The 57,066-nt window shown below is 41.9% G+C and overlaps 1 protein-coding gene across 6 annotated transcripts; it reads left to right on the forward strand.

Moving 5' to 3' along the window:
* Window positions 1-22,923: 22,923 nt before the first annotated feature.
* DEPDC1 (DEP domain containing 1) lies at window positions 22,924-45,653 on the forward strand. 6 transcript variants are annotated; one of them, XM_049111812.1, is made up of 12 exons: window positions 22,924-23,073; window positions 26,057-26,322; window positions 29,992-30,148; window positions 30,585-30,703; window positions 31,113-31,243; window positions 32,540-32,587; window positions 35,440-35,580; window positions 36,906-37,754; window positions 38,199-38,371; window positions 40,109-40,285; window positions 41,640-41,825; window positions 45,281-45,653. In XM_049111812.1, the coding sequence occupies exons 1-12, from the start codon at window positions 23,026-23,028 to the stop codon at window positions 45,407-45,409; spliced, it is 2,424 nt and encodes an 807-aa protein (XP_048967769.1). In that variant the 5' UTR covers window positions 22,924-23,025; the 3' UTR covers window positions 45,410-45,653. The 6 variants fall into 6 exon arrangements, with proteins under 6 accessions (XP_048967769.1, XP_025273805.3, XP_035574074.2 ...); XM_025418018.3 differs by having other exon boundaries at window positions 22,925-23,073; window positions 45,286-45,653; XM_025418019.3 differs by having other exon boundaries at window positions 22,925-23,073; window positions 45,218-45,354.
* The last annotated feature ends 11,413 nt before the right edge of the window (window positions 45,654-57,066 follow it).

The raw sequence follows: 57,066 nt of genomic DNA on the forward strand, positions 1-57,066 counted from the left end.
AAAAAATTTAAAATATAACTTCTTCACAGAGTTATTATGAAAATTAATATCTTCAAAACACCTAGAGGAGCGCCTGGATCCTAGTAAGCATAGAGCAAGTGAGAGTGACGAGGAGGAGGACGGGGACCTCATGGAACCCCCCAGCAATCTTGAGGACCTACTATCACAAGTCCTTATTCTGGCGATGAAGAAACTAAAGCTTAGCGACCTTAAGTAACTTGTCAAGGTCACCCTGCGAGTCAGGAAGTACTGGCCGCAGATGCAAGGATGTAACCAGAAGGCCGGCCAGGGTGCCGACCCCAACCGAGCTCCTCCCGCCTCCAGTGATGACCCCGGTGTCCCGCAGGGCCCCCCACGCGGCTCAGCAAAGCACCCCTGCCACGCCCACGGCTGCCTCCCTACTTCACCCCCTCCGTTTGGAAGGCCGAGTGGAAGTACGGGGGCACCGCACACAGTGCCACACATAGCCTGTCCCCACGTGGTCACTGCTTGTCATCTTGCCACGCTTCGATGTCTTTTACCTCTTGTAGCTGCGTCTCATCTAGCACATGCTGAACCTCCAGAGAAACGAGGTGACTTGTCAATTTAACAATTAGCTCCAAGCTACTTTCCGGCCCGAGGGATAAACTCTTACCCCCTACAGGTAAAAGTTCATGGACTTCTTGACGACTATTTTATCCTGGGTGTGTTGGGAGATCTCTAAGAAGGCCTTCAGTGATCACCACCTCCTGGTATTTATGCCTTGGGTCATCCCCTCCCCTACCGTGGGCTGAACCTACTGATTTACTTCTGACAAACAGATTAAGGCAAATTGATAGGTGTCACTGCCCCGATGACCTAGTTTACACTCCCTCCCTTGCCCTCTCACTTGCTCACTCTGAGGAAGCCCCGCCAGGCCATGGACTGCCCTATAGAGAGGTCCACGTGGTGAGACACTCAAGGCGGCCTCCGAGCAACACCAGCCTTCAATCCAACAACCATAAGAAACCGAATCCTGCCAACAAACAAAGTAAACAAGGTACCCGGAACAGACCCACCCCAGACACACCTGGGGAGGACTACAGCCCAATAGCAACTCCAGCCTTGTGAGACCCAGAGACAGAGGACCTGCTAAGCCAACCTAGGCTTCTGACCCACAGAAACTTCCAGATAATGTTGTTTTAAGCCATGAAGTTCTGAGCTAATAGAACTTGCACTAGAAAGTACACTGGGGCTTGGACTATTTAGTCTCAAAACCCTGCTTGGGTTTCATACGGTTCACCAAGAGAGCACAATACTAAAATGAGATAACAATCTCTGACAACCTTTTTGCTACATGGTATTGCCATCTTGTGACCGATTGCTTGTTTTGCTTATCATAGTAGACTGAACTCCTCGAGAGTTAAAACTTTTGCTTTCTTTTTTTTTTTTTAACCAGGTTTGCCTTCATTTTCTAAAAGCAGGAGCCTTGTTATCTAGTCATTAAAATACCAGAGCAAAGTCAAAAGATAAAGAGCAGACTCAGGAGAAACAAAATGTTGGAGGGTATGTGAATGAGGCAGGGAGGCTGGGATCAAAGGAAAGATTTCCACGTTTGAAGCCCTACAAACAAAACAGTCAGAATGAGGGTAATATGTGCAATGCAGGCTCTCAAGCCATTTTTAACTAGCCCAAAGACGATAGTCATATGAGGAAGAATCGGTGGTGGGCTAAGCTCCCTCTATGCTTTTGAGAAAGCAATCTAGAGCTAGTGCTGACAACCCAACCCCACTCTAACACTTCTTGGCCTCAGGGACGAGAGCCTACGACCAGGACATCACACCCAGTTCCATTTCCAGACACAAGCATGCTACAAAAATCTTGACACCATGCTTGGAGCAAGCTGTTAATTAAAAGCAAACAAACAAACAAACAAAAAACAAAAAAAAAAACAGTCTATACGAACTGAACTTTGAATGGTTAATATTAAATTATGTTAAAAAAAAAAAGAATTGTTAGGGTACTTTATCTCCTCAGGTTGACCTCATCTTTGGTGGCAATTCATTTCCACTAATTTTGTGGGAATATTTCAGAAATATCATAACTCTTTTTGTTTAATAGCTGACTTCACTTATATTTGTAAAGATTTATTTATTTGAGAGAGAGAGAGAAAGTGCAAGCAAGGGTAGAGGCAGAGGGAGAGGGAGAGGAGAGAGAAAAATCTCAAGCAGACTCCCACGATGCTGAGATCTTGAGATCACCACCTGAGCCGGAATCTACAGTCGGACATTTAAATAGCTGAGCCACCCAAGTGGCCCTTAAAAGCTTAATTATTTCTTTAGTTTTATTGTCTTAGTATTTTTGCACTTTTAACTTAATTGCAAAAATATTAGAATATCTGTGTTTTTCTTTTCTGTGTTTTTTATATAATGAGGGACAAAGTAAGGAAGAGATTATATATATAGCCTATGGATAAAAAACAAATCACCAATAAAAAATAAATTTATTATTAATAATAATAATAAAAAATCAGAACACAGGGGATTTGGGTTCAAGTCCAGATATTCAGCTAACAAAATGTGTCCTTTGATAACACTTGACCTCTTGATGGTTTGGTGTCCTTATTAATCAAAAATCCAATTGCTATGATAATTGCTACAGAACTTTTATCTGGATAAAGTGAGATGATAAATGTGAAAAGTCTTTGATAAGGTTAAATGAGCTGTTCAATGCAAATCATAACATAGATGCCAATTTGCATCAAGACCTCTTCAAGAAAGGTCACCCTCTCTAAGAAACTTTCTCTTACTCCCAACTTCACCAATTTCCTTGCCGTGAAAATTCTTCCGTCATTACTGTGTGGTTTATGTTAATATGTGCTTGTTTGCTTGTTTCTTTTTTTTTTTTTTAAGATTTTATTTACTCATTCATGAGAGAGACAGAGAGAGAGGCAGAGACACAGAGGGAGAAGCAGGCTCCATGCAGGGAGCCCGACGTGGGACTCAATCCCCGGTCTCCAGGGTCACGCCCTGGGCTGAAGGCGGTGCTAAACCGCTGAGCCACCAGGGCTGCCCAAAATGTGCTTATTTCTAATGACAATTTTCACTCAAGTTAAAGGTACAAAAGTAGAAAAGTTTTTAAAATAAATATCAAAGCGAAATTTCACCTTCCCATTAGCATCAAATGAAATGCATGCCCCCGTGTAAGTCTTTAACGTCTCCAATAACCTGAGTGAACGTTACGCAGCTAGAATATTCCGCAATATCATCACCTCTCACCACCAGTAACAACTTAGCAACACTTTCAGAATCATATTTTCCAGGATGCACAGTAGCATTATTTTCAGGAAGTTAGTTTATAGGGGTATCAAAACCTCCCAGTTCCAGGAAAATCCCTGCCAGAGACAAGACCCCATGAAAAGAAGAAATGGAAAGGAATACCTCCTCTCTGGTCCTAAGAAGCCCAGATCCTTCTTTGTTTTTGTTTTTGTTTTTGTTTTTGTTTTTGTTTTAAGATTGTATTTATTTATTTGGAAGAGAGTGAGAGAGCACAAACAGGGGGAGCTACAGAGGGGGAGGGAGAAGTAGGCTCCCCACTGAGCAGGGAAGCCGATGAGGGGTTCAAACCCAGGACCCACGGACCATGACCTGAGCCAAGGGCAGACGCTTAATCAGATGTACCACCCAGGTGCCCAGCCCAGGTTCTTCTACCCAACTTTACCTAGCATGTGATGGAGGTGGGCCATGGTATGACCTTTCAACACACAAGCCCATCAGGTCTAGAACTCCAGACCAACTGGGAGTAGTCATGCTGGACACTTTGACTACCATCCCCCGACATCCCTCACAGCAGAGTGAGGTAAACTTTGTAGGTTAGAGAACTTGACGCCGGCAGGTCTTGTTCCTCTGCTGCTGATACAGGAACAACTTCATTTTGTCCAAAACTCTTCCCTCTTGTACAACCTCTTCATCGAGCACACGTAACATTGAGTACAAACAGTTCCAAGTTTAAGCAAAACTTAGTTGACTGAGATATCAGTGCTCCCCGCTGAGCAGGGAGACCAACTTGGGGCCCAAACTCATAAGCCATGAGATCAGAACCCGAGACAAATCCAAGAGTCAGATGCTTAACTGACTGAGCTACCCAGGTGCCCCCCAAAATATGTGCGTGTCTTAATATCAATGTATATTAACATTCGAACTTTTTGATTTAATGCTGCTTTATTCAAGTACCACAATAAGATTCTCTCACTAAAATAGAAAACTTAATACTTCTCATTTATAAAACAAATATGATGAGAGTACCAAATAGAATTATAAAAGATTGTGGGTGCTTGGATAAGCAGTAATTAGGAAGCAGAAATGCATCACATTTTCTATATTAATTATGATAATAAATTCTTAAAAGATAATAAAGTCTTAAAACTAAACAAATGAGTAAGTTGGATAAGAGATCAGAAACTATTTTAAGTGAAAAGCTATCGTCTCATCTCCATCTTTTAAGTGAAAAGCTATCTTCTCATAGCCATCTCATTTTTTGTTTTAAACCATTAATCATAGATTATTCTTAGTTATTGCTTCATAGAAGTTTTCATATTAATAAAAGCAACATAAGTTCAGCTCTGTGTAGTAATTCCTGATGGCACCTTGATTTCAGAGTAAACAAATCTCTTTAGTTTATAATGTTTTATAAGGGTGGCCATGCTCATAGGGACCAAATGCTATCCTATCCAAGTATATTTCTCTCTCCAACACTGCCTCAAACCACCCACTTAATCACAAATACACATTGAAAACCTCTAAGGTACAACTTTTATTTTATTTCACATGAGGGTACAACCTAGATCTCTCTGAAGAGAGAGACACAGGTTCCTGGGTGGCTCAGTTGGTTAAGAGTCCGACTCTTGATCTCAGCTCAGGTCTTGATCTCAGGGTCATGAGTTCAAGCCCCACACTGGGCTCCATGCTGGGTGTGGAGCCTATTTAAAAAGAGAGAGACAAGGCTCCCTTTTGAGAAGAGCTCAGTATTGCAGTTTATGCCATTTTTTTTTTAAGTCCACAGCATTTACTGAATAGCCACAATGTCTATCAACCCCTTCATGGAATCTGCAGTCCAATAAGCATACCCCAAACACTCAAGCTCATCACATCCTTAAGAACATGGCACATTCAAACACAACTTAAGAAAATTCAGTTATTTTCTTTAAGCACTAAACTTAGTACAAGCCCATCTACACATACATTTTGTAATACCCAGGTTCTTCATCAGAGTATCCACATGCTGTCATTCTCCTGGAGGTCTGGAGTTCACCTGCAAATAACCTACAAATAAATTATCATCATGTCCCAAAGATCTCTTGTCCATGAAGACAGAAATATTCACTTCCACCATCACCTTTTGGTCATGCTCTCTCCTCTCCTTTGATTCATTCTTCTGTGTTGTCCAGCCAAACCAGATTGTTTTTCTCTCTATGCTATGGGAAGATACTGAGAAACTAACTTGAAGGGATCAAAGTCAGAAGTGGAACTTCCAGTGACAAGAGGAAAAAAAAAAAAAGATATCAAAGAACAGTTAGTAGAGATATTAAATTGATATACCCAATACTTGAAAGCCATGGTGATGTATTTGTAAAACTAAGGATAAGATGATTAATGAATCTGACAAAAATGGTATTGAAATTTGACAAGGATATTTTGGAATTGACATTTTTACCCTTTATTCAATATGGATAAGAAAAATGGAAAGACTCTGAAAACAAAACTCAAAGCAAATAGATACATGGATCCACTGTCAGATAAGAAAACAAAGGAAGAAAGCTGCTGATGGATGTCATCAAGAATCATTATAATAAGCTTGATTTATGAGGCTGTAAACATATAAAATTATTAGTAATAAGAAATGATGTATGATAACATTTATGATCAATAACTTCTACTAATTTATATACCTGATCATAATTCCATATTAATTAGGTTCTTCATTTCACTTAGAGTAGCAAAAATGTATATAAACTTTTCCAAGTCTTCACTCTTTAGAAGATAACACTGAAGCATCACTATTTTTACAGGCCATCGTTATCAGGGAAATCTCTCTGTTCACAGTCAGAAAAAGTCTCCATCATCTTTTCACTGGCCTATTTTGTTCTTGGTCTTGAGTATTATTCTAGACCTTTGAGTTACATGTCCCCCTTATGTACCATCATAATATCTTACACTTTTTTTCTTTCCACATATACTTCTAACACAACACCAATTAAGCTTTGTGTTATTGGCTTGCATTTCCTGCAAGATTGCACATAACTTTGAGAAAAACTTTGTTTTACTAATATAACCCCAGATCTAGCAAAATCCCAGAATCCCAGGCAGTCGATAAATATTTACTAAAGCAATGAATGAATGCTTAGATAGAAGTGATGACTTACCAAAGAGTCAAGACTATGTAGTCAGAAAAACATCTGTTATTTCCTGATAAGTACTCCTGGAAAATCTTAGGACGGATTAACGTCAACATTAAGGCTATGATTAAATGGATTACGGTCCCTAAGAAATGTATGCCTATTAGAAGCTTAGGCCTCTAGGAAGTAAGCATCCAACCTGCAGTAGCCTGATTCTCAAAGTCCAATTTTACAGTGTCCATGACACTATGTTTTCTATATTTAGGATTCCTTCTAATGACTAAAACCCAGTAAGACTATAAAGTCTCTGAGGTGCAGTTAAGATAGAATAACTAAATGTTCATAAATTTTAAAGTATTAGCTACAATACAATCCCTTTCCAATTGCTTGTAACCGTACCTTAGCTATGTTCTAAAAGAGACAAACTCAGAAATAAATTAGTTTTGGTCATTTTTTTTTTTTTTTGGTCATTTTGAGTCTTGGTTATTTTGATACATATGAACACTTCCTCCCTCTCCCCCACTCCTTAAAAGCTAGCGTGTTTACTGAGGAGTGGTTTTCTACTTATAAATCCTTCCATTTAAGATAAGTTTAAAGAATGGTCTCTACTCTTTATGTTCAATTACACAAGAATTTCACTTTAAATTTATGTTTCAAACTATAAGAATGAACCTACCAATTTTAAGAAAAAAGGAAGCAAATATATTAATGGACAAAATCATACTGAAGAGATATATAAAACAGAATTTTAAAAAAATCAATCACTTACTAAACCTGCAGCAAATACTTTGAGGAGTAAACAATTATAATTCTGTGAAGAACATTATTTCTTTCAGGATAAAAAGGAACAACTTGTTTATATATAGAGAAGGCTTTTACAAGGGAGAAATTAAATTTCCTCTCATGAAAGAAAATAAATTATTTCCAAAGAATAGTTCATTCAAAAATTTCTCAATTGAGATACTATGATAATCTCTCACCATAATCAATCAACCAGTTATTTATTAACAATTCATTACTATACCAGATACAGCTGTAAAACCTGAACAGAATGCATGGAGTAGCTACTTGAGGACTCTGGAAAGTAAACAGCAGAAAGAAGATCAATAAAGAAAAACTAGAAATCAAAGTACCACTGAACTGACAGTGAGTTTTAATTTTTACTCTGGAATGCTCTGGCCTGTGCTCAACTTAGCCTGAAACTCAGAAATGGAATTTGGTCAGAGATAGTGCCAAGAGAATCCTTCCAGTTCTGGATCAAGGACCTCAGAGCACAGAAAAAAAACTAATATGGGGCTCCTGGGGGGCTCAGTCAGTTAAGTGTCTGACTGGGCTCAGGTCATGATCTCAGGGTCTGGGGATGGAGCCCTGTGCTGGGCTCTGAGCACAGCAGGGAGTCTGCTTCTCCCTCTGCCTCTGCCCCTCCTCCTGCTTGTGTTCTCTCTCCCTCTCTCTCTCTCTCTCTCTCCCTCTCCGATAAAATCTTTTAAAAAGGAAAGAAAAAACTAAGATTCACAAAGAGTAAGAAGTCTGTTCTTTTTTTTCTTTTTCCCATTGGCTCATGCCCCAGCCCCAAAGCAATCCTATGGTGGCTCAGTGACTGTAACAGAGGTGGCAGTGGAAGAGTGGGAGCCTAAAACTTTATGTGACAGGGATATTCATCTCCAGTCATATAAGCTGTGCTCCAAAAGGATAAGGAAACTCTCCTTGCCCCCCACTCACCCACTGCTGTCCTCCTGCTGTTTTGCACCAAATGTGGAGAGAATCACAGGAAGCATGTGAGTGGAGTAAAGACCTATGGTTCTGGCCAGAGGACCAAAAAGGGAAGACTGAGGAAACAGAAAAGTACAGAGAAAATTGCAGAATGAGGAATGTGAGGAAAAGACACCATAAATTGTTTATGAACTCCTGTGCTCACCTACCAGCTGCATATGTGTATATTTGAACTGAAACAGCATACCAACAACTCTAAAAAGTGAACTATGATAGAGACCACTGCCCAGATCTCACACTAGCCACTGAAGGGGACACATACACAAAACAGATCCTTTGCACTGTAAAAATTTTGGAAACAAAACAATATGAAACTACAACTTGCAGAAAGCTGGTTACAGAACCCAAATAGGCCAACTGCTGACGAGAACAAAAATATCAGTATTTTCCATACAATTTAAACAAGACCCAGAGTCTCATGATATAATATTCAAAATGTCCAGGTTATAATTCAAAGTTACTTAACATATGATAGATGAACCAGAAAAATCTCAACTCATATTGAGAAAGACAAACAACAGATGGTAATGCTGAAATGATGGGGATTATGTAATTATCTGATAAACTTTTAAAGTAGCTATTATAAAAATGGCCCAACAAGTAAGGGAAAATAATCTTGAAATAAATGGAAAGGTAGAAAATCTTGAAATAGAATATATAAAGAATCCAATGGAAATTGCAAAAACTGAAAAATACAGTAACAAACTTAGAAATTTACTGGATGGACTCCCTAGCAGAACAGAGATTAGAAAGAAAATTTGTAAATTTGAAGATAAAGTAATAGCAATTGTATAATCTGAAAAACTGAGAGAAAATGACTGATAAAATTAAATTAAATTACACAAAACAACAGGAATATGTAGTAATATGTAGTACAATAACAAAAGGTCCAATATTGGTGTCATCTAAGTCACAGAGAATTAAGAAAATGTTCATTAAAAAATTTGTTTAAAGAAATAATGGCTAAAAAGTACCCACATTTGAAGGAAAGACATAAACCTACAGGTTCAAGAAATTCAGTTAACCAAAACTGAATAAACCCAAAGAAATCTATGCCCAGGCCCATCATAACCAAACTGCTAAATACTATAGACAAAGAAAATAACACAAAAATAGCAAGAGAAAAATTATGCATCATTTACAGGGAAATATTATTCAAATAACTCTGTCTCACGTAGGCCAAAAGGAAATGGAGCATTTAATAACATCTTTCAATGTTGAATGAAAATGATTATCAATCCAAAATTCTATATCCGAAGAAACTATCTTTTAGGAATGAAGGTTAAATAGAGATAGTCTCAGATGAAGGTAGATAAACCAAGAGAATTTCTTGCTGGTTGATCTGTCCCAAAAGAAACGTTAAAGGAATTTCTTCAGACAGAAGAAAATAATACCCAAAAGATGCCTATAGCATTGAGAAGAAGAGCAGTAGAAATGGTAAATATCTGGGAAAATATAACAGACTATTCTTATCCTCTATAATTCTTTTAAATATGCTTGATATTTGAAAACATTTTGTTTTTAATGTATGTAGATATAAAATATCAGGCCATCACAATATAGAGAGGGATAATAAAGGGAACTGCACTGACTGTTCTATAGAAAATAAATTCTAGGGGAAAGAGTTAAGATGGCAGAGGAGTAGGGGACCCTGATTTTGTCTGGCCCCTGGAAATCGGCTAGATAGTTATCAAATCATTCTGAACCTACCCACCTGCAAAATCAACCAGAGCCATGAGAAAAGAATTGCTACAATTCTACAAATAGAAAAGTGACCACTTTTTGCAAGGTAGGAGGTGTGGAGTCATGAACCTGAGGGGGTATATAGGATGATAAACCATGGCAGGAGGGAGCCTCAGTAAGTGGGTACCAGAATGTGTTATAAGCAGCAGGGAGCAAAATTCAAACTTTTAGAATTTTGCCTGAAAGTTACTCAGGAGGTGAAGCCAGGCTGAATCCCAGGTAGGAAAGAATGGGCTCAGGATCCCCAGGGTCACAAGAATAATGGAGGTGCCTGAGGGCTGCAGAGTCCCCTTGTGCTGGGGCGGGAAAGCTGATTTGAGTCAGTGAGCTCAGGCACAGGCTTTCTGCTCAGGGTCTCCATGAACCCAAAACACTTCAGTCACCAACCACTCCCTGAGCAGGGGCCCAGCAAGAAGCAGGAGAGAGCCTCTCACCCTCCCCACCCCTCCCCCAGGAGGACCAGTGCATGTGCAGGCCACAGGAGTGCTTAAAATTTGGAGACCCCAAACAAACAGGCTAGGAAGGATTGCCATGATCTACTAATCATACTAAATGAGAAAAAAATGGAGCCAAGAATATTTGATCCAGCAAGGCTGTCATTCAGAGTAGAAGGAGAGAAAAAGGGCTTCCAGGAAAGAAATACAGACTAAAAGAATTTGTGATCACTAAACCAGGCCTGCAAGATATATTAAAGAGGATCCTTTAAGTGAAGAGAGATCCCAAAAGTAACAAAGGCCAGAAAGGAACAGAGACAATATACAGAAACAGTGATTTTAGAGGTAATACGATGGCACTAAATTCACATCTTTCAATAATTATTCTGTAATTATTAAATGTAAATGGGCTAAATGCTCCAATCAAAAGACACAAGGTATCAGATTGGATATAAAACAAGACCCATTAAAACAAAAACAAAAACAAAAAAAAACCCCGAAGACCCATCAATATGCTATTTAAAGAGACTCATTTTAGACCCAAAGACACCTCCAGATTGAAAGTGAAGAGCTGAAGAACCATGTATCATGCTAATGGACATCAAAGGAAAGCTGGAGTAGCCATCCTTATATCAGACAAATTAGATTTTTAAACCAAAAACTGTAGTAAGAGATGAAGAAGGGCACTGTATCATAATAAAAGTCTATCCAATAAGAAGATCTAACAATTTTAAACATTTATGTCCTTAACTTAGGAGCAGCCAAACATATTAACCAAATATATAAACCATTTAATAACAAAATTAAAGGACCTCATTGACAATAACAATAATAGTGATAATAATAGTGTCCCACGCACAGCAATGGACAGAAATCTAAGCAGAAGATCATCAAGGAAACAAGGGCTTTGAATGACACACTGGAGCAGATGGACTTCACAGACATATTCAGAGCATTTCATCCTAAAGCAACAGAATACACATTCTTCTTGAGTGCTTATGGAACATTCTCCAGAATAGGTCACATACCAGGTCTCAATCAGTATCAAAAGATCAGGATTATTCCCTGCATATTTCCAGAACACAATGCTTTGAAACTGGAACTCAATCACAAGAGGAAAATCGAAAAGAACTCCAAACTTGGAAGCTAAAGAGCAACCTACTACAGAATGAATAGCTCAACTGGGAAATTAAAGAATTTTCAAAAATACATGGAAATTAAAGAAGAATTTAAAAAAATACATGGAAGAAAATGCAGATTCAACAACAGTTGAGAACAACAGTTCAGAACCTCTGGGATGCAGCAAGGTGGTCCTACAAAGGAAGTATATAGATATAGCATTACAAGCCTTTCTCAAGAAACAAGAAGTCTCAAATACACAAGCTAACCTTACACCTAAAGGAGCTGGGAAAAGAACAGCAAATAAAGCCTACATCCAGTAGGAGATGAGAAATAAGAGATTAAAGCAGAAATCAGTGATAGAGATATCAAAAAAAATAATAGTATAACAGAGCGATGAAACTAGGAACTGGTTCTTTGAAGGAATTTATAAGATTGATAAACCCCTGGTCAGACTTATCAAAAAGAAAAGAGAAAGGACCCAAATAAATAAAATCATGAATGAAAGAGGAGAGATCACAACCAACAATGAAGAAATACACACAATTACAAGAACGTATTAGGAGCAACTATATGCCAACAAATCAGGCAATCTGGAAGAAATGGATGCATTCCTAGAAACGTATAAATGACCAAAACTGAGACAAGAAGAAATAGAAAACCTGAATAGACCTATAGCCAGCAAAGAAATTGAAACAGTAATCAAAAAATCTTCCAACCAATAAGAGTCCAGGGCTGCATGGCTTCCCAAGGGAACTCTACCAAACATTTAAAGAAGAATTAATGCCTATTCTTCTGAAACCATTTCAAAAAATAGAAATGGGAGGAAAACTTCCAAACACATTCCACGAGGCCAGCATTACCTTGATCCTCAAAACAGACAAAGACCCCACTAAAAACGGAAAATTACAGACCAATATCCCTGATGAACATGGATACAAAAATTCTCACCAAGATACTAGCTAATAGGGTCCAATAGTGCAGTAAAAGGATTATTTCTGGGCAGCAGGGTGGTTCAACGTCTATAAATCAATGTGATACATCACATTAATAAAGGACAAGGACCATATGATCCTCTCAAGAGATGCAGGAAAAGCATTTAATGAAATACAGCATCCTTTCTTCGTAAAAACTCTGTGATCGAGAGCACATAGCTGAATAGTGGCGGGCGCTAAGGAGGGCACGTGACGTAATGAGCACTGGTGTATGTGCCACTGATGAATCACTGAGCTCACTTCTGAAGTTGATACACTATATGTTAGTTAATTAACTGAGTTTAAATAAAATTAAAAAAAAAAAAAAAGAAAGAAACCCTAGGGAGACAAAAGTTGATGTCAGACTCCCATTTGCAATGTGACTATAGGAAAATGACTTCCAACGTCAGAAGCAAGATAGCTGAGGGGTAGACTGGGGAGGGGGGATGTGAAATCCTTCGGTAGCATACAAGCATCTTCGTGATCTGAACCTTGCTTCCCTCTGCAGCTGCGGCGTGTTCTTTCTTTCCTGTACTATCAGATAAAAATGACTTGCAATCTCCCAAATACTCTATATTCACACACTTCTGTGACTCTCTATAAGCTATTCCTTCTCATTAGATTTCCTTTTTTCCTTTCTTCACCTGGGTAAGTCCAATTTATTTGTCAAGATAAGCCGTGGTGTTCCCTCCTCACCCAGGCCCGCCCGAAGATGGATTTCATGACTTTCCTATGCCTCTCACAGGGTTTAGTATGGTTGTCATGGTGCTTGGGAAACTGTATTATCTGCTTATGCAGTCAGGTGTTTGAATAGTACACTGAGACATGCCCAATATAAAAATGTCAAACAAACAAAAACCTTGTAGATAAAAAGAATAAAATTTTTACATAGAGTAACAGTACATAATCTTTAACTTTTCCTAGGCTGATGCATGTTTTTTTTTGTGTGTTTTTTTTTGTTAAGATTTTATTTATTTATTATGAGAGACAGAGAGAGACAGAGACAGAGACACAGGCAGAGGGAGAGGGAGAAGCAGGCTCCATGCAGGGAGCCCAACACGGGACTCCATCCCTATTCCAGGATTCCAGGACCCTGCCCTAGGCTGAAGGCAGGTGCTAAACCACGGAGCCATCCAGGGATCCTCTGATGTGTGTTTTTCTAGGTTTTTTTTTTCCTGGTAATTTACATAATTGCACACATGCAAATTGGATCAGAGTATTTGCATTGCTTTGCCACTTCTCCACTTAAAAGTGCGCCCTGAAGTTCTATCCACGTCAGTAGACATATGTCTACTCCAGAGCATGGACGTGGCACAGTTTATGCAACCTATTCCTCTTTTGATAATAATTTAGTTTATTTTCTATTTTTTCACTAAAGAATGTTCAAAGTGAACATTTTTGTGCACAAAAATCATTTACTCTTATAAGCTACATCCTTTAAAAAAAAAGTGGAATTTTTCAGTTTTGCTTGAATTCTGCTATTACTGTGTAACAGATCTGCATGCCACTCATTTAATCAACAAGTATTTACTGAATGCCTACTGTGTGCCAGGCACTACTATAAGCACTAAGAATTTAGTAGTGGACAAAAACATTGTAAACCCATTCTTTCATGGAGTTCATGTTCCAGTGGATAAAAGCAGATACATATAAGCATATACCATGTTCATGCTGATACGGTCTAAGAAGAAAAATAAAGCAGGGTAAAGAGATAAAGAGGAGTAAGATTTATAATCATTCCAAAACAGCATCCCTTTGCCGCACTCTGCTTTGTATGTGATACAATCAACTATCTGAACTTCAAAACTAGAATATATTATTTATCATCCTCCTGATTATTTCACTAATAATTATTTCACTTACATCCAATGCATATTTTTTCATATATTGTCATTTTACCTGATTATTTTATTCAAAAGACGATAAGCTCCTTGCAACCAGTAACTCTATGTTTTTTTGCACCTAGATCCTATCAGAGTACCTGACATAAAATAGGCTCAGTGGTTAAGCATCTGCCTTCAGCTCAGGTCATGATCCTGGAGTCCTGGCATCGAGTCCCACATCGGGCTCCCTGCCTGGAGCCTGTTTCTCCCTCTGCGTATGTCTCTGCCTCTCTCTCTCTCTCTCTCTCTGTGTGTGTCTCTCATGAATAAATAAAATCTTGAAAAAAAAGTGACAATATAGATAGTATTTTATATATATGTACACCTTTTTGAGATATATGTAATGTTAATCACATTATTATTTACATGCCTAATGTCACATGCATATAACATTGTACATGTAAAATACTAATTATTTGTTTGAAAATTTCTAATAAACACTATTAAATCAGTAACATAATGAAATTATACATCAGTAATAATTAGTTTGGGAAATGACAAAAGTCCTCTCAAATCAATGTATCACAAGAATAACTGGAAAATAAATGAAAAGATTCAAAGTCATTTAGAGTCACTAAAAAAAAAAATTAAGATTATGTCTAGGGGCACCTGGTGGGCTCAGTCAGTTAAGTGTCTGACTCTTGATTTCAGCTCAGGTCACGTTCTCAGGGTTGTGAGGTTGAGCCCCCAGGTTGGGCTCCATGCTGGGCATGGAGTCTGCTTAAGATTCTCTCCCTCCCTTCTCTCCCTCTGCCCACTATGGCCTCTCTCTCTCTCTCTCAAAAAAAAAAATCCAAACCAAAAAAACTTATCAGGATGTATCTTGGTACCATTATTAGAACAATCCTAACTAATGTATTAAATGTCCAAAGGTAAAATTGCTCTTATGAATAATACTTAATGATGCAGAAGAACAAAATCAAAGGAAGAAAAAATGTCTTTCAAAACACATTTGTAAAACTTAGTATTAAAGTCACTGTCAAGTAAATGAGTGTCTGGCATTTGACAATTTTTTTGTAAATTACTGAAACAGGAAGAATCTTTGAAATCTACTTTAACCCTTCATTTTTCAGACGAGAAACTAAAGAACCAGGATAGTGACTTGTGAAGGCCTCATAGCTACCTAAGAGCAGAGCTAGGAGAGATTCCATGTTCTTTGACTCCTTCCTAGAGCAGTGCTTGCTACACTACTAAGCCTCTCACAGACACAATAAATTCTAAATTTATAGGTGGGTTGTATTTGAAAAACTCATTTATAAATCACTTTCAGTTAGAATTGGGAATGCAGTTTTCCCTAGAAATAATTTTTTAAATTGGGTTGAATTCTTAAATTAGTCCCCAATTATACTTACCCTGAGGAATAATTGTCCTGTAATGCACAATGTGCAATAGGGAAGAATTAAAGTTAAGGAAGGGCTATTTTTAGGTGTCAATCCTTGAACCTCACAGGTTAAGTTCCTTGAACCTGCTACTAATGATTATTGTTACAGCTGAAAACGCAAGACAACTTCCTAATCATGTCTGTGATTCTAGAACCTGTTCCTGACTCTCACATTCTAATTGCACAAGAGTACGATTTTGGGATTTCCCTCTTACGTATGGAAGCAGCCAAATGTTTTGTAGTCGTTAGCCATCCCCAGTTGTGTGTCTCCTTGCCTCCAAAACCCTCCTATAGGACCTGGAAGGACTTTTACAAAACATGGCACATTCAACATAGTCATTGGCTTAAATCCAATCAAAATTCATTGCATCCAAGGCAACTTAATATTCTTAGTTGCTTAAGGCAATCCAGGGCTACACCTGCAGCTGAATTTATGGGCCATGGATCAAAGGGATGGAAGGTATACGAATGATCTGGGTTTATAAAGATGAAAAAGGGAAAGCAGAGCTGTGTAATCCATCGGTAAACATCCACCATACTAGGAGAGCACGTTCCTCGATCCATGACTGTCCTGCAAGGCAAAGAGTCAGTTACAAACTTCATGTAGCCTTTTCTCACCAAGACATTGACAAATTGCCCTTTCCTCTATAACCCCCTTCTCCCAATGTAATTGTCACACCCTGAGTTCACCACATTTCTCATGCACATACTGTGGTTACAGGGCAGTCCACCAAAGGATTTTTTTTTAAATTTTTTTTATTAAATTTTTTTTTTTATTTATTTATGATAGTCACAGAGAGAGAGAGAGAGAGAGGCAGAGACACAGGCAGAGGGAGAAGCAGGCTCCATGCACCGGGAGCCCGACGTGGGACTCAATCCCGGGTCTCCAGGACTGTGCCCTGGGCCAAAGGCAGGCGCTAAACCGCTGCGCCACCCAGGGATCCCAGGATTTTTTTTTTTTTCTGATTTGAGAATACATACATATTCCACATTCTAAGATATGTCTTAGAAACATACACTTGTACAGCTACGGATTAATTTTTAATGGATTACCTTTAATAGAAAAACATAGAAGTCATATTAAACAAGGGCAAACTCGGACATTTGATTGTTATATATTACATTAGCATTTTCTCTGTATACTTACTGAAATTCATTAATAAATCTTTCTCCATCCAGGATAGTATACAGAGTAAAAAATAATAATAATCTGGCATTAACATTCAAAGCAATGTAGATTATGTCTATAAAACGACATATCAAAAGAAGTCTAGAAGACTAGACTACCGCTTCCCCCCTTACTGCTCTCCACCAGAAGAGACAAAAGAATAAGAAAAAAAAAAAAAAAAAAGCAAATAGAATGAAGGAAAATATAAGGGAAACTACTTCATATGAATGACTTTGAGGAAAAAAATAAAGTTCCACATTAATGGTTGAATATAATCTATGACATCGTATTACTTTTTTTTCATGCACTGAACACACACGCGCACACAAATTAGAATTATTCAAGCAGAAGGAATCCAAGGGGAGGGACCTAAGTGTGATAATATTCAAGTATAGTAAAATCTTAACTAGAATAAAATCGAAAGTTACTGAATTAAAAATTTTCCCATGCAATTTCTAATACGCATTTTTAAGCATCAACAAGACCTCAAAGAAAAGGGATTTATTTTAGAAAGATTTTCAACAATAATGCTGAAGCTAATAGTATTCTAGTTAAACAAAGAAATTCAAATTAGCTTGAATACCCCATATACACCCAATTATTTTTTTAATCTGAATCTCAATCTTATGCACACCCACACACACGCACACACGGGATATACTGATTCTGTTTTCAGAGATTAGTTTACACATTCATATGCAGTATTGCCATGTGAAAAGCTATTAAATGTAGCTATTAGTTTTTAAGGGAACGTTCAATTCCCTGCCTCTGAACACCCGTACGTGTGTACGGTCTAGGAGTGAGCAAGCGCAGAGCAGTACACTGACGTGCTACTGAACAGAGAACTCCAGAGGCAAGCCACCGAGATCTAATGTGCAATTATGCAAAAATTACACATAAACCACAGGGAGAAAGGTGGGAAAGCATCCACCGTCCCCTTCTATTGAGTTCTCCCAGACATGAATGAAAGATCTCGGGATGATCACTGCTATTTTTATTATCATGGTCTTGTTCATCAGCTGAACATCAAATTCCTACTTCTCCTTCTAGTCCCCATTAGGCCTCAGCTACAAACCTCCCGTCTTTCCCTGTCTTCCTCTGACACTCTCTTAGCATTTTAAAGATACCTCCGTTATTGCCATTAAATTCTTATATTTTAATTTTTTTTATATTTTAATTTATATTTAATTTTAATTCTTTATTTTCATGACCAATTGCAAGTTTTAATCTCCAAGAGAAAGACATTGTTATTTTGCCAGAGTGACCGTCCCTTTGTCAGAGCCCCATGATATGGCCGCTGACTTCCCCTAGAACAAATGATCCAAGGATAGATAGCATGGAAGGAACAGGAATTCCTTTTAAGATCTAGTGTCAAGATTCATGCTCATTTCTGCAACATCCTGTTGGTTACCCAGGTTGGCCCTACCTGGCTTGTGATGGAGCAACTTAAGGACATGAACAGCAAGAAGCATGAATCATTGGGGGCTGTCTTACACAATCTTGAGGCTGGTTAATACAATCTTGAATGAGGGGGGGAAAATCACATAATTGAATTCCTCATAGTCTTCTTAACCCCAAAAGTTTCTTTACTATAAATTGTTCAACTACATAAAAACACAACACAGAAAAGTATGGAATATGGCCACCTAACCACAGGTCCCTGTCATCCTCTTCTTCCCAAGTTTCAGTAGACTTGTATATTGTGCTTGAAACTTTGGGACTTCATAGAAGCTCTGGAGAAGTGAGTTAGGGGTTTTCATATACTATATACTAGGTAGGAGACTAGAAATCTCAGGAGGTAACCCCCCCACCCATAAAGACAAGTCTTAGGTCCCAAAATTAGCTTAGTTGTCAAACATGTGAGAAGCTCTTCAGGAAGCCCAGCACCTGATTGTGAGCAATTCTAGGAATCTCCCAAATGTAGGTACACGGCTTCTCTGTCATCTATATAGAGCTCAGTGACACACTGAAATGACATGAGACCTTACTGGGGAGTTGAATGGCATCCTTCCTGAGAAATACCATTAGCCCTCTTGAAAAAATTCTTTTACTGGAGATCTTTGGATGGTAAGTAACAAAAATCCATGCAAACAAACATCTTATTGTACCATGTAATCGAATTCTAGAGATGTTAACTACCCTCAGAAAGAATAAAACCAGTACTCTCTAGCTTACATTTCTCTTCCTCTTTAAGCATCAGTGTATTTTATAGAGTTTAAGTCTCATTCAGCTATAACTATAGCCAACATTGGCTCCTGGTTTGTATTTTCTCAATGTAGTGACCGGAAAAAGATGGCTCTTCCCTCTTGACCCAATCTGAAAACAAAACAAAACAAAACAACCTCAAAGGATTCTCCTTCACTCAGTTTGGTCACATGAGCACCCCACTGAATCAGCGGAGCTATAACTGAATGCTATAACTCAGTTATATTGGGTTCATTCCTGAGAGCAAGGAACATACAAGAGTCCGTTCAGAATACACATTATAGTAGAAGTAGTTCTCCAAGTGAGAAGGCATGCAGTTCCCAAAAGAAATGAGAGCTAATTGACAGACAAAACGAGGGCCAACTATGCCTCCACCCTAAAATATAACAGCTGTCTACATACTTGGGAATGCAGGATCTGGGAAATGGATGGTTGCAAAAAAAAAAAAAAAAAAGCTATTTTAATATTTTCACGGACTTACCCAGTATTTACTAGGACTCATCTCAGTGAGTCATCAGTTACTGATGGCAAATTAAAAAAAAAAAAATCTCTTACAAGAATATATAAATTAAAGAAGATCAATGCATACAATAAAAAGATCAGCAGTTGGGGCACTGGGTGGCTCAATTGGTTAAGTGTCTGCCTTCAGCTGAGGTCATGATCTGAGGGTCCCGGGATGGAGCCACATCTGGCTTCCTGCTCAGAAGAGAGTCTGCTTCTCCCTCTGTCCTTCCCCTGGCTCATCTTCTCTCTTTCGAATAAATAAATAAAATCTTTTAAAAACCCAGAGGTTCAAAGAAGATCATTTTGAGCATTTTATAGTGAGTTACTATAAAATATAAAGGTGTAAAGGAAATTGGACCACTGAATTCAAAGCTCAGTTGGAAGAATTATCTCAAAATTTACAGGAAAAAAAAAACAGTAAAATGAAAATTATAGAAGGAAGGACATTAGAAAAATAAGATAGAACCAGGACATTAAACAGCCAATAACACTTTCAAAGGCAGGGAGGAAAACAGACTGGAGCAATTCAAAATAAAAAGAGGAAATTTTCTCAGACCAAACCAAATATTAGTTAAGATTTATGAAATTAGGCTCATTACTAAACATATGGAATGATGGAATGGCTAAACATCAAAAATAAATGAATCTTACAAATGTGCAGAAATATTTTATAAAAAGTTACCTAGGAAGAAAAGGTAATTGGATACATATCACCCATATACAATCTTTGTTTTAGTGATATGAAGAAAAACTCATCCACTCACCAAATATTTATTTAAACTCCTATTAAATTCATACGGGCTGTTTAGCATCTGGAATGAATAGTGAACAAACTAGATAAAGTCTCTGCTCTAAGAACTTATATTCTAGTGGGACTAAAGGAAACTGCAGGCAACGCAAGAAAAGCTTGCTGAGATAGATAATTTTGTATGGGTAGGAAAATTTTGTGTTTCATCATATTTTGTTTCATCATATTTAAGAGGTGATGCTACATCTTTTTTTTTTTATTTGTTCTATCAATTAGGATTAGGTTCACACACATCTACAATTGAATTAACAGAGGTTCATATTTCTCTCATAGAGTCTACAGGTAGGTGGCCTGTGGGCACTGTATGAGGTCACTCCACAAAATCTTGAGAAATCCAAGCTCCTCCATCCCTAGGAATGTACCCTGTACCTACTACACATATACACATACATGCACACACACACACACACGCATGCTCCCCAAAACTATTTGGGGAATCCCAAGAATCAGCGTGTAACAGGTATCCATGGTGATCCTAATGAGGTGGTCTTTTACCCACCTGAGAAATCCTGGGGGAGGGGAATGAGGGAAAAAATGGTGAAGGGAATCCAAAAAACCAGGGAATAAGAGGAATAAAATTACTTCCAAAAATCAAACTACTATATCAATAGTTACTAAGAGTAGAAATATACAAAGTTTACGAAGGAAATCTAAACCACCAGTATTTGACAAAACCCTAACTTTTAGATATTTTCTTATCTACACAAATAGTCCACATGAAGGTGAATGATGCTCAGCAAGTCCAAAGGTGCAATGGGAGCAGCTGGAAGAGTCTCGGAGGCTTTCCCAAGCTGTGACACCTACATCTCGTTGCATGCCTTTTTAGAACTTCTCCAACCATTCTGCTGTGAAAAGTTTGGATTTACTTTCCTTGCTTCCCTGTGAAACACGTCAGAGGACACTTTATCATTTTAAGTTAGTTTTGCACCATTATGTCTTAGAAACTTAGGGGAGGTGAGGCAATATGAAAGGCTGCAATGAGATCGTGCTCCACGAAGGAGCTAAGCCAAAATGCAAAGTGAATTTGGCGGTCACATCCTCACCTCCACGCCCCTCGGAAGAGAAATAGGAGGCAAAAGAAAGGACAATGTCATAAAGCCAGGTAAATGGTGGCTCAGGTCACTTTGTAACATCTACTTCTTCACAAAACTACGAAATTGAGGAGATGGTTGGTGTTCACCGAGTGGCTTTTGAAAGTTCCCATCCCTGATCCTGTTCAGAAAGCAGATCCGTCTGAATGGCCCCGGGGTCCCTGGCTGCGGCGGACTGCAGGCCATTGCCCTCCTTCCCTGGGAAACCTTCCCTGGGAACCTGCCCTGCCCGCTCAGTCCTATCCTCCTAAATTGCTGGTTAAGGGCAGTCGGGGGGCCCAGCGGTGGAGCACCTGCCTTGGGCCCAGGGCGAGCCCCCGGGTCCCGGGATCGAGTCCTACGTCGGGCTCCCTGCGTGGAGCCTGCTTCTCCCCTGCTTCTCTCTGTCTCTCTCTCCCATAAATAAGTAAATAAATCTCTAAAAATAATAATAAATAAATAAATTGCTGGTTAATTTCCAAACTGTTCTGTAGCCTCCCGGTGGCCCACAGGGGGTGTCGGACTGTGGTGCGGGAGCCTAACCCCGCCCGGCGCCTGGACTCTGCGCGAGTCCCTGGACGCTCCGGGCTTGGCGCGCCTCACCCGGAAAACGACGCTTGTTGCACGTTTGCTAAAAGCCCGCGGAGTTTTTAAGTGTACGATGGGGATTTAAGCAGAAGCAGGCTTCTCGGACACACAGGGCAGGTCCTTCCTGCGGGAGGCCCCGGCCGGCGGGGGGAGGGGCGTCACCGAGGCCGCCTCGGGTCCCTCTCCGCAGGCCCGGTGGGAGCGGGGCCCACAGCCTCCCCCCCGGGGCTTTCGGGGCAGCCCAAGGGCGGTGACACTCGGCGCCCCCGCCCCGCGACGCTCTGGCTACAGCCCCGCACCCAGCCCCGCACGCAGCCTCCCACTGAGCCCAGCACCCAGCCCCGCACCCAGCCCAGCACTCAGCCTCCCACTGAGCCCGGCACCCAGCCCCACACCCAGCCCCACACCCAGCCCCGCACCCAGCCCCGCACCCAGCCCCGCACCCAGCCCGGCACCCAGCCCCGCACCCAGCCCCGCACTCAGCCTCCCACTGAGCCCGGCACCCAGCCCCGCACCCAGCCCCACACCCAGCCCGGCACCCAGGTCGGGGCGGCTGCAGGACCGGGCTCGCGCTCCCCCCGCCTCTTCCCCCGAGGGTGGCTCCTTCCTCCCCCCAGGCCGCGCCGCGCGCAGCTCGGGAGGGACCGGGCGCCCCACGCTGCGGGGGGAACCGCGACCTCCCCGCCCCCGTCCCCGTCCCCGTCCGGGTCCCCGTCCCCGCCCCCGTCGCCGTCCGGGTCCCCGCTCCGGACCCCGCCCCGCCCCGCCCCGGCCGCAGCCCCGCCCCCCGGGAAGGCCCCGCCCCACGTGACCCCGCGGCCGGCCAATCAGCGCAGCCCCAGCGCAGTTCAAACCCGCGGCGCGGAGGACGGTTGCGCTGGGCCCGCGGCTCCCCGGCCCCCTGACCCCCCGGCTCCCCCCGGCTCCCCCGGCTCCCCCGGCTCCCCCGGCTCCCCTCCGCTCCCCCGGCTCCCCCGGGCCCCGCCCCCCCGCCATGCCCCGCGGGGCGCGCTGACGGGCCGCATGGAGGGCCGGGCTGTGCCCCCCGGGCCGTACCGGGCCACCAGACTGGTAAGTCCAGCCCCGGCGGGGGAGGGGGGACCCGGCCCGCGGCCCCCGGGCGCCCCGAGGGCTCGACCCTCCCACGGCACCGCTCCCCGCCCGGCCTCGCCACGCCCTCGGCCCTGCGCCCCGGAGACGGACCCGGTACCCGGAGGTGGCAGAGGGGGTCGGCCCGGGGGACAGCGGGGGGGGGCGGGGGGGGACAGCCCGGGGGGGGACGGCCGGAGGGGACAGTTGGAGGGGGACAGGCCAGGAAGGACAGCTGGAGGGGGACAGCCCGGGGGGGACAGCTGGGGGGACAGTCCAGGGGGACAGGCCGGGGGGACAGCTGGAGGAGGACAGCCCGGGGGGGACAGCTGGGGGGGGACAGCTGGGGGGGACAGTCCAGGGGGACAGGCCAGGGGGGACAGGCCGGGGGGACAGCTGGGGGGGGACAGCCCGGGGGGGACAGCTGGGGGGGACAGTCCAGGGGGACAGGCCGGGGGGGACAGGCCGGGGGGACAGCTGGGGGGGGACAGCCCGGGGGGGACAGCTGGGGGGACAGTCCAGGGGGACAGGCCGGGGGGACAGCTGGAGGAGGACAGCCCGGGGGGGACAGCTGGGGGGGGACAGCTGGGGGGGACAGTCCAGGGGGACAGGCCGGGGGGGACAGGCCGGGGGGACAGCTGGGGGGGGACAGCCCGGGGGGGACAGCTGGGGGGGACAGGCCGGGGGGGACAGGCCGGGGGGACAGGCCGGGGGGGACAGCCCGGGGGGGACAGCTGGGGGGACAGTCCAGGGGGGACAGCTGGAGGGGGACAGCCTGGGGGGGACAGCTGGGGGGGACAGTCCAGGGGGACAGGCCAGGGGGACAGTCCAGGGGGACAGTCCAGGGGGACAGCTGGAGGGGGACAGCCCGGGGGGGACAGCTGGGGGGGACAGTCCAGGGGGGACAGCTGGAGGGTGACAGCCCGGGGGGGACAGCTGGGGGGGACAGTCCAGGGGGACAGGCCGGGGGGACAGTCCAGGGGGACAGTCCAGGGGGACAGCTGGAGGGGGACAGCCCGGGGGGGACAGCTGGGGGGGACAGTCCAGGGGGGACAGCTGGAGGGGGACAGCCCGGGGGGGACAGCTGGGGGGGACAGTCCAGGGGGACAGGCCTGGGGGACAGTCCAGGGGGACAGTCCAGGGGGACAGCTGGAGGGGGACAGCCCGGGGGGGACAGCTGGGGGGGACAGTCCATGGGGGACAGCTGGAGGGGGACAGCCTGGGGGGGACAGCTCGGGGGGACAGTCCAGGGGGACAGGCCAGGGGGACAGTCCAGGGGGACAGTCCAGGGGGACAGCTGGAGGGGGACAGCCCGGGGGGACAGTCCAGGGGGGACAGCTGGAGGGGGACAGCCCGGGGGGGACAGCTGGGGGGGACAGTCCAGGGGGACAGGCCGGGGGGACAGTTGGGGGGGACAGTCCAGGGGGACAGCTGGAGGGGGACAGCCCGGGGGGACAGCTGGGGGGGACAGGCCGGGGGGACAGTCCAGGGGGACAGCTGGAGGGGGACAGCCCGGGGGGAACAGCTGGGGGGACAGCTGGGGGGGACAGTCCAAGGGGGACAGCTGGAGGGGGACAGCCCGGGGGGGACAGCTGGGGGGGACAGGCCGGGGGGACAGTTGGGGGGGACAGTCCAGGGGGACAGCTGGAGGGGGACAGCCCGGGGGGAACAGCTGGGGGGGACAGTCCAGGGGGGACAGCTGGAGGGGGACAGCTGGGGGGGACAGCCCGGGGGGACAGGCCAGGGGGACAGGCCAGGGGGACAGTCCAGGGGGAGAGCTGGAGGGGGACAGCCCGGGGGGAGAGCTGGAGGGGGACAGCCCGGGGGGACAGGCCGGGGGGACAGTCCAGGGGGAGAGCTGGAGGGGGACAGCCCGGGGGGGGGACAGGCCGGGGGGTGGGACAGGCCGAGGAACACAGCGCAGGGGGGACAGCCGAGGAGTCAGCCCGAGGGGCACAGCTTGGCGCCGCTGCACCTGCTACCTGGAGGCGGGCGGTACCGACCCACCTGCTCTGGGCACAGCCGCACCTTTTAAAGCTAGGCCCAGAAGCACAGTCGGGCCCCCCCGCGGATCCAGGGCCGGGCGGCGGCCGCGGCTGGCGGGCAGCGCTCTTGTACTCCGCCGGGTCTTTGTGCATCGACATTTTCAGTCCAAGAGGGCGCAGCGCCACTGGGTAGGAGCCCTAGAGGGCGACCTCACTCCCTGAGCCTCAGTTTCCACATTGGTAACGTGGGGCTCGGGACGCCCACGCCCCGGGGAGGACATCCCGGAGGACACGCTGTGCAAGGGCCTCTGGTCTGGGTCCCTGGCCGAGCCACGGCTCCGTGGGTTTCTGGGCGAAGTAAACGTAGCACGAGGAGGTGGGAAGGAAAGAATTCTGTGTTTTCGACTCTTAAATTTTGTGCTGTGGGCGTGGGGGCCGCGAAGTTCAGATGAGTGATGACATAGCTGTGGGGCAGAGTTGGGATTAGAGGTCAGAGGTCTTGACCCCTAAGATAGGATTTCTCCATTAGAGTGATGCGATTATCCCCCCCCCACCTTAGTACCTATTCATAGAATCGTGAGAATGAAAGTGAACTAATGAATGTAAAGCAGTGTCTGACACAAATGCAACTAGCATTTTACTCATATTAGTTGAGGTGTAAAAAAAAAAAAAAAAGAATGTCTTCCCTGTTAAACACTAAGAGGCAGGTTCATTGCAGTCTTTCATTATTTGCAGGTTTCCTAAATAGGCCAACTAGCCTTTTAGTCAAAAACTATTACAAAGAAACACTAGTACAATACTAGGATTAATAAAGAAAAATCAATACAAGATACAAAATTTTCTGTAGTAAATAGGATGAATGATTTCTTCATGAATTTTTATGATGTAATCAGATGAAATAAAATAATTTTCTTTGATTTGTTTCAAATCGGTAAGATATTCTTTGTTAATTTTAAAATCTATATATTTTCTTTCTGCAGTGGAATGAAATTACCACATCTTTCCGAGCAGGAATGCCTCTACGAAAACACAGGCAACACTTTAAAAAATATGGCAATTGTTTTACAGCAGAAGAAGCAGTGGATTGGCTTTATGACCTATTAAGAAATAATAACAATTTTGGTCCTGAAGTTACAAGGCAACAGACTCTCCAACTGTTGAGAAAATTCCTTAAGAATCATGTAATTGAAGATATCAAAGGCAGATGGGGATCAGAAAATCTTGATGACAACAGTCAGCTATTCAGGTACTGAACAGATAAATAATTTGCAAAACTGAATTATTTGATAAAATTTAACTCCACTTCCATAATACTTTTCCCAAAATTGCAGTTTCTTCGGAAGAAATAATGTCTTCTTTATAAAACGTACTGCTCTTAGTGCAATTAAAAGCACTTAGAAGTTAAAGTTAATTGCTGCACAATTAAGACTTTTAAATGTTATATGTTAATAAAATAACCATTGGGACAAAAAAGAATGAGATATTATCACTTCTACATATTCTGAAGTCTATACCATTTCAAGAACAAATTGTAATTAACCTTTAGTTTCACAGATTTAAGAACCATAAGACAAATTTTCACAGGTCCTTGTATTCAAGTAACATACAACCTTATATAATCTAAGAATACATGTGGTAAAATAAATAGTAGCAAATTTTTATTAAGGATTTACATGTATCAGAAGCCCTGCTTTATGATTCACATGTTTTCTTATTCAGTCCCTAGATAGTTAAACAGGATAGGTATTAGCTCCTTTTTGGGAGCTATGAGATGAAGCCCTGAAACCAGGCTTCATTAAATCCTGTTAGATGGCTCTGACATAGGTTCCTCCACCTTGAAACACTGTAGACCTTTGTCAGGTTACTCCCCCGACCTTGCTACTGTGCCTTTCCCGGTGGAGGTGGAGCCTCTTGACTCCCTCAGGCCAGCACAATTGCTTTTTCTCTCACGCACACAGGACACAGGTCACAAGGTCCTTGGATTCTTAAACCCCTGCATTTTTTTCTCTGCAAAATTAGTCCTGTTCAAATGAAATGTCTTGGAAGCTGATTCTTGCCTATGTATCAAAGATGATTTATGCTGGACAACTAAACTGCAATAACAAGCATATGGACAGTTCATTTTGTGTGACTCTCTACAAATCCGTCCTCTCTCAGCTGCTGCTCAGTGGCCTCTGTGAGCACCTTTGCTGTTAGTCATCAGGGGGCTGTTACTGGTTCTCAAGGCCCCAGGCTTACCTTCGCTTCACCTCTCTCCCTGGGCAATCTCTTGCCATGTCTTCACCTACGCTCCTTATAACTTTCAAACTTCCAACCCAAATATATCTCCTGGGCTTTAGACCCATTTTTTTTGCCCATTAGGCATTTCAGATATAACAGAAAAGTCAGTGTCATCTCTTAACCTAAATCTGTCTTCTTATATCCACACCTAAGTGAATGGCACTGTCTCCCCTAGAGCTGCTTTGATTCTTTTCTTCTCCCCTTTAAGTGATATTTAATTAACAAACCGTGTCTGTTGTACTGCTTCAGTAGTTCTCTATCTGTCCATCCACTCTGATGGTTCTTTTTGTTAGACCATTTTTCTCTCTTACCTGGAATTCTCCGTAATTCTTCAACTAGTTTCTCTGCCTCTGGTGTTTTACATTGATAACAAAATTATAAAGTACTTAGAAATAAACTTTACCAAAAATGTGTAAGGCCTTACTGGACAAAAGTATAAAATTATATTGAAGGTAGTAAGTGGAGGAAGATAGCCTGCTGATGAATCAAAAGACTTACTATCATAAATAAGTCATTTTTCCCTAGATTGACATGTAAATTCAGCGCATTTTCATTCAAAACTCCATTTAATTTTTTTTTAGAGTTTGACAAGCAGATTCTGAAGTTCATTTAGTAATATAAAAGTTCAAGGCTATTTTGAGGTGAGGAGGGGAGAATTGCCCTATTTGATATCTGGGCTTAAAGCAATTAAGTACTAATAAAACAAACCCATACATACGGTTGATCCTTGAATAATGCAGGGGTTACAGGTACTGACTCCTTGCATGGTTGAAAATCTACATATAACTTTTAATTTTTGACTCCCCCAAAACTTTACTAATAGCCTACTGTTGACCAGAAGCCTTATTAATAACATACATAACCAGCACACATTTTGTATGTTTTTTTTTTTAAAAGAGTTTATTTATTTATTCATGAGAGACACAGAGAGAGAGAGAGAGGCAGAGACACAGGCAGAGGGAGAAGCAGGCTCCACGCAGGGAGTCCGATGCGGGACTCATCCCGGGCCTCCATGATGATGCCCTGGGCTGAAGGCAGCGCTAAACTGCTGAGCCACCTGGGCTGCCCCATTTTGTATGTTATATGTATTATAAATTGTATTCTTACAGTAAAGGAAACTAGAAAAAAGAAAATGTCATTAAAATCCTAAGGAAGAGAACACTTCCAACATATTGTACTATATACTTTTTTAAAAGATTTTATTAATTTATTTGACAATGAGTTTCTACAAGTAAGGATTATCGTTTTCTGAGATCTACATAGATATAGTTAACACCTTGTACTTTGTGCCAACCACTGTTTCAGGCATGTTCATATATAATAATTCTCAAAACAAGCCTATGAGATCTATACAAGCAATTCTCCAATGCAGCCTTTGTATTGTCACTCATGACCTAAGCAAAAGAGAACCTCCAACTGAGAGAGAGCACAAATGGGGAACGGCGGGCGGAGGGAGAAGCAGGCTCTACACAGAGCAGGAAGCCCAATATGGGGCTCAATCCCAGGCCCCTGGGATCGTTACCTCAGCCGGAGGCAGATGCTTAGCTGACTGAGCCACCCAGGCGCCCCTACTATACTGTATTTTTTTTTAATTGTGTATAAATGAGCTGCACTGCTCAAACCCATGTTCAAGGATCAACTGTATATGGGAAATTGGTATAAGTTATACATGGATTAATACCTAAATATGAAGGGCACCTGGGTGGCTCAGTGGTTGAGCATCTGCCTTTGGCTCGGGTCATGATCCAGGGTCCCAGGATCGAGTCCCACATCAGGCTCTTTGCAGGGAGCCTGCTTTTCCCTGTGCCTGTGTCTCTGCCTCTTTCTGTCTCTCTCATGAATAAATAAGATCTTTAAAAATAAATAAATACCTAAATATGAAAATGAAACTCTTATGAAGGAATATAAAAAAAAATATTTTTAGGACTGTGGAATAGAAAGAATTTCTGAGATCACTAAAAACTTTTGCATATTTTTAATGTGTAAGATACAATACACCAAACCCTATATTATGTATATTAAAAATATAAAAACATGAGCAAGAAGGAAATATACTAACTGCAAGTTAATGGCTTCCCTAAAAAAGAGAGAAAAATAGAAAAAGCAAAGAAATTCTTTGCTTTTTCAAAAAATAATAATGAAGTCTTTAGTAAAATGTTAACAATTGCTCGATTGATGATTACATACATGGATGTTTATATTTTCTGTACTTTTTTGTATCTGAAATATTTTATTATACTGGAGCAGGGGGAAAAAGCATTATAATCAAAAAGAGTAACAGAGACAAGGTCTGGAAATCAGAACAAGCAACAAAACCCAGAAAATATTTATAAATTATATAGCTTATCAAAGAAATCTAGAAAATGTAACTAGTCTTCAACAGAATTGATCCAAGTAACTCTGAATTATTCAGATATAAAAGTTAAAATATGTATGTACAGTATATTAAGGTAAGTAGGAAACAAAATATTTTTTAAAGGTTTACTGGGAAAATCGATTTATGTAGAATCTTTATTCCTTGAGAATATAAATAAATTCAGTTCTTTTTGTGACGTATTTTTTTTTTTAGATAAACAGGCATTAAAAATCTGTTTCTGATCTCACGTTATTTAAGTGCTTATTATTCTCACACCAGATTTCCTGCAAATTCTCCGCTTAAAAGTCTTCCACGAAGGCATCCAGAATTGAGAAAAAACAGCATAGAAAACTTTTCCAAAGATAAAGATAGCATTTTTAAATTACGAAATTTATCTCGTAGAACTCCTAAAAAACTTGGATTACATTTCTCTCAGGTAAAATATCCATTTTACTAATTACTAATTTAAATATAATTACCATGTACTTAATTATAAAATCATTAAAAGTATATAAATCTTTGAAGCCAATACTGAAGTCTCTTAACCTACATTATTTTCCAAAAATATGTGTATAATTTTATCGTACAATAATAGAACCCATAGGAATAATTATAAAAATGGTAGTGAAACATAGTTGAAATAGTATTTGTAATTTAAGACTTTTTTTTTTTAAATTGATTTGAGGGTAGTAAGGGCAGCTATGAGTGAGAGCTCTATTACCGTATGTTAACATTATTTCTCCAGCTGACACCTGCTTATAGCCTCACAGTAGACTGTTTACCAATAGAATTACGAAATACTAGGAATTACACCAGCTCAGGATTTCCTTAATTCGAGCATAACATATTAAACCAAAGTAATTTTTTTCCAGGAAAATATAGAGAAAATGAACCATAAAATAATCCATGAAGATCAAGAAAACTCAGTTGATAATAGAGAGATAAGCCGGGAAGATGTTGAAGAAGTTTGGAGATCTGTTATTCTGATCTAGTAAGCTAAAGCTAAGCCCTAACAAAGTTCCAGAGGTGTTTAGTATGTTAATTTGACATTTTTATCAAGATATACAAATGCAAAAAGGCTTAGGATGTAACCCAGATGTGTTTCTTAATAAATATTCTTGCTATAGTTCTAGTATAATAGAAATAGAATGTTTACAGTGTGGTTTATTTTTTCTTTGAATCAAAGCTATAGCTATAGTTTGGGGTCTTATATTGGAATCCTTTCAAGGTTACTAAGATAAATATATTTGAAAATGGATACTAAATATAAACCTTGTAAGTTTGGTTTAAGAGAGAAATATTCTGATGGCTTCGTTTGCCATTCTTACTCTTTCATATTTATATCCTATTCCACTTAATTTTATGGAGAAAAAGAAGTTTATATTGTTTCTTCTGTTTAGCCTGCAAACCATTTTAGGTGTGCCATCCCTAGAAGAAGTCATAAATCCAAAGCAAGTAGTTCCTCAGTACGTAATGTACAACATGACCAATACAAGCAAACACGGAATAGTTATACTGCAAGACAAATCAGGTTGGTATCAATGACAGAAGTTGGAATATCTTTTAAACTTGCCAACATAGATTGCAGCTCTAGGAGGGGTGCAGAGAGACTCAAAATATAGAAAGCACAATACTTTAACTGAGAGACCATCGAGGGGAGATTGTTGTTTTATCATAGGTGCTTTAGTACTCCTCTTATTTATTTTTTAAAGATTTAATGTATTTACTTGACAGAGAGCACACAAGCAGGGGGAGCAGCACAAACAGAAGGAAGGGCAGAGGGAGAGGGAGAAGCAGGCTCCCCATCAAGCAGGAGCCCAGAGTGGGGCTCGATCCCAGGACCCTGGGATCATGACCCAAGCAGAAGGCAGACATTTAACTGACTGAGCCGCCGGCACCCCTTTAGTAATCATTTTAAGTGAATATTATTCATACCATTATTTTAGCTACTGAGTGGATTTATGCATAAATTTTTGGATGGCAGGACTAGACGCCCACAAGGTATGCATATAAAATTATTGATTAACTACATTTTAGTGAGGACCCCCAGTGTATCAGGCTAATATTATGCTAAAGATTTAGTGATAAGAGAGAAATGGTCATGCCTTCCTGGAGCTTACATGAGTAGTTACATATAAATTTACGTGGGTCAGGACATACATGCAAAACTGAGTTAACACACAATAAAATAAGCCCAAAGTCTGAAAGCTGATATTTTAAAGATTACTGACTTTATTACATATACTTTTATAATGTATTAATTTTAGGTATAAGATGGAAAAATGAGGAATATAATTCAAGCCAGATGTGCTACAAAACTTAGCATTTCAAGAAATGTGTCAGTAAATCTCAAAAGTGTTGCCTCATTTTTTATAATCAGTTGCTGCCTGTAGAATTAACTGCCACGCATTACTTGAGTTTTTTCCTGTTGGCAAGAACGAAAGCAAAAACTTAAGAACTTTGTTGCATATGCATCTAGCTCTGGTCCAGTCCCTTCTTTCATTACCTAAAATCACTTAACAGAATATTCTCTTATTCAAACTTTCTGTTCTTTATAACCGTAAACTTTTCAAGTAAAGTATGGCTTTTATGTTGGCATCAAAGAACTGCTAGATTTTAGGCAGCATATTTCAGGTAGTGGCTAATGGAAGATTTAACAAGTAAGCGTCACTGTGGATGCACCCTAATACTCAGATTTTTAATCCTGGTAACATGCATATATATACATAAGTGTGTATATATGTTTTTGGGTATAATTAGTGTAAAGTTTTAATATACTATCAAAAATAGTGTGATTTACTAAGCAATATAAATTTTTTTTGTATAGACGACCTTCCTCACTGGGTGTTATCTGCCATGAAGTGCCTGGCAAATTGTAAGTAAACAAGCAAAATATGTATGTATATATATGTGTTCTCTATTCATCATATTTAATAAGAAGTAAAGGAATTTTAAAAATAATTTATAGAGGTCCTGATAAACTTAGAGTTTGCCAATTTCTCTTGATGTTTAAAGGACAGTCTAGTGGAACTGATTATATTTCTGTGCGTGTGGAATATGCTATAGAGTCCTTCGCTTTTTCTCTGCAGATGGTGGTTTTATAACTCAAGCCCATCATTTATGGCTCAGTTTTCATAAATCATAAAATCACAGGCTAGTGGATCTTAACGACCTTGTAGATGTAACCCACATCTGTTGCCTTAGTGAGGCCAATAGAGTTCAAGAAGCAGCTTGTAGGCAGCGTAGCTCTTAGAAGCCGGAAAGGTTCCACCAGAACTAAAGTCGCGTGCTATCCGCCTCAGCCCTGTTGCCATCATACGAGGCTTCCGCACTGAAGTGCTTCATGACATGCTTGTAACTCCGTAAAGACTATTAATGGGACTTTTATGTTTATGGGGGATAAAATGATCTGTCACTAATCAGCAGATCTTTTTTTTTTTTTTTTTAGCATTTTGTTCATCAAGCTTTCTCCATAATGATCAGTGATTATTGATTTTTGAGACCCTAGTTCAAGTACCAAACACTAATTGCTTTAAAATCTATTTTAAAATTATGCAGAAATATGTGCTTCTAAATCATCAAAAGTTAAATTTATGTGTTGATAGTTTTGTTACAAAAGGATTTTTCCAGTTCTTATGAAATGAGTGTTTTAATAATGTTCAAGATGGGTATATATTCCCTTGTTGTCCACTGGGTGTCAATATGACAAAATAACAGAATTGGTAGCAATACAGTAAATAATGTAAGTGAAAGAAAGATTTTATTTATCAAATTGAGGTTAAGATTTTAACTGTAAGGTCTCCTACCTTGGCTCATGGTTTGCCACTCAGATATTCACACTTTCAGGGATTTCATGACATTCCATGTTGAGGGCTTTCTTTTTTTTCCTTCCCTTTCTTACTAGTCCATGTTAAACCTAAATGATACCAAAGATACAATACTAGATTCCAGTTTAACAACGTATCTAGCCAGAGGTAGTATTTAGACTCAGTTATTATTTAATTCCCTATGGTAATCCTGTAACATACGGGAATCAGTGATTAATATATTCTCCCCAGTTTTTTTCTAGAAGAGAAAGTAAGGTTTTTGAAAGTCTGATCTATAAAGAGTTATGGATTCAAACCTAGATCCTCTAACTATAAACTGTAATTTTAATTCTAGTAAAAGTGTTTGGTCTTAGAAAATTTTGTACTGATTATCAAATTTTTTTATTCTACATATTAATAATTTTTCTTACCCTCTTTAAAAAGATGTTTATTTTGCTCTACACAAAATCCCTACCAGCCTTTAAGCTATTAAATGTGTAGGATTTGTTTTCTTTAATCCTTTTCCAGTGTGTGTAACATTTGTCTGGTGATACAGAAATTTGAAGATAGGGACGCCTGGGGGGCTCCACGGTTGAGTGTCTGCCTTCGGCACAGGGCGTGACCCCGGGGTCCTGGGATCGGGTGCTGCGTTGGGCTCCCTGTAGGGAGCCTGCTTCTCCCTCTGCCTGTGTCTCTGCCTCTCTCTGTATCTCCGATGGATAAATAAACAAAATCTTAAGAAAAAAAAATTGGAAGACAGAGAAGTTGAGAGATTATTTGGGTTTGGAAAGGGAAAGATTTTTAACTTGAAAGATAGAATAGTGACTCTCAAAGCTGAGTGTGTTTCACAGTAACGAGGGAAGCCAGCCAGAGATTGATTCCTTAGGCAGTTTCATTCAGTTGATCGAACACACCTCAGAAGATTCTTACAGTGAAGATTCCCAGATCAGCTTTTGGAAACTACTAAATTAGTGAGCCAGAAGCTAACGTTTCTAAGTCAGTAATTATTAGCTTCACCTCTATAAATTCTGGTCCGTACAGGGGAACTTCTATTATTAATAGACCTCAGGGCCCTGGGTCTTGCTGTCACTTTACACTGCTCTTAAGTTCTGGCTCAAGCTTTGCCACCAATGCCTCTTTCATCTTAGGCAAGTTACTCTGAGCTTCAGTTTTCTCATCTGTAACATGAGGTCAGATCTTACTCCTCCGTAAAACACTAACTAGCAGGAGTGATTCTTTCAAGATCACTAAGCTAATGAAATGGGAATGTAAAGACATTATTTAAATCAATGGATGCTTTGTGTCAGGCAAAATTTGTTCATGAAAATGTAAATTTACAAAAGATAATTTGGAAGAATTATTTGTATTATCTAAATATTCTTTGTTTTATAAATGATTTAAAATAAAATCTTATTAAATAACCTTAATACTTTAAAATAGATTTCAAATTTTGCCTTATATACAGTGTTCAGGTCTATAAATATTAAAACAAAATGCTAATAGTTGTTTGCAGTGATTTCTAATGAAAACATAGTGAGAAAGAATGAGATATACACAACTCTAAAGTTTTGAATTGTGACAGAATTTGTTAAACTTTGCTCCTTCATGGGTTAAAGGTTTTGTACTTTTTATAAGTATATTTAAATTTTTATTTAAAATAGGGGTGTCTGCATGGCTTAGTGGTTGAGCATCTTTCTGCCTTTGGCTCTGGTCATGACCCCGGGGTCCCCGGGATCAAGTCCCGCATTGGGCTCCCTGCATGGAGCCTGCTTCTCCCTCTGCGTGTGTCTCTGCCTCTCTCTCTGTGTCTTTCATGAATAAATAAATAAAATTAAAATAAATAAATAAATAAATACCAAAATGAAATTTTATTTAAAATAAAATATATTTTACCTATTGTTTTTTGCTTCCTATTTCTTAGGGCCAAGAAGTAATGATCTGAATAATCCAACTTATGTTGGATTTGAACGAGATGTATTCAGAACAATAGCAGATTATTTTCTAGATCTCCCTGAACCTCTGCTTACCTTTGAATATTATGAATTATTTGTAAGCATTTTGGGTATGTATGTATTTTTACTTATTATTTAAATTTGTTTTATTAACATTTTCAAGTCTCCCATAAATTAAAAGATCTAAAAGTGTAGGTAAATATGAAGGTGGCACGCTATGAATTTTTTTTTCATGCTCTGAATTATTTTAAACTTTGGGAATACTTTGGTTCCTGTTATGTTGTTTTCCAATAATTCAAATATGTCATCCAATATTTGTTCTCCATATCATTTATGTGTTCTACAATTCACTTCATTTCTGACACTGACTACCTATCAAAGTTAGACCAGACGCCACAAGTTAGTGACAAAATCATCCAGTCCTGATAATAACCACCCAGAGTTAATGCAAACTCTACAGATGAAAGGCTCAGCTCCACAGGACTGCCATCCATTCAGGTACCAGGTATAAATGAGGTCCACAGGGTTACACACACTGCTGCCCAACTAACTACCAGTTTGGGAATTCCCACAACATTCCTTGGGCTTCCTAATTGATTAAAACTCACAGAACTCTGGAAACTGGTTTATTTGATGAGTGCCAGTTTTTATAAAGGATACAAGTCAGGAACAGCCATATGGAAGGAGTATACAGGGCAAGATGTGGGAGTAAGGGCTGTGCAGAGCTTCCATGCCGTCTCCAGGAATGCCATCCCCCCAACCATGTCCATATGTTTACCAGCCCATAAGCTCCCTTAGTCTTGTTATTTCAGAGTTTCTATTGAGGTTTAATTACATAGGCATGATTGATTAGATCATTGGTCATTGGTGATTGTGCTCATTCTTCAGCCCACATTCCCCTCTCTAGGGAGGTCTGAGGTAGGCTGAAAGTTCCAACCTTCTAGGTAAGACCAGCCCTAAGTTACCTCATTAGTATAAACTCAGGTGTATTCAAATAGGTGCATTATAAATAACAAGAAACTCCTATCACTCTGGAAATTCCAATCATCTTATGAGCAGTATACCAGGTACTAGAGACAAGGACCAAATATGTAAGTTTTATTGTATAGTAGTTGTCTTATGATTAAGAGCTTTCTAATACACATAGACTGAAACCAGTTATTGTTTAATGTATTTGACTCATAATTTAGATTGTTGAAATAGATTTTAAAGTTATTTATATCACAAGTTGGAAAACCTCTAGCCAGTCTTGCACTTTGTAACTGAATGTTGCATGTGTCCTATTTAAGTGGCTTCTGAATTAAGCAACTGCTATTTGTACTATACTAACAAAGTATACTATAGTGATGCTTTATTTTTTTTTAACTTTACTATTGTTTTATTTTTGTCTACCATCACACAGTTGCATCTTAATTTTTGTTTCATTTCCTGGTAGTTGTTTGTGGCTACGTCACAGTTTCAGATAGACCCAGTGGGATACATAAAATCCAAGATGATCCACAGTCTTCAAAAATCCTTCGCTTAAACAATTTGAATTCCTTCAAATCAACAGAGTGTCTTCTTCTCAGTCTACTTCATAAAGACAAAAACAAAGAAGAATCAGATACTACTAAGAGACTGCAGATAAGTGATCAAGGATTTCAAGAAAAATGTGCTAAGAAAATGCAGCTAGTTGATTTTAAAGATAGAAGAGCCAGTGCTAATGCTATAGTGGGAGGAAGTTGTCATAATTTAATAGGCTTAAGTAGTATGCATGCTCTGTCCTCTAACATCAAACCAAGGTGCTATTCTTTAGAAGGAATTACAGACTTACCAGGGAGTTCAAGTAAAGAGATCTTCAGTGCCTTCCATCAATCTGTTCTGAATATAGGACAAAATAATGAGCAGCTTTTAGAGCCTAAGATCAAACAGGAATCCCTAACGAATCTTCATTCAGAGGAAAGTAATCAGAAGTCACTCTCTGTTGGTTTTAAGAGAACCTCTACTTTGACTGTTGAAGACCAAGAGGAGTTATGTAATGGGAAATGCAAGTCAAAACAACTTTGTAGATCTCAGAGTTTACTTTTAAGAAGTAGTACAAAAAGGAATAGTTCTATCAATATGCCAGTGGCAGAAATTATCATGAAACCAGATCTTGGACAAGGCAGCACAAGTGTGCAAACAGCTATGGAAAGTGAACTCGGAGAGTCTAGTACCACAATCAATAAGAGACTCTGCAAAAGTACAGTAGAACTTTCAGAAAATTCTTTACCTCCAGCTGCTTCTGTGTTGACTGGCACACAAAGTAAGGTTGATGCTTTCAATGCATGTGATATTAACGTTTAGTGTCTACTAACTGTTCTGTTTGCCTGTCTTTTCTTCTCTAAAACTGCTTTATATTTTTCCTGCAAAAGGAAAAGTTTTTCTTGTAAAAGACTGTCATGGCACAACCAATATTTATTCTACTTACCTAAAGCACTTATTTTCTTTTACTTCATTTTAACTTCAGAGTCACTTCAGTTGTAGTAGGTAAAGGATATTAATTAATATTCAAATAGGTCATGAAGAAAATAATGAGAATCTTACCATGCTATTGAGGAATGTGGAAATTTCTAGGAATAGTTAATTATTATTATTATTTTAGTATTTATATGACTATTCTTTATGTAATTGTGTATGCTCATAGTGTGAAAGCGACTGGTGTCATTGATGATTTCTTGCGGGGGTGGGGTGTAATTTTGCCTTCTAGGTTTGCTGCAACCTCATATAGAGAGGGTTGCCATCGATGCACTACAGTTATGTTGTTTGTTACTTCCCCCACCAAATCGTAGAAAGCTTCAACTTTTAATGCGCATGATTTCCCGAATGAGTCAAAATGTTGATATGCCCCCACTGCATGATGCAATGGGTACAAGATCACTGGTAAGTTGATTTCTTAAGGAAAGAATAAGCCCTGGTTCATACACTAAAAAAAGAAAAGAAAATCATCCAAAAGTACTACCTGAGTGATACTGTGGTCTCAAAATCCTAGATTCTCTGGATAGATAGGCTCTTAAAAGTCTGTTTCCTACTAGCAGAATGTTGGTGCATTAATCCTTTGTGCCCAGTATGCTATCCTTTCATATCCTGATCTTTATCTTGTCTGATGGCTTTGCCTCTTCACTCCTAACACTTGATAATAATTGACCCAGACTCTCTGACCATATTCCACTGCTTTGTGCCAATTCTGTTCAGTGGAGAAGGAAAAGGAGATACAGGCACAGTTAAAAAAGCATAAGGGCACCATACTCTGTGAAGGAGAGAATTAATAGGAATATTGTGGTAGTGGGAAGGTTGTATTTGATGAAATACATGAATTAGGGTAGCACATCACTGTGGGCAAGAAATTGGGACAAACTACTGTGAAGCAGCCTCAGACTCCATAAGAGGATGAGAGTGGAAGCATTTTATACAGATATTGATTGGAAATGAGCTTAAAATAGTATCTAATCTCTCTATCTCTCTCCTTCTCCCTCTCTCTCTTCAAGAGCTGCCACTCCCTCGGTGCAGCTTAAAATGGTGTTGCTGCAGCGAGGAATCTGGAGCTGAGCTCTATTCTCAGTAGGGACGGTTCTTTAACGATGATAGACCCGATGTAAAGAGGAAGAATTATTCTTGGGTAATTGTGACACCATTAGAAAGCAGAGAGGAGTTTGTAGGGGAATATATTTTAAGAGACATGATTAGTAAGGAGATAATTTCAGTTTTACACTTCTTGAGTTTGAGTTTATACGACATCAACTGAAATTTATCCAACAGACTATTAGGAACGTGAGCCTGATGAAGAAAGACCAGGGCAGAAGGCATTGTTTGGAGAAAAGTGGTAGTTGGAGCTTTGACAATAAATGAGCTCTAAAGCTAGGAAAGAAGAATAAAAAGCTGAGGACTGAATCTTGGAAGGGGAGAGGTAAAAACGTCTGATGTGTAGGAATAAAACCAAAAATATTTCAGTTCAATACATGGGTTCCTCATCTATTATCTACAAAATACTTAAAACAGAATTCTGATAACTATTTTAGAATGAGGTATGTGTTTGTGTATATCATACTTCATGGGTAATATGAGTATGAATGAGAGTACATGAATTTTGAAATACAAAATTTATCCCAGGATTTGAAGATTCTTTATGATGGAAAATAAATATGCATTGTCTTTAAAGACTGATGGAATAAGGATTAAAAGCTGTTTTCCAGAGTTCCAAGAGCTAAATGCTACCAACCTCATAACCACTAATGTTTACGTGTTATGTGTTCTCCTGGCTTGTGTTTTATGGGTTAATTTCTTGTAACAAGTCATTGTTCTTTAACATTCTTTAAGTGACATATCTATATGACACTAAGAGAACCCGTGGTATTTACAATAAAATTGTGACAAAATTAAAGAAAAAACGAAGTCTTTTATGATCCTTTGGAATTCTATTAAGGAAATACTTAAGTACTTTAAAAAGAATACAGATTCTTCACTTTCTAATGTAATTAATTGTCCTTATTTTTAAGCTGAAGCCTGCTTATCACTTTATCTCAGTACTTCAGCATGATAGATATCCAAAAATTACTGATACTCTTATTTATATAAAGCCTTAGGTTTTTTTGAATTCATGTCTTTTTAATATGTTTCTAGATGATACACACGTTTTCTCGATGTGTGCTGTGCTGTGCTGAAGAAGTGGATCTTGATGAGCTTCTTGCTACAAGATTAGTTTCTTTCTTAATGGATCATCACCAGGAAATTCTTCAAGTACCCTCTTACTTACAGGCTGCAGTGGATAAACATCTTGACTACTTAAGAAAGGGCTATGTATGTATTGTAAATCTTAAAATTCTCTGCCTTAGTCAGTTACAAGTGGCAAATTCATCTCAAACTAGCCTAATTAAAAGGAAGACTTTATCAGCTCACATAAACAACCTCTAAAAGTCAGGAATATAGACAGAATCTAGAGACTCAAATAGCAATAAAGCTGTTTCTGTCTTTTCATCTCTTATTTCCATTGTGCTCCTGTAGTTAACAAATGGCTCTTCCACATGATACAGGGCTTGTGGCTGATTAAAGCCTTTAAGTCACAGACTTATATTTTTAATTTAAAGAAGAAAAGAACTACCCCTTCACCTACCAATTTGAAAAGTTCTTCACATGGACTCTGGCCCAACCTAGACTAAATACACATCCTTTACATGATTGAGGGTGAGTGCGTTGGGGACAGCGCCATACTCTGGCTCTACATAGATTGGAAGGGAACTTGTTCTTCAAAAAAGGTGAGGACAGGGCACCTGGGTGGCTCAGTCAGTTAAGTATCTGACTCTTGATTTCACCTCAGGTCATGATCTCAGGGTCGTGAGATCAAGCCCGCCATCGGGCTCCATACTCCGTGTACAGCCTGCTTGTCCCTCTCCTCTGCTTCTCCTCACGTGCTCATACTCTCTCTAGCTCTCAAATACATAGAATCTTTAAAAAAGAAAAAGAAACGGTGAGGATAGTGGAGCTGGAATGGGAAGGAACCATTACGAGAGGGAGAGAAGGAGAATGCTGAGTAGCTAATAACAATAGATGTCTATTATATCCAATCTTTGGCTTCCCGGCATATATATTCATGTTTCTTTCCATAGGTACCATCCAAACATTGCCATGGCTTCTCGTAATAATCCTTACAATTTCCTTCGGTTGTCAGCAGATGCTACAGTATCTGTCCATGCTCCTACACCTCAAAAACAGTAAAGGAATACTAATACTGTGTCAGAACATTAATGTTTTAAAGTGAATTAAAACGTCACTCTATTTTTGTTGTTTTGTAGTTAAAAGAATAAAATGGGCGGTTAATGGCAATAATGATGATGGATGCCTTTACTTAATATTTATTCTGTGCTAAGCACTATATATACATTATCTCATGTAATCCCCATTTTACAGATGAGGAAACAGACTAAGAGAAGCAAAATAATTTAATGAAGGCTACAAAGCTCGTAGATTGTGGGTCTTTAGATTCTGGGATTTATCTGTTACTCTACTGCATAATACAGTAGTATATTATACAGTTTCCCTGAATTGTTTAATGTTTGGTGGCAAATCGATACTAAATCTCATCAAAAGAACCCTCAGCAAATAGGAACATGAACAGAATAAATAGACTTGGACTATATCATTTTGTTCACAACAGATTAAAAATCCTGGAGATGGACTGATTGTTCCTTTGCCAACGTATTCATACTGTAGACAAATTAGTGCTCAGGAGTTTGATGAACAAAAAGTGTCTACCTCACAAGCTGCAATTACAGAACTTTTGGAGAATATTATTAAAAACAAGAGTTTGCCTCTAAAGGAAAAAAGGAAAAAACTAAAACAGGTAAGGGAATGAATAATGTCTCAATCATGTAAATATTTTTCAATATGCTCTTGCTGATTGTTATTTAATAACAATTAGAATCTAATTTCTCATTTTAATGTTTAGATTTTAGATACTATATATATAGGCCACCTGTATAGCCTACCTGCCTGTCTTTACTCTTTATCCTGAATAATAAAAATAGTAATAACAGATACTCTTTCTTAACTTCTAATGATTATAGTTTAGGTTAGTTTGGGAAAACCAATACAACATTTTGATTATAATACATAGCTTTTTACTGGCTCATTTTTACCATTTAGCATTTTTATCTCCATCAAAATCCAGTAGCAACATGACTCTGGAAAGTTTAATTCCAGATCTGAGATACTCAAATAGGAAATATACTAGATCATTCTGACCTTCGTAGAGGTTACCAATGGGAAGGAAGAAGATCTGGAATTTAGGAGGAGAATACATCCCAAGAGAATCCTAGACCATTAATGCTAACTTGGATCTAAGAAATCTTACATTATACCTTTCATATATGAGAAAGCAAAGGGAGGACAGGATAAATTGAAAGGATTCTCACTTCTGAAATACATGTTTGAGAAAGGCACTGAATTCTTCTAAAATGTTGAACACTGGATTTCAGCTAGGATAATAAATGTGAAAGACCCTCTAATTTCTTACCTCACTTTTAAGTTTCAGAAGGAATATCCCTTGATATATCAGAAAAGATTTCCCACCATGGAGAGCGAAGCAGTACTTTTTGCTGACAAACCTACAATCAAACAACCTATGCTAATTTTAAAAAAAACAAAGTTTCGTAGTCTAAGATACTGAATTAAAAATCATGGTGTAATACTTGTGGAACTTTGGTAAATGAAGCCATATCTAAGAATCGAGCTTCTATAAAAGAAGTCTATTTATTAATAAGGTTTTTGTAAATAAAATATATATATATATAAAGAGGTACCAAAGTAATTTTTTTTATCAATGTAAGACTGGTAAGAAACTAATACGTCTCAACTGAGAGCAAATAACAAAAGTGGTACCAGACACTTTAACCAGAAACAAACAACACCTGTAAAAGTTGTTGTGGGATGTGCCAAAATTTCACTTACTTGAATTTTAAAGACTGGCATGTTCATCAAGATTAAGCTGTAATTCTGTTTTTAAAAGAAATTAACTTTATCTGCACATGTGCTTGTGAATATTGGCTAAAGTACTAGTTGTTAAGGGGTACTTTTGTTTCTAAGTATAAAAATGTGAAGAATATTGGAAAATCCAGTGAATCCTCTATGCTAAATGTTGCATTCTTTTGTATACTATTTTTCTACTTTTGATCTATTTACATATGTGTGTGTTTTTAAGATACGTGCATGTAAGTCTTCAATTTGCTTTAAACATTTATCTCAACTGCTTCAGTCATTCAGTTTTTCAATAAATATCTTTTGCAACCTTATGTTCATGTATGCACTAGAAGATTGTGGTGTAAAAGAAGTATAAGGCAATCGTGTATTCATTCAAAAGATATTTATGTAGCAATTACTATGTGCCTTTTATTTTTCCAATATGGAGAGACAGTGTTGAATGAATCACAAAAATCTCTTCCTTTATTTATTTTCTAATCAAGGGAGATGTACCTACCAGATACTTAAAATAACAATATATCCCCTGAAATCAAGTCGGGCAAAGGCCTACAGCTGAAGACTGAGCTCCTTAGTTACGTAATAATACTTCTCTAAGCTAATGTTTTCAAACGGTTGCATGTTAGAATCTCCTGGAAAGTTTTAAGACTATAGGCTCAGGCCCTACCTTGTATCAATTAAATCCAAATTTTAAGAGATGGTATATAGGGATCAGTATTTTTCAAACTTTCTGGGCAATTCCAATATTCAGCCAACTTTAAGAATCAGTCTCTAAACATTTTTATAAGCATTTAAGTAAATGCCAAGCTGCTGGCACACTGGCTTTATTTCATAGGAAGAAAATGCAAATTTTAAATGCTTATCATCTTACCACAAAATTATTCATATTTCTGCTTTGCTGACCAAGTACCAACTTGAAGCAGTTTTTCTTCCATATTTTACTCCAAGATTGTTTAATATCCATTCCTTGTGTGTAAAGACATGTACATAGTGTCTGGAATGTAATAGACACTTGCTATTCAATAACTTGATTTCTCAATGTAATGTAATGCTATATAAAATGACAGTGTTTCATTTGTAATTACTATTTTTTTATTAAAAACCTAGACAGAAAATGATAACTATTCTTTTGCCCTTAGCTATAAAGTTAAAGAACCAAATTAGATCTTTTTTCAAGGTGTTTGTATAATACAACTTTTCCTATTTAAAGATGTGTAATGGGGTGCCTAGGCGATTCAGTCTGTTAAGGTCTAACTCTTATTTCAGCTCAGGTCATGATCTCAAGGTTTTGAGATCTAGCCCCACTTCAGGCTCTGCTCTGGGTGTGAGGCCTGCTTGAGATACTCTCTCTCCCTCTCCCTCTGCCCCTACTCTCGTTGTGCTGTCTTTCTCACTCTCTGTCTCTCAAATAAATAAATAAAAATAAATAAATACATAAACAAATAAATAAATAAAAATTTTTTGAGTAAGGATTTGTAATGTGAATTCTGTTGCATATCGAGGTAAAAATTGTGGAATTTATAACAATTTAATTTTTGTATTTATTGATATTAAATACATAAATATGTAAAGACATAGTAACTTTTTATCTGCACTAACGTGCATGCAACTGAGATCACAAAATTGATGTAACAGTTTAATAACATGAATTGTGGAGTCAGATTTGAATTTTACTGTGCTGTACTGTGTAACCTCAGACAAATTACTTAACTGCTCAGAATTCTACATTCCTTATCTATTGGTAAAGATTATACTAGTACCTCTCTTTTAGGATTGTTGTGAGAATTCAATAGGATAGGTGATAGGTAGATGACAAAATCACGATTGGATGCCTGGCTCATGGGGGTTAATCAGATTAAAACAGCCTGCCAGCAAGCGCAGAAAACCCCTAGACGTTAGAAACTCCCATGGCAACTCTCTCAGGTCCCCTCCCTCTTCGGGAGCCATGTACTCTGTTATTTGATAAACTTTACCGTCACTCAATAAGCCTTTTTTTGCTGCCCACCACTCTGTTTGGTCTACCTCTTCATTCTTCGAAGCATTGTGACCAAGAGCTGCGGGCACCAAAGGAAAAGGAAATCCTGCAACAGCATTTTTAATTTCTGCCTGATTCAATTTTAGTTCTTTTATTTCTAGAGTAAGGGATTCTCTAGTGTCTTCTATGCTTTTTCCCAAGCCCAGTTAGCATCTTTATAATCATTGTTTTAAATTCTAGTTTAGACATTTTACTTCTATCCATATTGATTTATTCCCTGGCAGTGACTACTACCTCCTGTTCTTTCTTTTGGGGTGAATTTCTCCATCTTATTATGTCCAAACAAGAACAGAAGAAAGAGAAAAGGCAACAACAACAACAACAACAGAAAAAAAAATAAGAAAAAGTCAAAACAAGAAACAAGACAGAACAAAATAATAAACCAGACCCTGGGTGTATTTTGGTCTGCTTGTTAAAAGAATCTAGGTCCCAAAATAGGAGAGAAAGAAAAACATATATATACAATATAAAATGAAATAAAATAAAATACAATGAAAGGAAGCCAGGATGCCTAGGTGGCTCAATGGTTAAGTGTCGCCTTCAGCTCAGGGTGTGATCCTAGAGTCCCGGGATTGAGTCCCGCATCAGGCTTCCCGTGGGGAGCCTGCTTCTCCTGCAGCCTGTGTCTCTGCCTCTCTCTCTCTCTCTCTCTCTCTCTCTCTGTCTTTCATGAATAAATAAAATCTTAAAAAAAAAAAAGGAAGCCAAAAGTAAAGTATATATAGATATATAAATAAAAATTTTAAAAATTAAAAAGGAAGAAAAAAGAAAATAGCTGAAAAAATAAAACTGGAAGACTAAAGAATCATCTTAAAAACATGAATGCTATATACTATTTCCCCCAAGAGCTAAAGTTTTGCAGTTCTCCATGATCAGTAACCGTGGTGCTAGCCATTTGTTCCTGCCAGTATTCTGGAGGTGGGGCTTGTGCTGATTCTCAGGTGCCTTTGCAGTGTAGAAATGTGCCTCCCTGGCCAGGGGCAGGGCTCAGTGTAAGTGGCTCTGGATTCTACTATGTGGTGTTTTGCTCCCTGAAGACTTTGAGCACCAATGGGGGGGGATGAAAATGGTGGTGCCCTCTTCTCTAGCCCTGGAGCTGAAAGTTTACACCCCCACTCTTCATTGAGCCTCACAGAAAAGTAGTCCGTCACTTTTCTCTCCCTAGTTTCCATCCAAACTGTGTTCACCCAGCCTGTGACTGAGCTCCAAATCTCCAAATTTCATAGGCTCCCCCAGCTTGGACCTGCACTGTTCACAAAGCTCCACACTTTTAAAAATTCAACAAAAGCCAGCATTCAACAATGTCCAGCATCTAATAAAAAATTACTAGACATGAGCTTTTATGCAATCATTTCATAATAGATACAATATTGAACATTATGCTGTGTATCTGAAAGTAGTATGTCTTTTGCCAATACACTTCAATAGAAAAATAATAATAAAAAGAAAAGAAAAATTACCAGACATGCAAAGGAACAGAAAATCTATTCCCCACGACCAGAGGAAAAGATCAGTCAATAGAAACATACCAGGAATGACAGAGATAATGGAATTAACAAACACTTTAAATAATTATTATAAGTATATTGTAGAATACAAAGGAAATAGAGAATATAGTGATAGAATGGAAGATATCAAAAAGATCCAAATAGAAGCTGTAAAGATTAAAAATACAATACCCCAAATGAAAAATCTGTGTAATGAAATTAAGAGCAAATTAGGCACAGCAAAAGAAAAGGTCTGTAAACTTGAAAAACCCATAGACCCTACCCAAAATAAAGAAGAAACAAAACTGAAAAAAATAAAAGTACAAAGCCTCAGTGAGCTGTGGGAAAGTATGACATTGAATAATGCATGCAATAGGAGCCTGGAGGGGCACAGTTGGGTTAGGGTCCAACTCTGGTTCTGGTTCAGGTCATGATCCCATTGGTCAGTTGAGGGATCCAGCCCCACGACAGTCTCCTCACTCAGTGGGGAGTCTGCTTAAGGATTCTCCCTCTGCCTCTCTCCCCACTTGCATGCACACATGTGTGTTGCTCTCTCTGTCTCTGTCTCTCTCAAATCTTAAAAAAAAAAAAGAGAAGAAAGAAAAGAAAGAAAAAGAAAGAAAGAAAGAGAAAAGAAAGAAAGAAAGAAAGAAGAAAGAAAGAAAGAAAGAAAGAAAGAAAGAAAGAAAGAAAGAAAGAAGAAGAAAGAAAGAAAGAAAGAAAGAAAGAAAGAAAGAAAGAAAGAAAGAAAGAAAGAAAGAAAGAAAGAAAAAAAGAAAGAATCAAAATGTAGGAATGAGAAAGAAAAAGGGAGGACATAAAAATTACTGGCCACAAGTAATGGCTCCATTTTTTCTAAATGTGATGAAGATCATAAGCCCACAGAAGCTCATATAACCTCCAGCAAAAGAAACAAAACTCCACCAAGACACATATAACCAGATTGCTGAATACTGTTGATAGAGCATCCAGAGAAAAACATTTTATACAGAAAAATAAAAGTGACAGTAGAATTCTTGCAAAAACCTGCAAACCCAGAGAACAACTGAATGATACCATTTTAGATTGGCCATCCTGGCTGAGGGTCGGGGGCAGTTGAGCACCACAAAACTTTAGGCAGGGACTATCAGCCCTTTCCCAGCCGCCAATGATGTTCCCTCCTTACGGGCCAGCCATCGGCTGAGCCAGCTCCACAGTAGAGTCATCTTCCTGGGACTGGTCTTAGTTCTCCCCTAGGTCACATATTCCCCATATTTTGAGACAAATATTTGCACAGGAGGTTACTGGGAAGTAAACTCAAAAACACGTAGAAGAAAGTGACAGGGGTGAGATGGGGTTAAAAGAAAAAGTTAAACCGCGATGCAGTTGCAACAGAGGCCTCAGCTGACCCCCGAGGGGCTCTGAAGCGGAGCTGACTCTTCAGAATTGTCCCAAACTCCGAGAAAGGGCTGGGCCTTTGTACCTTTCCATAAACCAGTCACTGAATATGGGTTGATTCTGAAGAGGAGGTATAACCTCCTCTGAATGGAGGCCTGTGCGGAGCACCGAGGATCCCTAGCACTAAAATGACAAAAAAAAAAAAAAAAAAAAGGCAGGCAGTGGGGAGTAAGGTGGGGGGAAGGATTTGTGTTAATATGAGAGAGAGGGCAGAGCGAGGAGAGGTGGTGAAAACCAATTTTCAGTTATTTCTTTAGTGTTTACTAATTTTAACTTCTCTTGTTAAAAAATAATGTCTGTTGTAGATGATTTGGGAATGAACGTTTAAATCACCCATAGTCTTGTCAACCAGCATCAACCCTATGAAAATCTTGAGCTCTTTCTCCAGAACTTTACATCTCCCAGTGACTCAAAACAAAGTAGCTCTCTTTGTCTTCTAAAACGTTTACCATTGGTTAGGATTAAAGACTGATGATGGTTTTTCCTGAAAGTTCGTGGTGAAGCTAAAACTGCAATGACTAAGACCTGCCATTCTTGTTCACTCTGCCCAGTGTCTCAGACTTTTGTGTTTGTGGATTTTCATCAGCTTCCAGGCTACCTGGAAATTCTAAAGGCTGCATCCATCCTTAGAGTTTAGCAGGCTCCGTCTCTCCCGCGAGCCTAATGAGCCGATCTGTCAAGCGGCACCTCAGGTGCAAGCGGGGTCCAGATTCCTTTCTCTTCCCAGCTTGGTATTCTTGTGTCCCCTCCACGAGGACTTGTAATCCACCTACTGCTAGACTAGAACATCATCCAGCGTCATACTCTTCGTTCCCTTGAAAATTAAGTCTCCACATCAGGCCATAAATTGGACGGGATTACACAGTTTATAAATCACCCAAGTGTTGGTTGAATCTAACTTTCGGGTTCACTGTTGGATAATTCCTAAAATGACTATCTTTTGTTTTGTTTTTGTTCAAACTATTAGTAAGTGTGGTGTTGGTGACACGGGCAGCAGTGCCATCTGCAGGTCTCCTCTGACGCAGCTCGTATTAGTCCCTGGGATTCTCAAAAGGGATTGGAGTCTACTGAATATTTATGGCTTTATAATGTCAAATATAAAGTGATACTAGGCATAAACTTAAGAAGCATACATTTACCGGTACAGATCCCTGCTAGGGATTTTTTAAACCATTGAGCTGATGTCAATTGTCATATTCATATTTATAGCCAAAATAATCGCCAACATAACGTACAGGACCTACAATGCACGTTGAACGAACATAAATATTTGGATCATACAGCACTGGGTTCTAACTGTGGCTCCGTTACTTACCAGCCGTGTGACATTAAAAATTTTAATCTCTTTGACATGAAGTTTCCGTATTTATAAAATGAGAATCGTACTCTGTCCCTGACATCTTTGAGAGCTCAAATGAACTCACATGTGTAAAGTGCCTCAAATAGAACATGCAGCCGACGTGCCCCAGTGAACAGTAGTTCCCTTTCCCTTAAAACAAACAAGCAATCTAAAGACTACCGGCTCTGTACCCCGTCAAGCTAAGAGTTGTAAAATATACCATTACTGGGGCACCTGGGGGGCTCGGCAGTGGAGCATCTGCCTTCGGCCCAGGGTGAGCCCCCGGGGTCCTGGGACCGAGTCCCACATTGGCCTCCCCACGGGGCGCCTGCTTCTCCCTCTGCCTCTACTTGTTGCTCCACCTGCTTCTGCTTCCTCATGCTCACTCTCCCTCTGGCAAATAAGTGAATAAATTCTTAAAAGAAAAAAATATATATATATATATATGCGCTATTAACTTTTGGGGAGTTTGAAGGAACTGTCTTCATAGGATACTTATTATTCCCCCTGTCCTCTGTTTTCATTTTTACGTCTTTTAAATTTTAAAACTATATAGACTACTTGCAAAGAATATTTCTGCAGGATATTTACAAGAAATTGTAAACAGTGATTGCTGAATTTGGGGGGTATGAAGGCTTATTTTTTAATGTGTATATCTTGGGAGCTGTTCTAAATCCTATCATGTACAACATTTTTTTTTCAAATAAAAGCAAATAAATATAAATATCTGAAAAAGGAAAATATATGAGATTATCCATATAAAAAAAGGGGGGGATCCCTGGGTGGCTCAGCGGTTTAGCACTGCCTTTGGCCCAGGGCGAGATCCTGGAGTCCCCGGATCGAGTCCTGCGTCGTGCTCCCCGCATGGAGCCTGCTTCTCCCTCCTCCTGTGTCTCTGCCTCTCTCTCTCTCTGTGTCTATCATGAATATATAAATAAATAAATCTTTAAAAAAAAAAAAAGGAGGGGGTAGCCCGGGTGGCTCAGCGGCTTAGCGCTGCCTTCAGCCCAAGGCCTGATCCTGGAGACCTGGAGTCGAGTCCTGCATCCGGCTCCCTGCGTGGAGCCTGCTTCTCCCTCTGCCTGGGTCTCTGCCTGTCTCTTGCTGCATCTCTCATGAATAAATAAATAAAATCTTAAAAAAAAAAAAAGACGAGTAATCACTTCTCCCTGCCCCAAATCTTTTCTTCTCCCGTCTGGATGAAACAGGACAGAAAGGGAGAAGGCTTCACCGAATGATTCGGACTTGGGACAGACTTTCTGAAGTCATGGGCTACCCTCTGAAGGGAACCTGGATCACGTAGCAGACGATCATTTCCCTGTGTAGACGTTTTTATGAAGAACTCAGGAAAATCTTTGCCTTGGGGGGGATTTGCTCATCGTCGTGGAAAGCTCCCGTGGGTACAGCTACCCGGACGGGTCTGCCCTTAAGGCCTGGCACAGGCATGGGCTGCGCTCCACGGTGGGTCCCTCGGTCCGGGTCACCTGGGCATCCGGGCACGGCTAGCAGCTCTGGGGCAGTCCTCTCACCTCCTGCTCCCCGACCTCTGAGCGGACTCCGTGCCCGGGGACCAGCCTTTGTCACCGCCCGCTGGGCACTTGTTGCCAGTGCGCGCCGCGCCCCACCCACCCCCCCCAGCGCTGGGCCACCGCGGGGCTCCCCTGCTCCTGGGCCCAGACCCTTGCACCTGCGCCGCCTCCCGCCGGGCCTGAGCTTCCAGAGGCGGGACGACTGCGGCGCGAGGGGGGGAGGCTGGGGGGGCCCAGGGAAGGGGCCTGGGACAAGGAAGCGCAGCGCAGCTCCGAGGACAGGTCCGCTCCAACGCCAGCCTCCAGGCTCAGTCCCCGGGCACTGGGCGCGGTGTCCCCCCCTCCAAGGTGGCCTGGCGTCTCCGTGCGGCCCCGGGGAGGGTGACCTGGGGCGTCTGTGCGCCCCTGGGAGGGTGCCCTGGGGTCTCCGTGCGTCCCTCGGGGAGGGTGACCTGGGGCCTCCGTGCCCCCCCCGGGGAGGGTGACCTGGGGCCTCCGTGCATCCCCTGGGGAGGGTGACCTGGGGCGTCTGTGCGCCCCCGGGAGGGTGCCCTGGGGTCTCCGTGCGTCCCTCGGGGAGGGTGACCTGGGGCCTCCGTGCGACCCCCCCGGGGAGGGTGACCTGGGGCCTCCGTGCATCCCCCCCCCCCCAGGAAGGGTGACCTGGGGTATCCCTGCGTCCCTCGGGGAGGGTGACCTGGCGTCTCCGTGCGTCCCTGGGGGGGGTGGCCTGGGGTGTCCGTGCGTCCCCCAGGGAGGGTGACCTGGGATCTCCGTGCATCCCCCGGGGAGGGTGACCTGGGGTCTCCGTGCATCCCCCGGGGAGGGTGACCTGAGGTCTCCGTGCGTCCCTCGGGGAGGGTGCCCTGGGGTCTCCGTGCGTCACCCCCATGGAGGGTGACCTGGGGTCTCCGTGCGTTCCCCCGGGAGGGTGCCCTGGGGTCTCCGTGCGTCCCCCCGGGGAGGGTGACCTGGGGCCTCCGTGCGTCCCCCCCGGGGAGGGTGACCTGGGGTCTCCTGCGTCCCCCCGGGGAGGGTGACCTGGGGCCTCCGTGCATCCCCTGGGGAGGGTGACCTGGGGCGTCTGTGTGCCCCCGGGAGGGTGCCCTGGGGTCTCCGTGCGTCCCTCGGGGAGGGTGACCTGGGGCCTCCGTGCGACCCCCCCGGGGAGGGTGACCTGGGGCCTCCGTGCATCCCCCCCCCCCCCCCAGGAAGGGTGACCTGGGGTATCCCTGCGTCCCTCGGAGAGGGTGACCTGGCGTCTCCGTGCGTCCCTGGGGGGGGTGGCCTGGGGTGTCCGTGCGTCCCCCAGGGAGGGTGACCTGGGATCTCCGTGCATCCCCCGGGGAGGGTGACCTGGGGTCTCCGTGCATCCCCCGGGGAGGGTGACCTGAGGTCTCCGTGCGTCCCTCGGGGAGGGTGCCCTGGGGTCTCCGTGCGTCACCCCCATGGAGGGTGACCTGGGGTCTCCGTGCGTTCCCCCGGGAGAGTGCCCTGGGGTCTCCGTGCGTCCCCCCGGGGAGGGTGACCTGGGGCCTCCGTGCGTCCCCCCCGGGGAGGGTGACCTGGGGTCTCCTGCGTCCCCCCGGGGAGGGTGACCTGGGGCCTCCGTGCATCCCCTGGGGAGGGTGACCTGGGGCGTCTGTGTGCCCCCGGGAGGGTGCCCTGGGGTCTCCGTGCGTCCCTCGGGGAGGGTGACCTGGGGCCTCCGTGCGACCCCCCCGGTGAGGGTGACCTGGGGCCTCCGTGCATCCCCCCCCCCCCCAGGAAGGGTGACCTGGGGTATCCCTGCGTCCCTCGGAGAGGGTGACCTGGCGTCTCCGTGCGTCCCTGGGGGGGGGTGGCCTGGGGTGTCCGTGCGTCCCCCAGGGAGGGTGACCTGGGATCTCCGTGCATCCCCCGGGGAGGGTGACCTGGGGTCTCCGTGCGTCCCTCGGGGAGGGTGCCCTGGGGTCTCCGTGCGTCACCCCCATGGAGGGTGACCTGGGGTCTCCGTGCGTCCCCCCGGGAGGGTGCCCTGGGGTCTCCGTGCGTCCCCCCGGGGAGGGTGACCTGGGGCCTCCGTGCGCCCCCCCCCCCCCCCCGCCGTGGGCAGGCCGACCCCGCCGCCAGGCAGGGGCACAGGTGCGCGGGGCTGCGGCCGGCCCGGCCCCCTCCTGCTGCCTGTCCCCCGGGGAAGTGCCCGGCCTCGGGCCTGGGCCTGGAGGCGGGTCGCCAAGTGTCCCCGTGCGCGGCGAGCCTCCCGCTGCCCCCGCACCGCGGCCCGGGTCCCCGGGGGCCGTCGTGGGGTGGTGCGGGGCGGCCCCCTAGCCCCTGGCCAGCACGCGGCTGCCCCCCGGGAGCTCCCTGACCTGCGCTTGGCGACTGTTGGCTCCGCAAAGGAGGAAACAACGTCCCAGGGACGCGCAATCATTTAAGGGGTCGTCTGGTGCACGAGGAAGAAGGGAGGTGCTGGAGGGTGGTGGAGTGGGGCCGAGCCCCGGGGGGCTGGGGCGACCTGCGGGCCCCCAGGGCGTCGGAGGCCTGCACGCCCCGAGCCTCCTGCCACTGCCAGGGCCGGTCGCGGAGCCCAGGGCACCCAGCAGGGCAGGTGGCCCCGGGACCAGCCCCTATCGGCCCCTGAGCTTGGGAGGCGACTCTGGAGGCGGCCTCTAAGGGGAAGGGCTGCTGTGCAGGGCTTCGGGGCCATCCCAGTGGGCCCCAGCGAGGTGCACCAGGGGACAGGGCCCCAGACCAGGGAGCAGCAGCCCCAAGAGTGCCACGTGGCCAGGGGAACTCCAGCTAACTAGCGGCACTAGGGCAGGCGGTGTCCCAGAGGCCCCCAGTGACGGGGCCTGCAGCTGGGCCTCTGGGCCTGACCTCGCAGCTCCTGCCCCTCAGGCTTGCCCCCCCCCTCGGGGGCTCCCCACCTGGGCCAGGCTATCCACCCAGCCTCCTGGGGCTCAGCCTCTCCCTAGGGAGACCTTAGGGCTCATGGAGCTCGGCTTCCACCACCGGGACTCTGAATCTAGCCCGACTCTAAGCCTGACTCTGGGTGGCTTGACTGGGCCCTAAAGCTGCGGTCATGAAAACTGGTTTCCATGGTAATCGGTAACTTCTGCTGGGAGCTCAGCCTGCACTCACGTCGGGCATAGCTCAGATAGGAGGCAAGAGCCGGAGCCCCCCCTGGGCTCATCACGGACCCGCAGAGAAGGGCCGAGCTGGCATCGCCCCGGCCCTGGCTCTCGGGCATTCTCTGACGGGAAGAAAAGGTGAAGACTGATGGATACGAAAACAGACACGCCCTCCGCACCCCAAACCTGGTCGTTATGTTCCACACCGAGGCCATTTCAATTCGGCCCAAACTGAGGGTAGATGCAGTGAGACCTTGGGCTTTTACTAATAGGTTAGATACATAATCTTTTTGAACTTTAATATCCTCACACGTAACATGGGAGGCTCATACTAAACTACGTCTAAGCTCCTCGTACTAATGTCGGGTTCCAAGAGGAGTCGAGCCAAGTAACCTAAGCCATTGCGAGGACCGAAACGTTTATTGAATGTGTTGTAGTTTTACTAATCCGGTTCATTCAATAAAGACCAACGCACCTATTTATTTCTGCAAAGCCAGCTAATGTTTCCAACTTAATCCAAGTTCATAGGTGGGCCAGGGAGGAAGAAGGAACTCCTGGTCACTTCCTTTCCTCTTCACCTCTCATCTCTCCAGAACCTCTGAAAGGGCCCGGGGTCCAAGGATGATAAAATAGTCTCACACATTCCAAAGTACAGAAACTCATGGCGTGCCCTTCAGAGAAGAGATGGCACCCGTTTCTTCTACCCTATTTCAAAGGTGAACTTTATTTATACTGCTTCTTTCAGATCTATGATCTGCTAGTTATGAGGTTCACGGCCATAAAAAGCAAAAATAAATCTTTTGAATGTAACAGTTAAAATGTAATTTCAGTGCAACTGGAGCCTTTCTAAATCAGTTATTAAAAGGACTTCCAAACTAAATAAAACATCTCTAATTAATGAATGTAAATAGCAACACGTTTGGCACTCAGAAATGTGTCCTCGTGCAATAATATATTAAAAATAATATGTAACTAAACAGGAGATGATTCAAACAAAAAATTTAAAGTATTTATTCAGAAGTACGAACACCAAAAATTGAAGTGGTTTTTAAGACCTAGATTCTTTGAATAATTGCCTCAACTGCAAACAACAGGCCAGTTATGATTAACTTAGCTAAAAAAAGATTATGAGAGATTTACAGTGGAAAAAAAAAGCTAGCAAATCTGATTGAATGTGAATTTCTGCATTTGTGATTGATGCCAGAAAAAGACATTGTCGCAGCTTCATGGAGTATCTCACAGCTCTAATGCACATTTTTGTGCCATTATCAGCAGCATTGCAAACTAACCGTCAAAGCTTTCATGCTAAGCTATTAATATCTACTAATTTGGTTTTTTTCCCCTCCTCAGCCTTTTTTTTATATAGAAGATAAGCAGAGTTTGGAAATAAGTAATTCAACAAGTCTGATTTGAGCATCTTTAAAGGTTTTTTTCCTGATATTTCACTTTTTCATAATTAAATGTGATGCTTTATCAAATATTTGCCCAAATATTTAATTATAAAATATCATTAAAGCTCCATAACTTACGCACACCTTTACCATATTTTCTTTTATGCATGGCTTTTCTCCTTCTCTTCCCCTGTGTGCCCTTGGACTATTCTGCTGATTACTGGAAGGGCCTTCTGAGAAGCAACTTAATTCTGGCAGAGGTTTTCAATTTGACATCTCATTTTACAAACTTGATTGGAATTCAGGGTATTGAATCATGGCTCAGATAGGTTGAACTGAGCTAAAGCGTTCCATTCCACAAATATCCTAAAAAACAATCTCCTTGCCCATTTTCTGCCGTGGCCCAAGGCCACCTGGGTATAAGATACCTGCTTTATTGAACAGGCAGGGTTTTTTTTTTTTTTAATAGGTATTCTCTTCATACGCTGTAATAATAGCATCGTCATCAGATACGGATACTACCTTGCTAAATGGCTTACCCTTTTCTTTTGTTCAGTTATGCCCCCAGAGTCATTTTGACATAGTGAATTAGCCTTGAGAAGGATGAGGTTTTGTTCATTCATCTCTTCAGTCATTCATTTCTAGGTATTGTTCTTGCTTCTAGAGACCCAGACAAGAATCCTGCTGTCCAGCACATGGTCCACAATTAACCACTGACTTTTAGAAATTTGATTGATTGATTGATTTTATTCTTCATATTGGAAGATCATAGAGCTGCCTTTGCCATATTATGAAGTAAATACTGGATACTGCTCAAGTGTACATATAATTAGCTTCTCACTTATTTGAATATAGGAAGTACTACTGTTCATTTGTTTAAATTCGAAGGCAAAAAAAAAAAAAAAACCCTTAAAGTTGTAATAGAGATTAGTACTGAAACTTATAAAAACATACTGAGCACATAACCCTATTGTTATTATTACACACCACCTCAGTTGGGCTTGAGAATGAATGTGTTTGCTATTTTGACCTGTAAGCGCGAGGGCAGTGACCTAACAGTAACCAAAATATGCATTTATCCGAAACTTCCTTGATAGTCAACTCTAATCCAGAAACTTTATAGCATTCATTCATCTATTTGTCAATTCGTTTATTTACTCACTAATACCAGCTATATGCTCTGCATTGTGTTAGACAATGGGGATGAAAGGCTAGATAAGACACCCTAATGAAGCTGACAGACTGGTTAGAGAAACAGATAAATAAATTGCCAATCATAATATAATACAGGTGCTATAACAGAGAACTACAAAGCTGGGAGGTAATACATATCATATGTTGTACATCCTTGGGATCATATTGTCTATCCTAAGGAAATAAAATAATGAATGCAAAACATAATAAATTAGACAATCAAACACTTGTCCTCATGCAAACTGTAATGATGTTTGATGAAGAAAGGGACTTTTGTCTTTTGATTCACTACCATGTAGACAGTGTATGACACTATATCTTGAAAGTCTTAACAATGGTCTTTTTTAAGCTTCTTGCTTCCTGAATTATCCAACCTCCATTACCAGCATATTACATGTAATGCCTTCAGTCATAAAGTTCCATAATCTCACTTTCCCACTTCCAAAGATAGGCAATCCAGGCCTCCCAAGCTGTTCTATATGAAGTTCAAGCAGTTCCCTGAAATGTATTTCAAACAAGTATTTACCAATTGGTGAACTTCAGCCCCCAACCAAAATTAAGCACTAAACACTAGATTTATCCT

The sequence above is a fragment of the Canis lupus genome, chromosome 6 (genome assembly GCF_003254725.2).
Source record: "Canis lupus dingo isolate Sandy chromosome 6, ASM325472v2, whole genome shotgun sequence".
In the NCBI taxonomy this organism is placed as follows: Eukaryota; Metazoa; Chordata; class Mammalia; order Carnivora; family Canidae; genus Canis; species Canis lupus.

What these genes read in the sequence shown, in the direction of transcription:
- DEPDC1 (XM_025418017.3), top strand. Translation starts at nt 23,026, where the DNA reads ATGGAGGGCCGGGCTGTGCCCCCCGGGCCGTACCGGGCCACCAGACTG. An exon ending in CGTACCGGGCCACCAGACTG is followed by an intron (nt 23,074 to 26,056) that starts GTAAGTCCAGCC and finishes TTCTTTCTGCAG; the next exon opens with TGGAATGAAATTACCACATC. An exon ending in ATTATTTGTAAGCATTTTGG is followed by an intron (nt 35,581 to 36,905) that starts GTATGTATGTAT and finishes ATTTCCTGGTAG; the next exon opens with TTGTTTGTGGCTACGTCACA.